Source organism: Anoplopoma fimbria, chromosome 1, assembly GCF_027596085.1.
Source record: "Anoplopoma fimbria isolate UVic2021 breed Golden Eagle Sablefish chromosome 1, Afim_UVic_2022, whole genome shotgun sequence".
NCBI lineage: Eukaryota > Metazoa > Chordata > Actinopteri > Perciformes > Anoplopomatidae > Anoplopoma > Anoplopoma fimbria.
In genome coordinates this window covers 4,357,278-4,429,366 of record NC_072449.1, presented here as the reverse complement: position 1 = coordinate 4,429,366, position 72,089 = coordinate 4,357,278, and the positions used below count along the sequence as shown (strand labels likewise).

Sequence of the window (72,089 nt, the reverse complement as noted above, 5' to 3'; positions counted from 1 at the left end):
GGAAGGAAAAAAAAAAAAAACAGGATTACATTTTGTTCTAAAATGAAAAGAAAATGATATTGTGAAGCTGCCAGTGGTAACAGAAAGTGTCTGACAACTAACCCTCTGAGGAAGATATAATGTTGTTTATGCAGCAGGCATGTTTAACAGCGTAAAAATGCTCTTTTAACAAAACGAAATGTAAAATCACAAAGAAAGCATCGAGGGAAAAAGTGTATCTGTGCTACTAGGGGGCAACTGAATGCAGTGATTTAAAATGAAATGTGAGAGCCGTAAAAATAAATAAATAACCCAAAAAAAAAACACTAGAACAGAAATGTTAAACAAGACAGAAAGCAAAGAACCAGATATGAAAAGCAGCACAGGTCTGTGGCGAGTACTCACGCAGACCAGAGTAACTCGTCACAGGTGCAGCTAGAGACCCCTGGTGGTGAGGGGAGCTACGGTAGTTAAAGCCTAAAACAGACACAGGCTTGTGTGTGGCAAAATGAACGGCATGCAACCATTTCACTTTCCCCATACCAGCATTATCCTGCAACATCTGACAGAGCACGGTCCAACCTCGGGGGAAAAACCCCGACATGAAGCTGTTTTATACTTCCCGAGTTCATATGTTGCACTTTGACTTTTTATGTATGCATTCGACAGCTATAGTTACTAGTTAAGCTACAGATTTTTACAATAAATACAACATATATTCAACACATTGTTAAAGATTAAACCAGTGGTTCCCAGACATTTTGAGTCATGAACTGTTATATAAAAATCAGTGTGTAGTTTTAATTCTGTTGCATGTTTTGGAGGTCTACCCTATAAATTATGTCTACATTTCTCAAAATGTTTCACTTAAATTACTGTTCAAATGATACATTTAAAAAAAATTAGAGAAAAGAGAGTATCCAAACTGGTTTTTTTCTATTAATCATCTCACTGTTTCCTGATGCCTTTGTTGGGAACTACAGCTAACTGTTTAAATTAGTTCCACTTTGCATAATCGGCACATGCATTCTTGAGTTATTGCCAAAACATGTTAAGTGAGGCCACAGTGACCTTTGACCTCCATAACCTAACCAGTTCATCCTGTTGTCCAGGTGGCCGTTTGTCATGAATTTGAAGACGTCCCCTCCATGTGTTCCTGAGATGTGGCGTTTACGACAAACCGAAAACATCATTGCTGCGTCCGCGGCTCTCACTGACTCGGCATAAATATGTAATCAGTACAATAATACAAGTACCACAATATTAAAGTTGTGTTACTTTATTACTTGCCTTTACTTTTGGTTTACCTCGATACACAAAATATGCAAATAAAAGACAAAAGAAAAGAGCTTAAATTTTTGCCATTTCTTTGTATGCAAATCAGAAAAGTGGAACATCATCGCTACACGGAGCAAGTTCTGCCCTCCAGGTGTGAAAATATCGTCATCGTCCAATAGACTCGGATCGTTTGGCACGTCAGTGTTGCCGGATGTTTACTTTGAGCAGAAGCAGTTCTCATGAATCAAATCAAATTCCGGTTCTCATTTCATTTCCTCCGAACCGCTGGGATCCCTTCTGGGCAAATGGAATCATTCTGATGAACTGGAAAGTGTGCGAACCATCCTGCACTGTACTGTGACACTGTTTCCTCTTTTTTGGGGCATTTCACACACAAAATAATGGCGATGTTTCCAGCCAATGAAAGCAGTTTTGACTTGTGTGGTGAACTGTTGTAATGTTTGATCCTGCGAGTCATTTGTCTTTTTACTAAATGTACCGGTAATCTGATTACATCCTATTGTTTGTAACTGTAGCCTTTCTTTTTTTGTATCCTAATTACGTAGCGCAGTGCCATGTAATCCAGATCAAAGTTCAGCAGTAGGTATCACGTCTCAGTGCACAGACGAGAATAATCCTTACACTGTCGCCTCCTCGTCACCTGTCGGCTCAGCTCAGTCCGCTCTGCAGGGAACGTGGAGCGCCACCGGAGAGACACTGACAAAGCTGACCTTGACTTTTGAAAAGTCTGAGACATGGTGGGTTAAAAGTGGCACCACCCGTCAGACTCACCCGTATATATATAAAAATACACAAATAAAAACACACCCATACACGTTGTAGCTGTAGCTGGCTGGCTGACCACATTGTTTGGTGTTCACAGCTGGGTCACAGTGACATGACAGCATGACATGAGAGCATGACATGACAGACCTTTGACATATAAAGTGGAAGAGATTAATGGAACTGTATTTAAATGTGGCCTTTTTCCACAATGAAAGTTTTTTTAATTAAATGTTAAAAATCGCAGGTAGCAGTTTTAGTGTAGTTTTCAGTTTTTCCAGAAAGGTTTAATTTTTTGTATACATTTAGTTTTGCAGTAGTTTTCAACTTGAGTGCTCATTCACGACCACATTCAGAAGAAAACTTGTCACCAGTTCGTTAATATTACGCAAAATAGGTTGGTTAAATGGAATTTGATGTACTACAATATCTAAATCATCTTGTTAATTATTCAAGACAATTAAGACAAAACTGCACGTGAAAAGCAAAGGGGAATTAATTGTGCAGCAATTGTGGCACATCGTCAATTTCTCTGGTTCAATGCCACGAGAGCTGACGGGAATTCATCCTTTTATTAAAGCAGAAAATAAATAAATAATTAAATTAATTTAAGCTGACTGTTGTATTACTTTTATTTGTTTTTTTAACAGGGCAATGTTGTTTCAGTTCAGTATTAGTTCCTCTGAAGGATATAGTTTTTTTGCTGCCCCAATTCTTCCAATGCGTTTTTGTTTCAGTTATAGGTTATAATAACACTTGTTGGCAGTTGATCAAATAAACACAAAGAATCCACGTGAAGTGGGTGGAGTACTTAAATTGTCAAAAGACAAAATCTGTACAAACCAGTTCTACCACGGCTTAGCCAAAGCGGCATCCCTACTGTACGTTACTCAGCATTTCAGACGAGCACGAGGCGATCACGCCGTCACCGTGTGTTTAAACAGACTTCTGTGGAGGTGAAGGTCAACCAGGTTACATCACACACATATATAGTTACCTGCCATTCCTGCCGACACCATGTGTACCTGTGTGGAGTCGGGTTCCAACACACCGTTCAGTTTCTCTTTGGCTGTGGAGTAGGCAGCAAAGTAGATTGCTCTGTTGGAAGCAAAAGGACCAAAAAAAAAAAGGGTGAGTATCTGCTACACAGGCCTTGTTTTGGTGTTAAAGTTTAAAGAAAATGAGTCCCGGGCCAACTATTCACCTCCAGTTGTGATGCAGCTTATTAATTACAACATGTTAAACTGTCAGGTTCAGCTTAATGAGCTTTAAGTGTAAAGCCGAGAGCAAATCAGCTGAGTTAAACAAAGAGGCTAACGAGTCTAAAACAGCCCGTCTTTGTTTATTTTCACTAATTATCTTGTGTTCACTAATTAAAAAAAAGGTCACAATGATCATGTTCATGTCTAAATAAAACTGTTTTTTTTTCTTCCTCTAACAGCACACTGTCTGGTTCATTTGTCAAATGTGCTTAGTCAAGACTCGTTAATGACGCTCAAAGTCACACGAGAAGACGGTGTTTGCGTGTGCGTTCATCTTTAAATCTACGTCACAGCTCGGGAGGCCTCACGTACTAACAAAAACACTCCACATGTGCTTAGCACCGGCACCTGCTTTCTGCAACATTAAGCGCAGCCCGCCTCCATTAGCCCCCCCCCCGCCGCTTTGATTAATGATCACGACTTATACATCATTACCTAACTAGTCTTCAAAATGCCTCGTTTCAGTGCAGAACGCTGCCGAGAAAGCCACGAAGATAAATGGGACCTAAATGATCCTGTTTTCTTTTTGTCCCTTCTTGGTCGCCAAATAACCGCGAAGAGCCCCGTGGCGGTTATATAATGCCACTGCTCCTAACAGCCAAAATAACACTGTATCAAATGTGTCCATAACTCACTTAGAAATAGTCCTGAACCAACAGGACTGAATTAGCCACCATAGAAGAACAGTTGATATCAAGAACAGTTGATATCAAAGCACAGAAGTGATAAGATAAGATGACTCAGGTGCTTGTTTAGTACAACGTCTAAACAGCGTCTGGTGCAGATATAAATCTTTGTTAGGCGTGGGCAGTATTATGGTGTTATGGGTGGTGTTTTGTCCTCAAGATCCAAAGTTCCAGCCATTTGCTTGCCACCCACTCATTAAAGTGAAAGTGATCTTGGAACATATTTATTAAAACATACATTTTAATAAATTAAAGACCACTGACGGTCTGGTAGGTCATGTGGTGCACTGGGCTAGGCATGCACGATGAGGAAAACTTGCAATGTGCCATAACATTGTTCAATACTACCATGAAGATATGACTATCTATGAAATAAACAAATATTTAAATTTGGATGTGAGCTTTTTCTTTAACTTCAGAAACGGGTTACTGCTGTGAAACTGGATGAAAAACTACCTTTAATGCATACCCTACGTCTGCTTTCCCGCTGAATGTTTCATGTCAACGTGCTCATTTTTGATAGTTTGGTAATTAAATTAGAGCCTTCTTTCTTTAAGAGAGAAATAATAGCTTAATAGTCTTCTTAGTCATAATCAAAGGCGGTACACATCGTTCAGAATATGATGATGAGTATTAGAGCCAACAGGAAACAGTTTACCTGGAAGGTGCCACGCCCACCAAGTTTGGCCCCAAGCCCCTGAAGAGAGAACGAGGTCCTTCTTTCTCCAATATCAACCTGAAAACAAACAAAAGCACAGAAAATAAGTACATTATGACTTTACCACTGAGGCAACATGCATGTTTTAGTGTTATTACAAGGTTACAACAAGTTTTATTTGCTATTTTACGACAGGTTTGACCACTATTAACCCTGTAGAGTAATGTGTGGGTCACCATTTTGTTTGCTCTCATGCATGTGTACAAGTAGGGATGGGTATCGTTCGGATTTTGTGAAAAAGAAAAAGACAATTAATCAAGAAAAGGAAAAAGAAAAATGCTTTATTATTCTTGAGCTTTCTTGAGCAGCAACACAAGAAGTTGCAAAATCCTTAAAATACATTTGCAGCTAAATATTTAACTTAATAATCAACTTTCTTTTATCGTCCTATTCTTATTAGCAAACTCTGTACGGCAATCGCTAACGTTACCTGCAGTAGAATAAATAAGGTGAAGGTGAAGAAGACTAAGAAAGTTAACATGGAGGGCTTAACTCATACTATGCATTTTGGTGAGTAACACTGAAAGTATGTTTAAATGTGGCCATGACATCCAAGGAATATATTTATTTAACAGGATAATCCCTGAGATTATTAATAAGCCATGGCCTTTCCTGTCCTTCCACTTTCAGAAGGACCTTTAGCCCACATTCAAAGCCGAACAACCAGTGGGGATCTAAGAATAGAAACGCTTGCCAGTTGTTACCCCTTCCATCACGATTGCATTGTGGTGTGTGTGTTGGGTACTGATGGCTGTAGGGGGACACACGTTTTAGATTTTAACATTAAGACTATGAGAGATAAAAAATATATTTGAAGAGGTTTGTGTGGTGATCAAAAGTACACAACGTGCCCGTGTGGCCGTATCAGCCTCACGACCACATGCTCTATATTAATGTGTGTGTAGGGAGATTTTTTGTCTTGTATATATATATATATATATATATATATATATATATATATATATATATAACAATAATACAACAACAATAGCAGCCAGGTGTGCTAGAGCACTAATGGAAAATGGGCATGTAGCCTAGGCTATTGTGATGATAATGATGATTAGAACATTTATCTTTTTTAATAGCTCCTTCTTGTAAAGTAATTAAAAGGACTGTTCGTCATAACTTTTTTTTTATTTGTGAATAAATATAATTAATGAAAGTCTCCACTCAGTTCAGCAAAGTTTTTTTGAATCTGCTCCTTTGTTTTTTACAGAATATGATTTTACAGGCCGGAAGAATTGTGTGTTCAGACGAAGGCTTTGATATGCGTAAATAATTAAAATCATTATTTAACTAGAGCAAGTTTTTGTCTTTAGGCTTTTTGGGTGTTTTCTATAGTAATAATGATCCAGGATGATGACATTTGATTTCAAACTGGCTGCTACATGTCCTTGTTTAAAGCCCTGCAGGCAAGCTTAGCAACATAACAGAAATAAATCATGAACAAACACATTTCCAAGAAAAAGGGAGGGTTTTAAAGTGTAACCTTTCACAGCCGTAACAGTCGTGCATTTTCTCATGTATTGTTGTGTGAACATCTTAACGTATGAGTCATGTCTTAACACCAGAGAGCCGCGTTAGGCTTCGGTGGCTGCAGAGTTCAGTCTGGCTAAATAAACATTTTGAAATTGTCCCCCAGCCTCGTTGACCCCGCACTATCCGCCAATGCCTGCAACATGTCAACGGTGTAATGTGATTGGTGGTTGCAAGTCCTTAATGTACTCTCACAGAATTATAAAACATCCTACATTTTTGTTTTTAGAAAAGAACAAGAAAAATGTCTGTTGCAAGGTATTTAATCTAGAGAATATGCCACTAAATGAAAAGACCTTACATTGCCGGCGGACCTTCTAGCAATTGGTTGCAGAACTGTATTCAACAGCAGTTGGACAATATGCCAAAATGTTTTTCGTTGGGATGATACTGCCAGTCTTCAGAACAAAGTCTCCACTCAGTTCAGCAAATTTTAAAAGTGGCACGGAGCCATCAAACTAATCTTTTCCAGCCGGGACACGTTCTCTTTCGACGAGGGACGGCCATTCTCTTCCTCCCGGAGCGGATCTAATTTCCTTCAACATCGCAACAGGCATTTTAACCAAATCAAAAAGGTATTTCCCTCAGTGGACGTAAAATAGGAGGCCTGTCGAAAGCACACGCACACAGGTCGTGAGGAATTAAAATGCATGAAAAACTCACAAGATAAATGAATAATAGTTGGACTGTTTGGCTAAAAAGAGACCGATGTGTGCCCTGTGTACTGTTTTCCCAGAGGCTGAGGAGTTGGGTTTCAGGGAGAGGTTGGCCCTGCCAGAGGGACGTCAGCCAGACCAAACAACAACAACAACAACAACAACAACAACAACAACAACAACAACACGACAAACAACATGGTGCCCACTGAAGAGGGAACCACCGCTCTGTGGGCAAACGTCTCCGAGAGAGCAGGGAGGAGGAACCGTTAGCTACATACATGAACAGCTCCAGTTATTCTGGTTAAAAACTATAATAATTACCATGAGCTATCAATGAGTACTGAGGTGTTAGTTTATGTAACATTGTTTATAGTGTATAGAAAATACATACTGGATGTAAGTAGAGATGCCCACAAAAAGAACTGGTTCCAAATTATTTTTTTTAATGGTCAAATAACCAAAATGATAATCACGATTATTTTGATTACTTTTTTTTTACTGATTTTGAGGGTCAAAATCTGTTTATTGCACGTTGACATTTGTATAAACAGATTACTGCTTTCACTTTCACGTTGTGCCACATTCCCGCAAGTGTTTCCAATTTTTGCAACAGAGTAAGACTTAAAATAAGGTTCTTCTTCATTTTTCATTTTGCCTGTCTGCTCTCTGTTGTATAATGCACCAGAGAGCAGACGGGTAAAACGAGTATCATACAGTAGACTTTATTAATCTTCTTCTCTGGACAGCAGCCTTCAACATTCAGGAGAGTTTTATAACGCCAGTGTAAGGTGAGCGTGCAGCGGCATGACAGCCCCCCCAAATGTCCCTGGTGGCTGGCTGTTAGTTTAGGAAGCACTTGACTTTGTTTTTTTTTTAGGAGCATGCATTTTAAGTACAAATACATTCGAATCCTGTTCTGAATTTTATATTTTGTTAATATTTTTTTAGGTAATAAAAGAAAGAACAAATAAGAGCATGGATAGTACCGGACTGTTAAGTATTGGATAAGAGTAGTAGCATTGACGTGACAGTCTGACCGTGATAAATGCTGTTGAATACCCACTTGAGGCAGTGCAGGGGGCCCGGCGGGGACATGCGGGCCACACTGGCCCCGTTGACCGTACTGAGCTGAACCTCAGACACATAGAGGGTGATGGAGGACGACTGCAGACGGGTCTTCACGACTTCCAGCGGACAGGTCAATATGGCTCCTACCGTGCCCCCACATCTGTCAAAAAAAAAAGACAAGGGGTGTAAAAGATGGAGGTGACAGAGCAAACAAGCCTCAGCTGACAGAACAAGACTTAAACGGAGCGTCTTTCTTCGACGTTGTCAACAGTCGCGATGGTCGTAGGTGTGAAAAGTGTTAATAATAAATAAACAATTTAGCGAATGATTTGTTTCGGGGAATTTAAAGGATCCCCGGCATATAGATGAGAAACGGCACAGCGTGGGAACAGAGAGCCAGTCAGGAATGCTTTGTGTTTCTTGGTAGAAATAACAACAAGCTTCTGTTCAGTGCCACACCACGTTCTAAAATCCCATATACATGTATTTTCACTAAGTATGAAGCAAATAGGAATTGCATAACAACTGCAAATACTTTTTTTTTTAGAGTAGGGACTACCATTAGATCCATTAGGGGGTTTTCACATCTAGACATTCACAAAACTATGAGTCAAGATGTGAGGCATAACTTGACGCCCTGTACAAAGAATGCTACAGCCATGGCATCAGTTTATGACCAGGTACGGCATTTCAGGTATTTCTCAGGTGACACATGTAGAGAAAACACTCTACATGCGATTTATGAATAAACCGGAGTCTGACGGGACGGTACTGGGCAGGGCCAGACGAGAGGACATCAAAAGCCAGAGCGACAGCAGTTATCTTTCGTTAGGGTTAATTTTCAATCAGCACCAAAGCAGGAATACAAAGTCCTGTCAACATAGTGTTTTTGGCAGAAGAAGGCTGGTCGTTGTTGGAAAGCACAGAGAAAACAGGGAGTCACATTTAAACTCACTTAGGTGCCAACTTTAAGCTTGTTATGCAAACATGGACTATCCTTAAAAAAGGTGCATGGACACATGTTTTGGTTATAAAATCTAGAAAAATACTTTATTTAGCTTGAATCCTTCAGCCAAATATATTCTAGTTTATGTATCTGTCTCAGTAACCATAAAACACTCTCACTGCTGTTGTTCACCACTTAAAAGTGAAGTACTTAGTCACACCCAAAAGGAATAAATCATGTTCAACTTCATGTCTCGGCTCATTACCTGTGAAGAAAGCAGATTCTACTAAATGATTTATTTTTGCAATGTGGCTGTCAAAACACAGGGTTGTTGTTTTGCAAATATTCTGAGGATGCATGCATAGTATTTATAATATATTAATTGTGCAATCACAACCTCTTTGCAACAGCTTTAGGGTTGTAATTAATCAGATTCAACCGAAATGTCTCCATTACCTGTGATAGTCTGCTGGAGGCAAGAAAGCAGATTCTACTAAATGATTCTTTTTTGCAATGTGGCTGTCAAAACACAGGGATGTTTTTATGCATATATTCTTAAGATGCATGCATAATATACTATAAATATATACATGCATAGTATTCATAATATATTAATTGTGCAATAACAACCTCTTTGTAACAGCTTTAGGGTTGCAATTAAATCAGATTCAACCCTTCAGATTCTACAATGTGGCTGTCAAAACACAGGGATGTTTTTATGCATATATTCTGAAGATGCATGGATAATATATAATAAATATATACATGCATAGTATTCACAATATATTAATTGTGCAATAACAACCTCTTTGCAACAGCTTTAGCTTGTAATTAAATCAGATTCAACCCTGTGATAGTCTAAACACAGGGATGTTTTTATGCATATATTCTGAGGATGCATGTGCACAGATTGTAAAGCCCTCTGAGGCAAATTTGTGATTCTGGGCTATACAAAATAAACTGAATTGAATAATATACTATAAATATATACATGCATAGTATTCATAATATATTAATTGTGCAATAACAACCTCTTAGCAACAGTTTTAGCTTGTAATTAAATCAGATTCAACCCTGTGATAGTCTGCTGGAGGCAAGAATGTAATGTAAAAGAAAGAAGATTCTACAATGTGGCTGTCAAAGCACAGGGATGTTTTTATGCATATATTCTGAGGATGCATGTATAATATATAATACATACATACATGCATAGTATTCATAATATATTAATTGTGCAATAACAACCTGTGATAGTCTGCTGGAGGCAAGAAAGCAGATTCTACAAAATGATCTTTTTTGCAATGTGACTGTCAAAACACAGGGTTGTTGTTTTGCAAATATTCTGAGGATGCATGCATAGTATTTATAATAAATACATACATGCATAGTATTCACAATATATTAATTGTGCAATAACAACCTCTTTGCAACAGCTTTAGCTTGTAATTAAATCAGATTCAACCCTGTGATAGTCTGCTGGAGGCAAGAAAGCAGATTCTACAATGTGGCTGTCAAAACACAGGGATGTTTTTATGCATATATTCTGAAGATGCATGCATAATATACTATAAATATATACATGCATAGTATTCATAATATATTAATTGTGCAATGCAACCTCTTTGCAACAGTTTTAGCTTGTAATTAAATCAGATTCAACCCTGTGATAGTCTGCTGGAGGCAAGAATGTAATGTAATGTAAAAGATTCTACAATGTGGCTGTCAAAACACAGGGATGTTTTTATGCATATATTCTGAGGATGCATGCATAGTATTTATAATATATTAATTGTGCAATACAACCTCTTTGTAACAGCTTTAGGGTTGCAATTAAATCAGATTCAACCCTGTGATAGTCTGCTGGAGGCAAGAAAGCAGATTCTACAATGTGGCTGTCAAAACACAGGGATGTTTTTATGCATATATTCTGAGGATGCATGCATAATATATAATAAATATATACATGCATAGTATTCATAATATATTAATTGTGCAATAACAACCTCTTTGCAACAGCTTTAGGGTTGCAATTAAATCAGAAATGATTCTTTTTTGAATGTGGCTGTCAAAACACAGGGTTGTTGTTTTGCATATATTCTGAAGATGCATGCATAGTATTCACAATACATTAATTGTGCAATAACAACCTCTTTGCAACAGTTTTAGCTTGTAATTAAAATCAGATTCAACCTAAAATGCATCAGTGTATTCAGAATGCCCTTTCAGCGTGATCACGTGACGGCCCCTTCAGGAACGACCCCGAAAGAGAGAGAGAGAGTACCGTTAACTTACAACTAACGCGAAGTTACACATATACACATACATACATGTGTGTGTGACGTCACAGCGTTGACGTGTGACGTGTGACATTGAGCAAGTTAGCTGACATCACACAAACACACGAATATTTACGTCTTTTGTTGTTTTTTTAAACTGTGATGACGTAGTGTTTTAAAAATCCCATGTTACGTGAACGCACCGCGGCCTTTTGCGGGAGATCACGTGACAAAGAGCTCCACACACACACACACACACACTCACCCTCCGGCGAACAGATGAACCAAGGTGTCCCTTTGACTCATTGTGGAGCATATTCGGTTTAAAAAAACACCGTCCACGGGGGCGCGCACACACGTACAGTGCAGACACGGGAGTGCAATGACACCCCAACACCCCCCCCCCCCACACACTACACCCCCACCCCCACCCCGTAGAGTTGTAACGGAAGGTTAAAAAGGCAGCTAGCTCGCGTTAGCAACCGAATGCTAACGTGCTTCCGGGTTTGTTTTTTGGGGGGACGTCTCGGGAGTGATGCTTCTTCTGCTTCTTGTGCTCTAGTCCCAGCCGTGATAACGAACCCCGTGGACGCTAAACACTCCTCCGGTCACGTTGACGTGCCTTTGCCTCCTTCTGGAAGCTCCGCCGCCTCATCAGCGTGGGCCAAAAGTCGCACTTTGTTCGTCGACCAATGGGAAGCCGCAAAACAGAGGCGCTGATTGGCTGAGGCCCCGCCGAGCCTGGACCCGCCCCCCTACGCGTCACTGCTCTTTTATTTTGAAGGGCCGCAGAGTTTGGCTGATGTAACACTGGAGGCTTTACTTTGGTAACATGAAAATCAAAATTGCAAGATTAATAAATAAAAAACATGATGTCACAATGCACACATTAGCAGTTACACTAATACACTGTGCAATACAATAGTTATAATAGTTTCTGTCTGTATATATTACATTACATTACATTACATTAAAAATAGTTGTTGTTTTTTTCTCTGTCTGTAAATATAATATTTCAGTTATTGTTGTTTTTTCCTACTACTGTTTTTTTTATTGCTTATTTATAATACTTGTTTTATTTTATTTTTATTTTTCATTTTTTATTTTTTATCTTGTCTTCTTCTACTATGTCTCTTGTGTGCACTTTACTCTACGCTGTTGTAAGTCTGCAAATTTCCCCGCTGCGGGACTAATAAAGGATTATCTTATCTTATCTTATCTTATCTTATCTTATTACAGTCATTTAGCAGACGCTTTTATCCAAAGCGACTTACAATCAGTAGTATATTACATATCATTACATATCATTACATATCATTACATATCATTCACCCATTCACACACTGATGACATTCCATTCCATTACATTACAGTCATTTAGCAGACGCTTTTATCCAAAGCGACTTACAGGAAGTGTATTCAACATAGGTATTCAAGAGAACTACTAGTCACCAGAAGTCATAAGTGCATCTCCTTTCTTAAACAAGCATCTTAAAGCATAAACCAGAGCAAAAGTATAGTGCAGAGGCAAATTACTATGAAAACAATAATTGCAACAGACTAATACGAATATAATAAGTGCTACAAACTACTACGAATAGGATAAGTGCAGTAAACAAATACAAATTCAATAAGTGCAGCGAACTGATACGAATACAGTAAGTGCAACAACTAATACGAATGCAATAAGGCTACCATGCAAGGTGCCACCATCAGACTCTAACTAACATTCATCATCCAGTCCACACCGATGGCAAGCCTTCAGGAGCAACTTGGGGTTAAGTGTCTTGCCCAAGGACACATCGACTGCCGAAGCCGGGTATCGAACCACCGACCTGATTGGAGAACTACCTTGCTCTCCACTACGCCACAGCCGCCTCCATAATATATAATATTTCAGTTACTGTGGATTCTCTACTGTTCTTTACTGTTTTTATCGCTCATTTGCTTATTTATAATACTTATTTGATCTTGTTTTTTTAATTTACTATGTCTCTTGTTTGCACTATCCTCTCTGCTGCTGTGATCCTGTAAATTAGGACAAAACCAGTTTGTGCATGCCACATGGCCCATTTGCAGTCATATTTCCCAGAGTTTTAATAATCTAGGTGGTACAAATGTCTACGCACTTGCCTCTCCCATGTTATGTAACACTGCTGGAGTTGGAAGGAATCGCAAAGTTTCTAAAAAGAAAGGGACGATTGTTGCGGACGGTAAATAAGCTTATGTTTGACACGCATGATATGATAAATTTGGACACTGGGGGGGAAAAAAATGAAAAAAGATGTTGCTACCCACAGACTGATTCGACCTCAATCCATTCGGTATATTCAGCCAAAATATTTTATACAGAGGTTCTTTGTGCATTTACTATGGGCAATTATGTGTGTGCGTGTTTGTGTATGTAAGAGGAAAAGAAAGAGGGAGGTGACTTTAGACTTGAGACTCAAACGCTCACAGCAAATTAGGTTTTCCAATTGGGGCAGCAGAATAAAATCCACACGCCACTTAATTTCATAATTACAGATGCAGTTTGACCCAGACAGGTCATGCTGCAGTTTCCCATGTAATCACGTTAGCTCCTGTCTGTCTTACTGTATCACAGGCAAATCAGATTCTTTGCTCATATAAATGCTGGACTAGTACTATCACATCATCTTTGTCATAAATCAACATTAATGCGCATGACATGTGCATTCATCTTTTTGAAAAAGTCATAAAAAGCCAAACTGAGGAAGAAGTTAAACCCAGAACATCGACTTTATAGCTACAGCTCCCTGAAACAGACTTCTCTAGAGAAAAAGCAATTTTCCTTTAGTAGAAAATGCATTTTCTTTAACTTAAAATCTAAACCCAATAATACATTTAACCTTAACAGAAAAACTGCATTGCCTATTTTTAAATCCAATATGCAGTGGCCTGAAAATTCTGAAATGGATTTGTGTTTTGCCTATCTTTTCCTGCATTATAAACACATTTATTTGAGATTTGAGGTGTAGCAAAGCTGAGAGTTGACAGCCATGTGAGTGGTTCTGTTTGGCTGTACGTAGGTAGACTGGTGCTTTAAGCTAAATGCTAACATCAAGATGCTAATATGCTCAAAGTGACAATGCTAACATCCACTAGTTAATCAGGTTATACTTACCATTCATTATATTAGCTAATTAAAGGACCAGTGTGTAGCATTTAGTTGGGTGTGTGTTAGAAATGGAATTTAATATTAATAAGTATGTTTTCTTTTCTGTATAATCACCTGAGAACCACATTTGTTGAGTTCTTGTTACCTTAAATTGAGCCGCTTATATCTTTAAATAGATTGGGCGCCATGTTTCTACAGTAGCCCAGAATGGACAAACAAAACGCCGGCTCTAGATAGGGCCATTTGCATTTTTTGGTAGTTCTCCTACATACTTGGCACATTCAAGAAGTTTTAGATGGTTGGAATTTGCAAACTCATCGCTAAATGTCACCAAAGTCTTCACACTAGACCTTTAACACTAAACACAAAGTGCTGCTTTCTATTGATGGAAATGTAATTTGTTTTGCAGGTAGACCTATTTTGTCATAAACCAAAGTACTGGACAAAAATAAATTCTGACCTGATTATAGCGCTACATGAAAAGTCATTAAAGAAAGTAGGACTCATCCTCTGGGCACCATGACCATCTGTACCAAATTATATGGCAATCCATCAAATAGTTGTGGAGAAATTTCACTTACAGCTAAAAACAGGCAATCTATTGGTGGCGCCCAATGAAAAGTTGGGTTCATAAAAGTCAATATGGTTCATTCATTGCTACCCATATAGCTCTTGAAATATTTTTGTCTGGACCAAAACGGTGGGCAGACGGACCAACAAACCAACACACATTCTCATCCCTCATGCAACACTGGAACCTCGTGGTCCTGAGTGATAATCAGCCTCGGCTGGTATTCTTTGGATAGCGTGCAAACTACTGATGAACCGGTCCAACCAATATCCTCTGCATACTTTCTAAACCATCCACTCTACAACCACTGATCTAATGCTCTAATAAGTTAAGCTGTGATTCTCTCTGTGTGGGCGCTTATTACTACCGTTACGTAACAGGGCCTGCTCTCAAAGCCAGGTTCTTTATTGGGAAACATCTGAAAAGGGGTCTTCAGCTCTTGTAAGGGAAAATAAGGTATTGGCTATCTCGAAAGTCTTTATATGATACACACAAAGAATGTTTGGAGTGAAGCATTGGACATTTGATGACAGCAACATTTAACCAAGTCCATTATGCTTTACATAGCAAATGGGATATGTTGTGTCACTTCTACCAAAATATCTTAGGTTAAGTTCCCTAAAACCAATCTTAACACCAGTTTGCATGACTATAGTTTACAAGCCCTTGAAACTGGACCCCTTTGCACAATTTGCAATACTGGTAAAGTTGTTATTTGTGAGAGAAAAAGCAACATGAACTCCAGGAACACATGTGCTGTGGTTGTCTGTTTGCGAAGGGAAATGTATTTTTGGTTTTGCTCGCTTGGTGTTTGTTTTGGCCGTTGAGGAGGCCAATATCTCGGTGTCTTCCATGCAGGTCTGTCTAGAAATAGTCAAACAAAATGTTAGACTGGACTTTGAGAGCAAACATTCCGTCTGGGGCTTTTGGTCGGCCTCTGAGCACAAACAGAACGACACCGAGAATTTTGTTGCATAAGCATGTTATTGGACAATGTGGACATGTTGTACTTATAAGGATCAGGTTGTCTGTTGTTGTTGGTTTTTTTAAATGGGAACGCTTAGCATAATTTATTTGCATTGTGGCTAATGTTAGCACATTTGAACTATTACTGTATAACAGACATTACTTAATCAGTTCAATGGCTGTAGGACACGTCTCTTCTTGTGCTAGTGTTACATTAGGTTTTATATTTTGCATTATTGTCACTTGTAGCCACAGTTGTCACTGTTCCAAAAAAGTTATGCATTCTTGAATTAAAGTTACCAGGAGAAACTTTTAGCTGGTTATAAAACACAGTCTCAATTTAATGCTGATGCCTCTATGTGACACACATAAGTAAAGGAGACCAGCTTGTCGTTGGTGCCACTGGGTCTCATTCAGCTAACCTCCTGGAATAAATAATACAAATTCATTTTATATCATGACATGATGTAAAGTGACCCAGCATTAGCTGTACATGTAAACCTGTAAACACAGCTGACATGGTGTGCGTCCCTTTGAGTCAAACATGGAGGTTCCTGTTCCTTGTGTGTGTCGACCATATTAGGGTGCTCCCTTATAAAGGAAATTGATTTGGGGAATCCCTTCCTGTGAAGTAATCCCTGGCGAGTTCTATGTGTTACAGTCATCATATTAAGATAGTTTTATAGCTTGTATACCTGTTTATCAAACACTGGTTATTGGGGGGGGTTTTGGGTCAATTTGCAGTTATTCTGTCACAAGGATTCAGTGAATGAAAATGGGCAGGCACAAAAGTATTTTCAGTACTAAAAGACACCAAAACATCACATATATGGCACACTGTACAACACTTTCAATAAACAAAATATGTGTTTTTTATTGTTATATTTCTTTCTAAAGACTGACGATGTATGAGGCCTGTATGGTTACAAATGCTGAGCAAAACAAACAAAAACAAACTCTCTGCACTCTTTTAAAATGATTTCGTGGAAAATGTGGTAGGTCAACAAAGCATCTAAGGCCAACCACTTATCGACCGTCTGGGCTACTGAACCTTTTACTTTGTTGATAAAACAATATTTTCCTTCATACTAAATCGTACCATTAATTGTGTTTGACTGCTTATGCAGGTTTATTTCTAAGTATGCATGTAAAAGAGATTATATGTAATTTTGTAGTCATGAACTCACTGAATGTTTTTGTTGTGAGGAGAACCAATCTATTATGTACACAAGTGAAATGTATTTGGAAAAATAGCAGTTAAACTTTAACCAGTTTCAGGGCACAAGGGTTTATTTGTGTGACATGTGAGGGGAGCTGTCAGTGATTACAGAGATAGCCATGCTTTGCTCACGTGTGCCCTGGCATCCTTACTTTACAGCCGGGGTCCAATTTACATTCACTTCGTCCTCTCTTCAGATTAAACTTTCACTGTAACATGCACTCTGTAATTTTTAATTATATGACATCCAGTTTTCACAGCTGCCAAGCAAACCTCTAAATGAATAATTGAGGCACAGTTGAATATCATCAGCGTAGCAGTGTAATTTAAACTCATGACTGCGCATAATCTGGCCAAGAATTATTTTATAATTAGAGAAGAGCAGAGGGCCAAGAAGAGAGCCCTGAGGTACTCCATGTTCACAACAGAACATTTTGATGAAATATTATTATTGGAAGCACACTGTGTTCTATCAGATAAGACTTGAACCATGGGAGAGCCTGGCCAGAGACAAGTTGATTTTCCAGTCAGTCTAGGAGTATACAACAGTGGTATGAAAAGGCACACTGAGATCCATTAATAGAAGCACTGAGGTGGAATGACTCAGTACTCAGTGAGGTTGAAAAATTATTTTAAACATCTACTTGTTTTTTCAAGTAGATGTTTAACCACAGCTGTCTTAAAGCTAGTTAGGACATTATGTCTTCTTTCTCTATGCTAATTATTTAATGAAATAGCCCCAATTCTTTATCTTAAAGCATTAACATTTTACCACTTCTATTTTTGTAGATCGCTACCACCATGTACGATTATCATCGACTGCTTGATTCCTAAAATAATTCCTTGTAATGGAATTAATCCAGGTAAAATGAACAGCCATGCTAGCTAGATGCTGTGCGAGGCTGCAAGTAACACATGCGCTTTGAGCTAAATGCTAACATGCTGATGTTAAGCGGGTATAATGCTTACCGTGATCGCCGTTGTAGTTTAGCGTAGTTAGCATGTTTTTGCTATTCATCTCTAGAAAACAAAGTATAGCTGGGGCTGATTGGAATGTCACTAGTTAGGCAGGTATTTTGGCATAAACTTAAGTTAATAATGCTCTTTTTATTTGTCAGTTTAGTGTTGCCATAATTTTACTTTGTGGAATTAAAACAAATAAACACCCAAGGACATTCTCTGTGGCAGAAAAGGACGGTGAACGATAGTACGATAACACAAAATATTTAGTGAGAAAATCACCCCAATTCCAAAACAGCAATGAAACTCGTGATTCTGTCAAAGAAAACAGAGGCAGCTACCAGGCATGCAGTCTCTGCAGGATGTTAGCGTTGATGCAAATCTCATGATGTTCACACAGACACAAACACGTGGCTGCCAAGCATGATTTGGATTCTCTCAAAATGATATAAACACAGAATTAGCACTGGATTGCACTCACTCCTTTTACTTTACAAAGAGCACACTTTGAGATCTAACATAGACAATATTACAGACGCTTACAAACCTTCCACGTGGCAACAGGAATACATACAAACTCAGACGCACATGCATTCCATTCCCAATAACCTACACCATCCCTGTCATTCCTGTCCCATGACTTCTATTGGTGCAGAGTGGAGTTAAAGGAAAAAAACGTTAAAGCTAAGTGGTTGCACGTTCAGCAGCTCGGCTCATATGACCGCCGTACCTTCGGCTATTACTGCAGCAGAAGAGGGCGGCGGTGATGGACAATGATCCACTGAAGGCCCGAGAGCTTCATGTGGGATGTCTAATTTCTACGAAGACAGAATCAGCCACAAGACTGAAAAGAAGTCCTTACGGGGACATGAGACACCGGGTGACTCTCTGCGGAGAGTTTCAGCTCCTTCACAAGCTCTCCTATATCAATTTTATTGTACATTTTCGTATTTAGATTTATTATTTTTAAATTTAGCTTATTTTTTACTATTGAACTCTGTTTATTGTCACGCACCAATCACCAAGCCAAATTCCTTGTATATGTAACATACTTGGCTAAAAAACCTTTCTGATTCTGATCAAATGAATATTAGTTGAAGTCAAATCAATTTACTTAAAGAGCACATTTAAAAACAAATGTTGTAGGTGACAACGTTTCAGAAATGCAAGCAAAATGGTAAAATTCAAGAAATTCTTTGACATTTTGAATACCTTTATCTACTTTTCTGCAGAGAATTTGATGAGAAGATCCAACTCTCCAATATGATTCAAACAAGCAGACGGTTAGCTTAGCATACTGGAAACTGGGAACAAGCTAGCCCTGGCTCTGTCCAAGGATAACAAGATCGGCCTACCAACATCTCTAAAGCTCACTAATTAAAATGATTTATCTCTTTTTAAAAAAACAAAAATGCCAATTTGTTGGTTTAGCCAGGCAAGCTGTTTCCCCATGTTTTCAGTCTTTATGCTAAGCTAAGCTAACCATTTATATTTAACGACCAGATATGAGAGTGGTATCGATGTTCTTATCCAACTTGGCAAGATTTCCCAAAATGTCAAACTATTCCTTTAAAGCGGCTAAAAAAAACTATTTCTAATAATAATGATGTATGAAATGAAAAAGAGAAATCAATGTGAAAGGGTCCCCCGAAGGGAAGTTGGAGTTGGTAGAGTACAAAAACAGAGCTAAAAGAGGCTGAATATTGGGCATTCATCAGGTAGATAGACTTCCAATAAATGATCCAATTAAAGTTCAAGGTGATGATATTATGTCGATGTTGTGCTCACTGACATGATACATAGTAGAGAGCAGAACCAGACATCTGCTCAGACGACTTTTTCTGCAAGATCCATCAGCCCAAAATTCTTCCTGCTTGTCTGAATCAATAACGTTCAGCCAACAAATTCTAATAAAGAGAAGCTTTTTGTGATCAGGGGCTGATTTTAAGTAAAACAATAGAACTGCATAACCACTATATTAAGTTGCTTATCGAAGTTAACTCTCAAAATTGTTTGAGAAGATGAGAAAATACATGACTCTATTGATGTTTTTATCTAAATGTATGCAACACACACAACCTGCACCTATTTTTGCCAGGATTGTCTTTTTCTACAAACAAAAACTTACCCAATCAGATTAATTTGAAAGATGTAACAATCACATAAAAACGTAACATATTGGAGCTGTAAAGCAACATTCCAACAAGAGTAAATGTTGAGTATCAAACACTCACACCCTGTAAGCTTAAAATGATCATTTTTAATGACCATACAAAGTATCAAAATAATGATTGAAACTCTGTTTGTTTTTTTGCATCTCTTTTTGTTTGTTTTGTCTCTTTTTGTGGTTGTTTTGTTTCTCGTTTTGGTAATTTTGCATTTCTTTTTGTAGTCTTATTTCCAGTAGTTCAGTCAGACTGAATATGTTATCATTTTATATAGATGTTTCCCTCTGAAATGTAGAAGAATAGGTTGAATAACATTTGAATATTTCAGTGAAGTACCCCAGAACTGTAGTACTTGAGTAAATGTTCTAGTTACTTCCCACCACTAATATCACCAGGAAATATTAAATGTATCAAAGTATATTAATAAACCTGTTGAGGATGCTTTTAAAATGTTTTGCAAAAACACAGCAGCAACTAATAAGTGAAATGAAGACTTTCAAATCAATCTCAATTTTTGTTAAAAAGTAAAAGTGACTCAGTTACATTCATGCTGTCTGAAAAGGAAGAAAGAAAGCCTCTGTAGCTCTCAGGGGTGTCCACATTTTTGCACCTGATTTGCAACTGATATTGAAAAAAAGGTAAACTGTAGTTAGGACGAACAAAACCAAAGAGTTTATTCAGTAAAATAAATGTCATGCCTGCAGGATTCTGTACTTCCTCCTAAATACCTTCCTCTTCTTTACTTTGTGCAGGATCAGCAGTTTGTTATTGCTTATATTGAATCCTTCCTCTAAAAAACAAGCTGCTTCCTTTTAAAAACATCATATCAGCTTTGAAAATAATTATTTGTGTTGTTAATTATTACACATCTATGAATTGTGGAGGAAGAGACTTAAAGTAAAGTGTGATTACAATCAGCCAGGGCTAAAGTGTTTGTGTGACTGTCTCTCCCTCCAAACCTCTACAAGATCATGAATGTACATTATATTTCATGCGAAACAACAGACAGGATTCAGGCAAGAGTAGCAATTACTGTGTGGATTGTGTTGCTGTCATATTGCGCCCTCTCTGTTCAGAATGTGGAATAGTATTAATTGTGATGTGTTACAGCTAACACACCAGATGCATGGTTTGCAGCAATATGTAAGCAACGTATATGTATATATATATATATATCATTGTCCTAATATCAGAGAAATAAGCTTCATGGATGGACAACGAGAAAAAAAAAACATGGGCACATTTGGAAAGAAGTGTGTTTTGATTCGATATTTCCTCAATAATTAAATCATTCTGCTTTATAGTTTCTGTTTTTTTCTTCAAATAAATAAAACGTTTATTGCCAAGTAAACATATGCAAAATTTGGCTTGGTGATTGGTGCGTGAGAATAATAATAATAATAATAATAATAATAATAATAATAATATAATTTAAAAACATTATTTAAAATAAAAATGTACAATAAAGTATGATAAACAAACAAAAAAGTAAAATGTATTTTAAGACAAGTATGTTATTGAAGTGAAAAGTGTGCATTACATATATATATATATTTATATATATGATAAATATATATATAATATATAAATATTAATTTTAAGTATATTATTAATATATAATATAGTATATTGTATATTACTTATATATACTATATATATATATATAATTTACAATTGCATATTATGCATATATATATATATATATATATATATATATATATATATATATATATATATATATATATATATTTTTTATATATATATATATATATATATATATATATATATATATATATATATATATATATATATATATATATATAATATAAACATGCATCGCTGTGGCTGGTCCAGCAGATGGAGCAGTGAGGTTGGATTTTCGGATGAGCTGGCAGTTCCAGGAGCCAAAACACTGGTTCTGTCTCAACTGTCAAGTTAGAAAGATAAAGTGGTACCGGAAAACAAGTCATTTTGTTTTCAAAATAAAAGCATATTTAGTCATTTCTAATGCCCCTTTGTTTTCAATACACAACCTTAAACATTATGTTACATTTTCATAAGGTGCATTTCTCATTCCTACATCAGAGAATCCCCTACATAATGGGCTCAGTGTTAAGCCTCAGTAATCAATATGGTTGCCACTGTTTTTTGATTTACTCAGACATGTTTCTAAGGTATAAGTTTTTGTTTTTGAAATGGGGAAAAATATGTGTTGGTTGACACAGCACACCATAACAAAGATCCCAGTCCCATGCAAAGTTTACAAATATGTGAAGTAGACACGAATTTCTATATCTGAGCCTAATGTAACACAGCTGTTAATTTAGATGACCAGTGATGCTGTGGATGGGTTTTGTTGCTATACTGTATTTAAAAAATAATAATTAAAAAATATATATTTTAAAGGCCATCTTTGAAAATATTACTCTGCATCCCATATGATTAATTGTCAATATGCATGCAACACACAGGGATGCACAACCAAAAAATATATACAATGTAACAATGTAAACAACTGTAATGCATTTTTTAAATGGATATATATATATTTAGTATATATATAGTTTTGACCGATTTGTTCCTGCATTTAAAACAATTTTGAAAATTACAGTTTACTTGTAATTCCTTTTAATTGGGAAGATGTTTTTCTGAGTTGCTGGTGATAATTTGGTATTTTGATAATACATAACATTATATATATATTATAAAATTATATATATATATATATATATATATATATATATATATATATACATTAAAATTATATTATTATATTATTATACATATATATATATTAATTATATATATATACATTTAATAATATAATAATATAATTTTGATAATATATATTATATTATATGTATTATCAAAATACGAAATCTTATAACCAGCAATAATTATATATATATTATCAAAATTATATTATATATATAAATATATATATATATATATATATATATATATATATATATATATAAATTGAATAATATAATAATATAATTTTGATAATATATATATATTATGAAAAATATATTATTATATTATATTATCAAAATTATATTATTATGTTATTATATTATTAATTATAAATATATATATAATAATATGATATATTCCCAAATAATTGTTTTGTTGCTGCTGTTTACATTCCTTATGATGCAAATTCAAAAATGCATTACAATAACAGCTTTTCTTTTCTTTTCTTTTATTTGTCATGTGTTTGCTGCTACAACTGGATTCCGTTGTGCAATAAATGACCTTTGGACCCTTGAATGTGACCCGTACGTGGCAGTATTTCCATGCAAACCAACATGAGTTATTTTCCAAAGGTTGTCACAGGAAGTACTGCTGCACAGAACAGCTCCTGACTTGACGCCGCCGGTCTCCGTCTGCAGTCGGTCTCACCGGAGGAACCGAAGCGCTGGATCCCAGTGTTTACAGCCCGGGTTTGTGTGACCCCTCCAGTCCTGCAGGTAGGAAACCACCCATCACCAACGCTACTTTGTGTCTCTTTTCCAGGCGAGCTGCTCCATGCACCTGGCCGCTGACCGCCCGTCGTCTGCAGACAGCAGCTGCTCTTTGAAGTCTCTTTTTCACTTTGCAACAAAAAGAAAGCAACACATCCGCACAGAGAAGCAGACTTCTCTCCAGTAACCCCAGACCCAGTGCTTACTTTGGGATAATTCAGCTTTTTTGCCTTAAGTGGAATGCGTCGAGATCATTTTAAGTGTTTTGTTTGTGTTTAATATCGTTTTAGTTGTATGATTTTATTTTGGTTTTGTTTTATTTGTTTTCTGTCCAGTCAATGGTTTAAATTTGGGAGCAGTTTGTTTGAGTGTATCATGAACCAATCAGTAACTGTTTATGAATTCTTTATGGACTGGAAGAGTCAAAAGCATTTCCATTCAGTGTTGTTTTTCCCATCCATCCATAAAGATGCACTTTATGGTTCCCTCTATAGATAAACGTCTTGTAAACAAGCTTTGTAAAAGTGTTTGATTTCAATTCAAACCAGATTTCTTTTTAGTTTAGGGGGTATGATTTAAATTTGTTTCATATTTATTCTCATTATTATCTACCCCAAGATCTTCCTTGTTGCCAGTGTTTTGGTACTTTTTTGTAAAAACAAACAAAAAAAAACGTTTAATGAAATCTTAAGTAAAGAGGTAAAAAAAATGAAACACCAAAGTGTGGTTTACATTTTGTACTACCTTGTCATTTGCAAGTGCCTTCATCATTTCAAGTGTTGATTGTAGAAAGAAATGTTATGTTAGAATTCGGCATTGATATAATATTGAAACTAGCTTTGTGTTTAATAATAATTTAAAAAAACGTGACAAAATAGTGTTTCTTCACTGGAAATTGCAATGTGGCAGGTGTGTTTTTAAGTTATTTCACTATAAAAAGTGACTTTTTTTTTGGTTATGAGTATGCCGAACCAACAAGTGTCTCCCTTATAGGTAAATGTGATATTTTAGGGGTTTATATTTAACTTGTATTTAACTCAGTGTTAAAATACCAGCTTTTATGGCTGGAGTCTGGTGCGGCAGTGGAGCATCGTTTTGCTGTCCCTTGGTTAGACCTGGGCTTGAACCCTTCAGGCTGGGAGTATTTATAGTCCCTCTAATTGTAGGGTTTATTGTGCAAGGCTACATTTTCTGCAGTTTTTAGTTTTCTTTCCCTCCCCCCATGGTTCTGCATGCTTTCCAACTCTACCCCTGCACAGTTTCAATGGAAATGATTAACTGCTGTTTTTAAATGGTGGAAAATGGTGAAGGTTGTTACAGTGCTGCACGATGGGGGGGAACTATGATTGTTTTCATTCATCATGACTGATCATTTTGGTTTCTTGTATTATAATTTAAAAAAAAATGGATTCACTAAAGGATGTACCTTTTTAATGTTCTTGCAACAAAAGTTAAAGGATCTCAATAAGACCAGAGCACAAAGAAGTAATGAGATGTTGTCTCCTCTTTCACATTTCACACTTATTATGGGATATGATGGAAATTACTAATTGAGCTTACAGTAGCCAAAGACATTGAGTAAGTTTTTGCCACCATTTGCTTAAAAATTGCACTCCCTTAACTCGGGCATTGCACTACTTTTTGTCTCACAACTCTTTTCTCTCAAAAATCAGTCGTAGCACTCCCTTGTCTCTCTTAACTCGGTCATTGCACTCCTTTTTCTCTCTTAACTCAGTTATGGATCACATTCTTCTCTCACAACTCTGTCATTGCACTCCTTTTTCTCTCTTAACTCAGACATTGCACTCCTTTTCTCTCTTAACTCAGACATTGCACTCCTTTTTCTCTCTTAACTCAGACATTGCACTCCTTTTTCTCTCTTAACTCAGACATTGCACTCCTTTTTCTCTCTTAACTCAGACATTGCACTCCTTTTTCTCTCTTAACTCAGACATTGCACTCCTTTTTCTCTCTTAACTCAGACATTGCACTCCTTTTTCTCTCTTAACTCAGACATTGCACTCCTTTTTCTCTCTTAACTCAGACATTGCACTCCTTTTTCTCTTAACTCAGACATTGCACTTAACTCAGACATTGCACTCCTTTTTCTCTCTTAACTCAGCCATTGCACTCCTTTTTCTCTCTTAACTCAGCCATTGCACTCCTTTTTCTCTCTTAACTTAGCCATTGCACTCCTTTTTCTCTAATATTTCAGTCATTGCTCTCCTTTTTCTCTCTTAACTCAGTCATTGCACCCCTTTTGTGGGCAAAACATGTCTTGCCTTTAGACATTGATATCATCACAGTGGCTGAATGGATTGTTTTACTATTCAAACTGCATTTGAAACATCCATCTCCCTTAGTTCTTTTGCAATTAGAACCGCGATGATGGCCCTCGCTAATCTTTTGCAATTCGACCCATAGAACCCTAAGAACATAGGGTTCTCCTCTGCAGTAGCTTACAGTTGTTGTTTACTTTGGACTGCTGTAGCAGGCTCACTCATGTTTTGTTTCCAGACTGCAGGGATGGGCCGTGATCTGGATGGCTGAACGGACGGGGACGAGGACCAACCACATGATAAGATGCTGGCTCGTAACCGCTTCCTCCTCCTGGTGGTGGTGGGCGGAGCCGCGCTGGCCATCATCAGTCTGAGCCTCCAGTTCTGTAAGTGCCCCGTTTGTGCTCGGCTCACACTTCTTTACATATTCAATCTCTTTCCCTGAAAGCCCTGGCCCGGTATTCAGATTTTTACTGTGAAACAAAGTGTTTTGAAAAGTTGCCCAGGTCTTCTGTCTGCATGCTTGTTTGTGTTCATGCATGCATATCCTTTCATTGCTTTCCCATCCAAGAGACCCCATTCATACCAAAACAAAGCACAATCCTCTCCAGGCCTCCTATAAATATAACCAGCACCAGCAGCGGGGCTCTGGATGCTCTGAATCCCTCGGGAAGATCAGATCTGCTCTGGAAAGCCTCGGTATATACATGACTGTGTCCACCCGCCATCAAGCCATTGTTCAGTGTCTCCTGTAGGTATTGTCTAGACAGTTTGATCCCAGCCAGCCGCACTGAATGCAAGGAAACCACCACTCAGTAAGTGGAGTGCGGGCTCTCCTGCAGTGGAAGTGATTTGCAAGCCGCACAGGGCGAGATTAGGAAAAACAGTGGTTGATGAAGCAGGTGGTGCATGAAGCACAAATGGAAATGTGTATATGTAAAATATGTAGGATTAAGCTACTTTGCACAAAAAAAAAAAAAAAAAAAAAAAACCACGGTGTGGTGGAAGTTTTTGTGGTGATTGTGAGCTTGTGCCTGGACAAGCATGTAGGATTAGACTCTCATGAATCATGCTCTCTCTCTCTCTCTCTCTCTCTCTCTCTCTCTCTCTCTCTCTCTCTCTCTCTCTCTCTCTCTCTCTCTCTCTCTCTCTCACACACAGGATTATGGTGGAATGCGACAGAGCCGGTATTTTTTCTGCATCTTTGCCAAAATTTCTCCTCTTCTGTTGCTATAAATGCCACGCAAGATCAGAGTTTTGTAGAAAGGATAGCAAGAGCTTACTCATACTTGTCTAGTGTTTGCACTTTTGCGACCTCAAATACACTCGTGCCTTCAAAGCCTCCCGCCTCCTCCGCTAGCTAAAATAACGTGTGCATGACCGCCTGAGAGGAGGTTGCTGTTTAAGTTATTATTAATGCCTTGCTATCAAACCCACTCATCTCCTCTCCTGAGTGTGCTCCCTTTGTAAAAACTCTCAGAGGAAACTGAGGAAAGAACTAGAAGTGTTTAGGTTTTGCATGCATATCTATCTTCCTGTTATTTTTCTTTTTTAAGTGAGTTTATTTTTTGACCCGTAGTACAGCTGGAGAAAAGCTGCTGTCATCATTTATTCATCGCATACACTGAAGAGAAGGATTTCAGCCATTATCCACGAGAAAGCGAATGGGATTTCTCCTCATGTTTAATAGATGATCAGCTTCTCTTTTTGTTCCGCGTTTCTTGTTTAATTTTTAAAAAAGATCATCGTCTTCCGCCTGAATTTCAGTCCGTAGTTTGTATCTCTGCAACGTCTTCATATATATATATATTATTTTTTTTTTTTTTTGTCGACCATTACCATAAGAGACAGAGTGGCGGATGACGATCGATGGTGGAGTAAATGCTTCTCTCTGGCTCCGGGCTACCTCAAATTAAAACATTAGGACGGCTGCAAACACGGCAGCAAAAAAGTGTGGGGTGCGATCGCTGCTCTGATTGACACACACGGGACTCCCATAGGTGACGACAGAGATCCCTGAGGCACTCCGGAGAGGGAGAAAAAGGGAACTATTTTGAGACGTTAGCAGCAGTGAGGGGAAAAGGTGAAGCAGAGCCTGATGGGAGTTAAGTGCTCCAGGAGTGCTGGTCGGTTCATGGTGAGAGGGGAATGTCATGGGAGGATATAAAAGGAAAGAGAGAAAGGTAGGTCGGCTCTGAGCAACGAGCATGGTTCAGCCACGGGGATGAAGGACAGGTGGGATAGAATCACAGCATGTTTGAGAGAGAGAATAGAGAGAAAAGTTTTCAAATGAAATGCCGTCCAGACAGCACCAACTTTCTGTAGCTTTTCCAAAACAATAATCCCTCAACGAGCATTGTTAAGTGTTAAGCAGGCAGAGCTCCAAAGCACTTTGCAAATTCCTTTCCCCGCATTCCTCCCATTCTTACTCTCTACAGTGTCTGCAGTGTCTGCAGCCTCTGTTTAATCAGACAGATTGGACCAGTGAGACGTGGCTTTCAGAGATAAGAGATGACGGCGCTGAAGGTTTCTGCACAAAAGGCCTATGTTCATTTTGCTCTTAGGTCAGTCTAATGGCAGTTAGACAGTTTTACAATAATAATGACTTATTTTAAGCCGAAGACGTTACCCTCAGGCTAACTCCGAACTATGAGCCGTGTTTCCATGGTAACACTCAGGGACACCTGCTTATCAGTGGCAGTTGTTTCTGTTTAGAAGATATCCGGAGCCCGGCTAACTAGCTAGCGATGTTCAAACTAGACTCAAGGATGAACTGATTAGATTTTGAAGGTCAGAAGTCATTGCGATCCCACAACGGACAGTTTCACACAAATGTCTAATTGGATAAAATGATGGAGTGAAGACATGTATACAGGATGTACAGCGACTTAGTCCCGCGTAAGATAGTTAAGAACTAGACAGTTTTGTGCATCACATGCTGTCACCAAATATGTATTTCCCCCCTATTGGTCCATGTGGACCTGATGACCCATTTTGACAGTCATCAAATTTCCAAATGGATAATTACCCGATTCCTTGTTTCTTTTTGATGAGTCATTATGAACTTACAATGAACCAGCCCAGACTGAAATATCTCATCAGCTAGAAGCCTCTATAAGGTTTTGCTAAGACATTCATGGCACCCTGCAATGGCAACAACGGGTGGCTGCTGCAATCCAATCACTGAGACACTGGTACTTGCTTATCCTGGATCCGCAATGGTGGAATGAGCTCCCCATTGACATCAGGACAGCTGAAATTCAACAAATGTAGATGAAAACTACATCTTGGCCCATGAGCTTATATGGGTCTTCCTCTTTTTGAAAGTGTAGCACTTGAAGCAGATCAGAATATTTGTTGAAGTCAATGTACTTCTTGCAATTTTTGGGTTGTATCCACATCGTTGAATGCCCTTACTTTACATAGGTTTACATATTGGGTTTATATATTGTTTACATATTGCGGTTCGGAGAGAAATATCTATTCAACTATTAGATGAACTGCCATGATATTGACTACAGATATTCAGTGTCCCTAGAGGACTTTGGAGATCTACTGACTTTTCCTTTAGCGCTACCATCGGGTCAGTTTTCACTTATCCTGTGAAACATTTTTTGCATCAATTCCCACAAAATTTGGTCCAGATATTCATGGTGCCCAGAAGATGTACCATGCTTACATTGGTTATTCATTGACTTGTCCTCTAGTGCCACCATGAGGTTGACTTTTTTTTTTAGCTCTTAATTGAAATGAATTGACAACTATTGGATGGATTGCTGTGGAATATTTGCGTCATACATTCATGATCATCTAGCGCCAACATCAGGGTCAACAATTGTATTTGTTTTATACTTTTGTTAATGATGAAATACATGCAAAACTAATAATGTTCCCATGAATGGATGACGTTGCTAACCACTGAGCCACTGAGCCACTTGAAATGAAATGCAGATATATCAGATCACACTCTGTGAGCAGAGGATACTCCGTATGAAAGGATTCGGATCAGCGCGGGGCCAACCAGGGGTCTTATCAGTTCATCCCTAGCTGTCGCTGTATAGCCAAGCATTAGTGCTTAATTAAATGTGCTGAGCTGAACGTTAATCTGTGATCTCAGATACGGTTCGTATCGCTGCGGATTCTTTATCAGGCTGCGTAGCTCTGCCTCCTCCAGTTGTAAATATTTGTTTATTAGTTCCTTGCGAAACAGGATATTAAGTGTGATTTGAAATGGTGATGTAAAAAATCATCATTTGAGAACTAAAAGGTTGATAATGGTGGACAGCTGCAGGTTGCTATGTCCATCCTCTCACACACACAGTACTTAGTCTGTGTCAATATTTGTTCCAGCTGCTCCACCAGGTTTTGGTTGCCACAGTGCTGCAAGCACAGAACAGTCGGGTAAGTGGGGACCCTCTTTAATTTCAGGCCCAACCGCATTCTCCGAGTACCTGCTCACGGTCTGATCACCGGGGTGCTTTAGCTGACACATATTTGTTTTCTGTGCATTCTTTGCAGCTGAGCAGCCTCTTTGCTTATGCCTTCAGGTAGAAGTCAAGCTGTGCAGGTGTTTGTGTGTGTAATAATGGGCTCCAGATCACAGAGGAGGAAGATTTAACAGTGTGCATGTACTATATTTAGCTTTGGATTTGTGAGTAAGGATGCACGCATGTGTTTGGTGTGTGTGTATAAGAGGAATTTTAAACCATCCAAAGTTAAGAGAGATTGAACATTCATAAATGTCAAACTTGAGTTGTCTAAAAGTTGTTTAAAAGGACCTCTCAAGCAGCTTCCTATTGTGTCCGTGAGCTCTAAATATTAGGTGGATGGAAAGTTGGAAGCACATTTCAAGGTGTGTGTGTGTGTGTGTGTGGTGTGTGGTGTGTGTGTGTGTGTGTGTGTGTGTGTGTGTGTGTGTGTGTGTGTGTGTGTGTGTGTGTGTGTGTGTGTGTGTGTGTGTGTGTGTGTGTGTGTGTGTGTGTGTGTGTGTGTGTGTGTGCTACAGTGAGCTCTCTGCACCATTGCCCTGTATGCACTTGGTTGTGTCGGCCAGCAGGTTACAAAAGCCCCATTGTGTAGGTGACTGTGGCTGAGCTGGCCTCCAGAAAGTTTGGCTAGTTCAGGCAGGCGTATGTGTGTGTGTGTGTGTGCATGCATGTGTGTGTGGGTAGATTCATGGGTAGATTCAAGTGGGAGGTGGCAGTGTATGAGGCACAGAGTGTAAGAGGGGGGACAGGTTGTGGTATGAATGAGCTCCAGTGTTGCGTGGCCAGGACCGAGCAGTCGTCAAAATGGTCTCCACTGTCGCCGCACACCTTCTCATCTTCCTCGTCAGCGGTGAGTTCATGAAAGAAAAATCTTTTCACAGAACAATCGACATTTCTTTTAACGGAGACTTTAGATTTGTCAGACTTTCATCCTGTCTCTGCTCTGACTTGATTATGAGGTTTATTCTCCTCAATTGCTTGAATTATTCTTGGATGTTTTATGAAAAGCCGTTGGTGAGATCCCTTTATTCAGTATTAACTACTTCTCTTACAAGATAGTTAGAATAAAAAGCGTGTTTAGTACCTTTGTGTAGCCTCAAAAGCTTGTGTTCAGAAGCAGAGATATGATAATGTCTCGCTGTTGAAGAGAGATGAGTGAGATATGTAAAAGTCTGCATCCTGTAGATCAATGGTGCGTGGCTCAGACAGCTGCTTTACAGTCTACACTGAACATTGTGACTCATATCTATATATTTAGTTATTTTTATGTTTGTTAGTTTGGTACATTTTGCAGAAAATTCATTTTGTTGAGGTTTGGTATAATATTTCCTGGTGCTCCATTTTGGTTGATCAAGTGATGCAATCACAGTTTTGGGGCTGCCACAGAATATTATTTTCAGCATTGAATTATTGGTTAATCGTGTTGTGTATATATAGAAGTTAAGAAATTACTAAAATATAGCCGTCACATTGGCCAAAAAGCACAAGGTGACATATTCAAATTGTTTCAAACCCAAAGATAGAAAATTTGCTAAAATTGAAGAAAGAAAGAAGAGCTGGAACAACCAAAAGTTTAGAATTTTTGCTTGAAAAGGCATTGTTGATTGACTAATTTATTTCTTGTCCTATCATCGTGAAACGTCATCTCTGGATTATTTGCTTCTATTTATTATTTTGTTTATAAAATGTCAGAAAACTCAAAGCTGGTAACATTTTCCCAGAGGCCAAGGTGATGTCTTCAGATTGCTTGTTTTGTCAGACCAAAAGTGGGGATAGCTTTTGAGTCAGCCTCATACCTTCAGGGTTTTTGTCAAACTTTTGTTGGGTACAATCTCCAAAAACGTAACCATGGGAGTTTATTTATAGAGCAAACATGAGTGGATTGATATTTTCATGAAATGTTTTGTCTGCAACTCTCTGAACTTTATCAGCTCAGCTCGAGAGAAGAGGAAATGGAAACTATGACTGTGGGTGAATGCTAGAAAGAGAGAAAAGGTGTGTTACTATTTACCTACACTTGTGTAGATGATTCAAATCTGAGTGTTGTCCTAGCAACGATAAACCATTAGCTCTTTGTGCTTGATGATGGGGCAGGCAAGGGCCTGCCAAAGGGCCGTATGGGTTCAACTTCTTTTCCTTCAGAGTTGGATCTTTGTGAATGGGCCTTCCAGTTCCCACAACATCTATGCTCCTGTTGGACCATTTTTTCCTGGGGGTCACAGGTCATTGGTGTCCAGGCAACCTACTGGAAGCAGTGAGGGGTTTTTAGGGGTACGGAGCTGTTGACATGGAGATGAGCTACAGTTGAACTGGTTTTCCTCATTTTAGGCACTCTGTCACTGCTTTGTCAGTTCGCCTTTCTACTTTTCTTGTTCCTGTTATTGAAATATAACCCGTAAATCTCTTAAATCTGTACATTTAGCAGGTTTTAGATCCATTGCATTTAAAGTTAGCAGCATGGCTCAATGATTGTGATGTTGGTCTGTCAGTCGGTTCAACACCTTGTTCTAAACTGAAATATTTACCATGAAATTTAGATAATTAAATCTCTGACTTTTCCTTTAACGCCATCAATGAGTTGACATTTTTGTCTTTTAGTCAAATAACCGTCATATGGATTGCTATGACATTTGGCATGGTCTCCAGAAGAAGTGTTCACTCATTCAAATATCTCAACATCTATGGAATGGATTGATGGTTTTTTCAGGCATTCATTTCCCCCAGACAATGTACCATCATTACTTTAGTGATCACTTAACTAAGCATCTGGTGTCAACCTGAAGTGAACTGTTGGGTTGGTAGCTATACAATTTGGGACAGGTATTCCTGTTCTGCGGAACCAGAGGCAGAAGAGGAAGTGATTGGGTCGAAGGTACCACAGACCAACAAGCCAATCATCAATATTATATTTTTCTAATTTTGAGAGCACCAAATGCGGAGAATGTTTGATGCGCATGCTAACCTGATGCGCCAGATGGTTTGAGAAACCAGAACCATCTGAGAAGTCGTCATTGGAAACTGTTTGGAAAAAGGGCAGGCACTTTAAAAAAATACTCGGTAGGTTATTGGATCAACCATCTGTCCATCAACCTCTTTCTGAAGCCAGTTGGGAGAAGATTGAAAACATCTGTTCCAAAAGTTCTTTGCTCTTCTGTCAATGAAGAAATACTCTCTATTTCTGATGCAACTGATGCTACTGCAGCATCTACGCCAGCCTCTACAGGAGCCGCCATTGTTGGGTAGAACAAACAGTTGTAGCATTGTGGTTTGGATATCCCCTCTTCACTTACTTTATATTCTCTCACCTAACTTTGATTCTCGTTTTTCAACAGTGAACTTGATCCCCATAACTCCCATACTGGAGGAGCGACCCTTCCAGGTGGCAGATGGAGGTGTCATGGTGGCTCTGGGGAAGAGCAGGAAGCGAGTGTTCCCGGTTCCTCACACCGAGGAGCCAAATCCCATATCCGAGGCCTACAGCTACTGCAACACACCCAACCGCACCGAGCAGGCCTGGGAGGGTGAGACCTGCACACTGACAAATAATATCGTTTTAATCCTCGTAAAGATTGCAAATTTTAGGATGACTGTCATATATGATTTGTGTTTCTGAAAGTCGTAAATTTTATATTATTCTAGGCAACAAACTTACTTTATTCTTTCCAATTTGGTGTCACGGCATCACTGTTTCAGAGACACAAAGTTAGATCAGTTCTCCCTCTGCTAGAATCACCCAATTTGGTGGACAGCATATAAATACTTAATATAGTAATAATGTCAGATTTAATGTGTCAGGACTCGGGGGATGTGTTAATTGTGCGAAAGTAATTTCCACTAGATTGCATCATCCATAATGCTGCAGTGCTCCCTGTCTGCAGCACATCATCCTTGTTTCTTTTTCCCCTCATTGAAAAGTCAGCACAGCCTCGAGGCGATCATACAAATATCCTTCACCGCCTAAGACAAGTTGTACCAGCCAACGATAATTTAATCTTGCTGTCTTCATCTCAGATGGCAGATTTGTCTCCGAAGAAGAAAAAATCCATTATGCCTTTCAGATTTAGATTAGAAGTTATTGGAAATCAATAAGAAACAAGTTTCTTGTTCAGGTGGTGTTATTTTCCCTGAGACATAATCATTATAAATTGTCCTGGTTTGTCTTATCTTCTTAAATTACTGTTAATTCTGCAGTCCATTCTGTTAAACTCACAGACAAATAACTTATTTGTTTCTTGTGCTGCTGCTGTGGATTTGTTTGATTTGTTATATTAACATTTGCTTTTGTAAGACGTGATTTGCTCTAACTCTCCTACCTTTGGTTGAGCTCCTGAGTTGAGCACCTTTACCTAAATTTGAATGATTCGGTTTTATAGTTGCGAGTAGAATATGGCCTTTGTCATATTTCAAAACCCACTTTTGATTTTTATGGCCACTTTGGGGTCGCAGAAACAAGCTTTAGAGTAGTGTTTCTGTTCATCTGCTGAAGTCTAAGTCCAATATTCACTTGACTTTTTAGCTCTGCTTTGGTCTCCACCATCTCCTGAGAAAAAGATTTGGCTCTTAAGCAGCTAAATACTCTGCCATGTTACTGGGTAGTCGCTAACATTTTCTGTCTGTGTTTTGAGGCTAGGAAGGTAAGGTACAGTAGGTTTATGAGAGCTTCACCACTCAAAATATCTGCCTGAATCTTAAAAAAAGAAACTGTAAAGTCACGGGTCATAAAACCAAAAAAAAAGCTGAAGGAAATTCAAAAAGCTCTGTAAAACTGAAAATACGTTCATCACTTTGAGCAGCACCTTTCACGTTACACTCAAGTAATTTCAGCCATTGGTGATATCGCATTATTGATAAAAGCAGCTTTAATTTTTAAACTTTATATGCATGAAACAGTGATTTCTACCTTTCTCTGAAATTAATTTATCAATTACATCTCTTAAGGTTGTACTTGCACCCTTTCTTGTCTTTCTCATACACTCTTACTTTGTATAAATTCATAAGAAAAGTTAAACCGTTTTTAGAAAAACTATTAATATTGTTCTTGACACTACTTATAACTTTGAAAAAATGAAGAAAGCTGATGAGAGTCTCCTCCGACAGGTCACAGTCCTGCCGACTACAAGCTGCTGTCTGTCCAGGTGATGATTCGCCATGGCGACCGCTACCCACTCTACTACATCCCCAAGACCAAACGACCCGCCATCGACTGCACCTTGTCCTCCAACAGGTACACACGCGTTACCTACAGAAATTATAATAGAAGTACAACATGATGCATCCCTACGATATAGTCAAATTCTGGAAATGTTGATGGGAATCTTTTTTGTCAGACTTTTTGGCCATCTCAACCCTGAACTGGGTTGTTTTGAGAGTGTTAGAAATGTTAGTATAAGGACATTATTCTAAAACCAAATAAAAAGAGGAATTTGCAAAAGGGACAAAACAGAAGCAATGAAGCAAACGTCCTCTTCACTCTCCACTAGGTGTTTGGTTACAGATATGTAACCAAACACCCACCTGGCATAGAGAAACATAAAAAACAAGTTCATCAATTCCTATTAAGTATAATGCAACCCAAATTTAATCACCCTGCAAAACAATAGACCATTGTGAAGGTTATAGTTCACATTTTCAGTGTTAAATCAACTCTGGTCCTTTTTTTACCGTATTTTAATTAATTTTTTCAGTTTATTTCACAGGGCCACGTTAGCCCCGAAGCTCGTTTGAATCTGTAGTCCATGAGGTCCGCAGGGTATGAGATGATAAACGACATCCTTGAAAATCGAATAAAAATATGTGCAACAAACAGCAAGTATAAGGCTGAACAAGCAAGACAATCACCAAACTTTGGATATTGTTACATTTAATTGCATTATATATCAAGGTGTTCATGGTGTAAGTAAATGAATAAAAGAAGAAAACACGAAGCTTAATGAGGAGCATTCTTCCACTTTTCATTTGTTTCTGGAGTGTGAAGTTAAAGGCTTTTGTTCCCACGGTTTAAATTAATCCAGGTCAGAGTAAAGGGCACAAAGTACCAAAGGGATTTAAGATGGCCTCCTGAGCCGAGCCCCGGCTACCTCTTTGTGATGCCTAACAAGTGGGAGAGAGTGAGAAACCAATTACTACAACGGCTTCTCATGTCCTCCCACCAAAAACTGCAGGCTTATTAATAAGCAGCTGTCAGAAAGTGAGCTGAATGTGTGAAACAGAAGGTAGTTCTAGATTATTTCTCTGTGGTGTTTTTTTTTTTAAGGTTTACAGGAAATGGTAATCTGTTTTTTAACATTGTAAATATGAGGATCTGTGCAGGCATTCAGCTCAAGAATTTAACAATACAATCTGGTTTCCTGGTGTTATTGCATGTGTCAGCGGTAACGGGCGGGGGTTCGGTTTGCTACATCTGTCCTGCCTCGCTTTTGGTGCAGATGAATACACTCGCATAAATGTAAACACGGTTACACCAGTGTGTGTGTGTGTGTGTGTGTGTGTGTGTGGTGTGTGTGTGTGTGTGTGTGTGTGTGTGTGTGTGTGTGTGTGTGTAAGGTCTGCTGAAGCCGAGCTGTTGTTGACGGCCTTATCTCGCTTGATTGGAGCAACACGCTCGCTGAGCAGCTGAAGGCAGAACCGCCCTCCCTCATTCCGGAAAACGAGAGTGGAAAATACACACAAGCTCGTATTAATATCGCTGTCGTCTATAATTCATCATGCCCCGTTCTCTCAGCTGTATCCTTTTCCTCCCTTTCTCTCCTTTTGCTGTTTGGCAGTCTGGCTCCGCTGCTCTTTCAAGAGAGGGCAAGATGAGCGCTCCAGATAGGAAGTTATTAAAATCCTCTGTTCTCGAGCTTCAAAAGAAGTCTGAAATCAGCACTTTAACAGCCACTTTCTGTGTGAGCTTTTTCATTAACTGAAATGTATGCAAACGCCTCATGTGGATACCCACGTGTTATGATAACAAACCGCTATTTTTGAATCCAGAATATTTTTAGTTTGGTCAGATGGGGGTTTTTTTTTGATGCGTGCACACACATCCTCTTTTTTTTTTGTGCGGCTGTGTACCTGAGTTCAGATTCAGCCAATGACTTCATTTCGCACAAAGCTTTTCACTGCAGCCACATCAGCTTTGCACATCTGGACGGAGCTGTAAGCTTTAGAGCTGGCACGGGGACACTTAGACTGATGCAGTCGGATGCAGATGATCTGCTGTGTGCATCAAATTATTAGATATCGTCAAATACCATTGATCTTTGAACTCGAGCCAAAAGTAGGCCATCCAGCACACAAGCCTCTTATGATGGAGGTTGGTGTCCATACAGAAATGAACAGAAATTGAAATGAACATCATGCTGTATGAAGAAGACTTGAAACTAGAGATTGAGACCATAAACTCATGTTTACAATGTTTACTGAGGGAATAAATCAAGAGAGAAGTAGAGTCATTTTCTCATAGACTTCTATACAACCAGAGGAGTCGTGATGGATTGGCTAGCAGAACACTGACACTAGCTTACTAGCTAGCTAGCACCTATGCTACAGACTTAGCCTAGCCACTTAGCATGCTATGAATCAACGAAACAAGTCAACGAATCAAACTTGCAACCGGCAGACCAGAGCAGACACTGGGCACTCAATGTTATTGATTTATGCGGCATTTAACGTACTATTTGGTTATTGAAGAATCTGATTAACGATTCCATATGGCTCTAATAAAATACACAATATTTTTCACGTCAATATTTAATCTTAATACAACATATTCTGCTCAATTCTGACTTTTTTTTTCTGAGTGTTTTCTTACTTTTACACTAGTTTAAATCTCAGTTTAAACGTCAGGGAAATTAGTCGTTAGGAACTTCCTCCCTGCTCTGTAGCCAACGGTTGTATACTCTGTGTGAAGTAGGGTGGTGCTGCAAAAGGATTTTTTTTTTCTCCCACCCTCAGCAAAGTGCAACATTTTCTGCAATTATTCTGAGGTTTTTGTGGTCAACTTTTGGCTTTTCCATGCAGGTTTTTTTCTTTTTTTTTTTAACGTGCATACTGAGAATGCACATAAAACCTTGTGTGGAAACAAACCGTGAGCAATCATGACCAGATGCTGAGCTTAGCATTTAGCTCGAAGCACCGTTCTGCTCAAATCCAGCCTCACAGAGCCGGTAGCATGGCTGTGGACACGCGTCTTTGAAACCAAGTCAAGTTTCTAAGTAGAATAAACACACATAAAGTCCAGTCTAAGTGTGTGTGTTTGGATCATTTGTGTGAATCTGTTTGTTTTGCAGGGAGACCGAATATTAAAAGCGTATTAAATATTACAGCGTGTTCCCGTAATAATGTAGGTTAGCTCTGTTTTTATTTAGACCAGGCTGTAATTACAGGGATCTGAACTAGCATATATGCCCAGGGCTGGCTCCTTAGAGAGAGCCCCTGTGTGTGTGTGTGTGTGTGTGTGTGTGTGTGTGTGTGTGTGTGTGTGTGTGTGTGTGTGTGTGTGTGTGTGTGTGTGTGTGTGTGTGTCCTGGCACCAGCTTGCCGACCCACTGTCTCCGTCTGCGGTTAACTGAGCTCTCTTTTCAGCATTGAACATCTCTCTCTGTCTCTCTCTCTTTGTCTCTCTCTCTCTCTCTCTCCTCTTCATTTCCCACCAATACAGTCAAGGTTTTTTGTCTTTCTGCATCCCATTTACTTTAATTTCTTCTTTGCTCTCTCTCTCTGAATTTACACCACATCATCTCATTTCCTTGTTTGTTTCTCCCCCCCTCATCTACACTACCTCATTTTTTTTTCTTCCTTCATCTCTTCCTCCCTCTGCAGTAATCTCTCCCCCTGCCTCAGTCGTATCCAGTGATAATAATCCCCGCTTAATATAATTGGGCCCTGTAATCTCGTAATAGACAGGCTGGCTGGCTCTTTGTCCGACACCAGTTGTTCCCATCCGCCGACGTCTAGTCTCCCACTGTAGCCAATTAAATCTGGATTGGCCCAAACTCCCCTGAGCAGACTGATCTGCTGATGACGGAGCAGAACGTGGAGAGCCGTTGGGCACCATGTATATCTTTCTCTCTCGTGTGTGGTGCATATTACTGCGTGAGTGAATATCAAAGTGCAGAGGGAGGCAAGTTGGTGACAGAAACAGAAGCGGAAAATGTAGGCGACTGATTTCAATAGGTGTCTGAAACCAGAGTGGTGCTTTGAAGCTTTTTTAATTTGACACAAAAAAAACAAAACGGGAAATTGTCTTTGTAGCCGTTGGCTGTAGACGCCAGATGATGTTTACTGTGTTCAGCTACTACAATCACAAGCCTGATTTAAGGGTAATGACAGAAGGTCGTTTTCTTTTTTTTTTACGCCTTGTTCCAGTAACCAGTCCATGATCACTATGGAAACTGTGTGTGTGTGTGTGTGTGTGTGTGCGTGTGCGTGCGTCTTTAATCTGAGCGAGCTGTGCTGCAGCTCCCACAGATTTGTTATATTAAACTGTAATCCTCAATCATCTCTAATCTATCAGATCACCAACTGCTCCTCTGGCTGCCCTCACCCAGTGTGTGTCGGCGTGTGTGTATTTATGTGTGTCCCAAGCCAACCAATTCTTTCATCTATTCTTTATTTTTTTTTATTATCTCCATCTAACCATATTCCCTCCCACACATATTGAACTGTGCTGTCGTCTGGCGGTGTTGTGTTAGAGAGACACCTGCTGGTGGAAGTGGGAAGTGGATGAGAAAATGTTTTCTTGATTAATGGAGTAATTGTTACATTTATTTTAAATGTTTTGGTGTGACAAAACAAGCAATTCGGAAAAAGAAATCCAGTTAACATAGATATTAAATTGAGAAAAATAGAACCGGCAGTGCAGATGAAATGGATCAATGAAAAACAGCAAACTTTAATCGTATTTAGTCCCTCTTAACATTGAAAGGGAAGCAAAAACACATTTGTTGCTTCAAAGCGTCTTTAGTTTTTTTCTTTCATTTCTAAATCATGATGGTATTATTTCCTATTTGCGCCTCATTCCATCCTGCATGTTCCTCAAAATATTGTGTTGTCAAGATGCTTTAAATCCACAGAGACGATGAGACAACTGCTCTAACTGTTCGTCAGAAGGCCAAAAGTAAAAGCTGTGGTTTTAACAGGAAGCTGTTTAGTGTCTGTGTGGAACCATGTGAATGTGTTCTCAGTAGTGGAGACACCAAATAGTCGACTTTTCGATCTTAGGAGCCTGATTCTACTGACAACTTCACACTCAAACCATCGCAATGGGGGGAAAAAGCGGTTATGAAACACAGGATCATTCCATCTGGGCTTTATGGGGGTGCTGAATGTCCAATTTTACATAAAATGAATCTGTTTCATACAATAAATCGGGATATATTACCTATTTTATTATAAATATAATATTGATAATACTCTAAATAATAATGTGAAAACTTGTGCTTTTAATAAATGTATGTAAATAAAACAAAGTTGACTAAGTTGCCCTATTCAAAGTAGTGGGACCATCGGAGGCTACTGTTTTCAAAGAACATATTTAGTAATCCGAGTACTTTCATAAGAACATAGCGCTATCTGAGCACTAAATATACTTCGACATCATGAGGGATTTCTAAAAACAGATGTTTGTGGCTTTCCTGTCTCTCTTTCTGTTTCCATTTACAACCAAGAGAAGCAACCAGGCTCTGGTTACTCTAGTTTAGTTTTAATTCTTTTGACAGCGTCATGACCCCACACACACACACACACACACACACACACACACACACACACACACACACACACACACACACACACACACACACTCACGAAAAACAGTGCTTTCCACTATTCCGAAACAACAGCTAAGCAATAGTCTCTCTGTATCTCTGCCTGTAAGTTTTTGTTTTTTTAACTTTCATTATTTCTCTAGAGGAAAATGAAGCTTAAATAGAGGGTGATCAGTGTGGAAAAATACAATTTACAATCAGTCGACAATATAGGAAAGCCTGAATCAATCACATTTATCTGAAAAAGTCACAACACCCCTAATCTTCTGTAAAATATGATGAAAGGTTTTCAATGTAAATGTTTTGCCTGTGCAGGTTGCATTATTTTGCATAACTGTACGGGTTAAAGTGTGTTTTTCTGCTTTTACCACGGCGATAAACAGTATAACTATTATAACTTGTTAAAGTGACGTCATGCTTTTCTGCCTTGTAGTAGATCTTAGTTATATCACACTGCCGTGAATAGCCTTCTAGACATGTGTATAGATACGTTACCTGAAAATGATGCATCAGGATCAGGTCTGTATCTTCACCATTTGTCATCCCCCCCCCTACAGGAAGCCCTCTCACCCGCTGCTGAACTCCTTCATCCGTCACATGGGCCAGGGGGGCCGAGGCCACTGGGAGTCACCCCTGGGCTCCGTCCCCCGTCTGCCCAACCACAGTGCCTGTGAGATGGGAGAGCTCACGCAGACAGGTAAAAAAAAGTTTCTACTTTTATTTTAAACAGGCCCTATTATGCTTTTTTCCGGGTGCATATTTTTATCTCCAGTTACAGTTATAACATGTTTACATGCGTGAATGCTCATAATCCTCCTTGTTTTTCTCATCCTGGCTGTCTTGCAGCACCTCTTCTCACCTTCACCTTCTCACCTTCTTCTCGCTTGCTCCTCCCTCCAGAGAGCAAAGTCTGTTCTGATTGGTCAGCTAGTCCGCTCTGTTGTGATTGGTCAACGTTTCACATTTCAAAAAACTTATCCTCCAGAGCTTCATCTCCGTCTCTCTCTTTTGTTGTTTGAGGGACAAACTAGCCAGAAGGAGTTTTACGTCACTTCCGTAACATTGTGACCTCATAAAGTAACATTGTGACCTCATAAAGTTACAGAAGTGAAGGAGAGAATTCAATGGAGCCGTTTCAGGAGCTCAGGAGCTTCTGAGGGGAGGGTAACTCTTTTTAGGGGCGGACTTCAGGTTTTACACTCTACGGACCTTTTACATGTAAACATGTAAAAATATATATAACACACTAAAGGAGAGAGAAAAAGTGGAAAAGCATAATAGGGCCATTTTAACATCAAACATAGCTGAACATCCTTTTACAACCAGCTTCAAATGTTGCTTTAGATTTTTTGGATATCTTTCCAACAAGTGCACCATTGATGAGTTCGACAAATTAATCTACGAGTAAATGTATTATTTAATGCATTTGAGACTTCAGTCCCTCTTTACACTCTTTGTTAATCAATCATTTCTTTCGTTGCCATTCTTTTCCAGGTGTGGTGCAGCACCTGCGCAACGGCCAGCTCCTCCACCAAGCCTACAAGCGCCACAACTTCCTCCCCTCCGACTGGTCGCCCCGTCAGGTGTGGGTGGAGACCACGGGCAAGAGCCGCACCCTCCAGAGCGGTCTGGCCTTCCTCTACGGCTTCCTCCCGGACTTCGACTGGACCAAGGTGACGGCGCGGCACCAGTGGAGCACGCTGTTCTGCGGCTCCGCCTGCGACTGCCCCGCCAGGAACCGGCACCTGGAGGAGGAGCAGCGGCGCCAGTATCGGCTCAGGGTGAGCGACACAGAGCTGGAGAGGACGTACACCGACATGGCGCGGACTTTGGGTCTGCTCACCCGCCAGCTCCGGGCCGCGAACCCCATAGACTCCCTGCTGTGCCACCTGTGCCACGGCATCTCTTTCCCGTGCGTCCCAACGGGGGACGGCGCCATGGGGTGTCTCACCATGGCACAGTTCGCCGTGATCCGTCGACAGCAGCTGGACGACGAGGTGGATCGGAGAAGAGCGGGGCTGTACCGCAAATACGCCGTCCTCGCCATGTACCCCTACCTCAACCGCACCGCCGCCAAGATGGAGCGCGTCGCCAGGGACAACGAGGCTGGCCGGCAGCCGCGCCGTGCAGGCGGCGAGGAGGTCTTCAGCCTCTCCTCGGCCCACGACGTCACCATGGCCCCGTTGCTAAGCGCCCTTGGACTTGAAGAGGCGCGCTTCCCACGTTTCGCGGCGAGAGTGGTCTTTGAACTGTGGAAGAGTCCCCCGGTAATGCAGGGACAACAGAAGAAGAGGTCTGGCAAAGGCGAGAAGGCGAAGGCGAAGGACGGCGAGCTGTTCATCAGGGTGCTGTACAACGGCGAGGACGTGACGTTTCACACCAGCTTCTGCCGCTCACATGACCGCCACGCCAGCCAGCCCCTCTGCCCTCTGAAGAACTTCCTGTCTTTTGTCAGGAGAGACATGTTCGCCGCTGTCAACGCCACTTCCTACCAGGAGGCCTGCTACCGGCGCCCTGGTTGACAGACGGACTCAGAGTAAGGATGCAGAGCTACCAGATGTTTCTACAGTTGTTTTCCACTTTTGAAGATGGTGCACTTTTAAAGCCGCTCATAGTGTCCACGTCGTTTTTTTTAAATGTAGTTTGTTACATTCCTGAGCACAATGAGTGGCGCACACACACACGCAGTACTGTACATGACGTCTCTGTAAAATCACTTTCTAACATTTCTACAAATGTGTTTTTTTTGTAATACTTTGTGTTTTTTCTGAAGAGTATAACGAAAAGAGACGAGTAATTCAAGGGAAGTCGTACGGCACTTAGCCACTTTATTACATTTTACATTCCATAATACTGTGGAGTTGGAAGATTCCAGTAATTCCTAGAAGGCTTGCAGGAAAAAGGGAATATTGAAGCTGGAAATAGAATGCTGGATTTATCATTCCTGGGAAATATTTTGTGTTTTTATAGATCTTTTCGATGAAAATTACACTTTGGGCTAGTTTTGTCCACATTATTCAAATATGACTCAATTGTCACTTTTTATTTCTTTATGTTTTAATCTTCGTTATAGTAGGCTGACTGTTTAATGACGAGTGTTATTCAAACTTTGACACATCAGTGTGGGACTTTTTTCTTCTTTGCTTTAGTAAAACTGACTTTTAAAGTGACAAACGACAGGAGTTTTCTTTCTTTACGTTAATTTACAGAACATCTGTATTTATAACAGTTGCTGATAGAACTGATCACGTTCCACTTTTTTTATTTTGTTGTAGGAGTTTAATAAAGGTTTATTCTGAGCTGACTTTTTTTTCTATCCGTAGCTGAGAATTGGTTTCCTGGTGGTATAAAGCATGACCTGAAAATCCATATATATGCATATATGTGAATGTATGAATGACTGAACAGTTTTCCTTTAACTTCTCTTATATTAATCCACCACTAGATGGCGTCTCAGCTCCACAAACCTCATTTAAACCCATCTGCTTTCATCAGTTATCCACTTTGTCAACGGTGCTGCAGGGGATCAGCACACAGTCGATAAATTCACATGAATGTATAAACCTTGAGTGCCTGCTCCACCACCACCACCAGACAAACCATGTGTCATCATCATTAGGAACATAATACAACGCTGACAAGATATCAATTGTACAGCTCATTTTCAAAAGTGCCTGCTTTTTTTTTTATTTAAATCCTCCGAATCAGGAGAGTATTGACTGGAAAAATGCAATAACAACAGTGAGTCGGGTAAATTACATTTGCAGTATATGGATGCTATATTTGTCCTGGCAGTAGACAGCTATTTTGTTAGTGAGTAAATGGGTCCACAATTGATGCTTTCATTACAAATTTCATCAGCTGGGGCAAGAGTTTCCATTTTGTTACGCAGGCGAGACAGATGTTTTCAAGGAAGCTGTGAGATTTATTGATTGAAATGTATGGAAATCTACATTATAAACTCCTTAAATTCATACAAAAAGTGTGATTAGATTTCACAGGACACTAAAAATTTCGTCAAAGCATGAAAGCATTTGAACTCAAAAAGACCAACTGCATGACCACTTCTGTTGCTGAGTCACACCCTAAACTTCAGCTCACATCTCAATCCCAAAGTTGAGGCAAAGAGCATAAATCAAATGCAAATTTATTCCCAAACTTTCCCCGGTCACATCCAGACCTTCTCCAGGAGCCTTTTTCCCGCTTAATGCCATGACGTCAGGGCTGTTAATGATGGAAGCTAACCCTTCCGTCTCTTGTCCTTCCTCCCCACTCTCCCACCAAAACGCCTCTCGCCGCAGGCCCCCCCAACACCCCTCTGCCACCCACGCCTCTGATGTCATCCCGCCACACCGAGGTGGAGCAGCAATTTCCTCCCACCGCAACCCGCTCAATCTTTGATGTTGTTACGCCGCCTCCAGCTTCTGGCTCATACATTGCTGTCAGTGTGTGTGTGTGTGTGTGTGTGTGTGTGTGTGTGTGAGTGAGTGTGAGAGAGAAGGGTAAAGACAGATCAAGGTGAATGTGTGTGTGTGTGCTTTCACTGTTTGTCTAACAATGTCCACTTGGACCAGTCTGGGAACAAAATCCTGCGTGTAGATTTCCAAACACACCCAGGTTAAACAGCTTCAATATCAACACTTTGTGTGAGTGTGTGCGTGTGTGTGTGTGTGTGTGAGAGAGAGAGAGATTTGTAGAGATGATGGGAAGAGAGATGATTGACAGCTCAGACAGTAGTGGAGAAGCGTTGTGGTCAAACGCTGAGAAGAAACAAAGATGGACGACAGGGAGAGGTTGCGGTTATGGTTTATGATTTGACATTAACCTCCTGGAATCAGCCCCTGGACTCTCCTCTCTCTCTCTCTTTCTCTGTCTCTCTCTCCAAAACCACAGTTTTCGCCACCAGTCGGAGGAGTTAAAGACAAGAGATTAGATTTCATGTTGTGAAGAGGAAGAACAGCAGCAGCTACCAGACTGTGGCGATAAAGAAGTCAAGCGTTAACCGGAGGGAGCAGCTCGGAGTTCAAGCTAATGCCACCGCTAAAACGAGTCCAGCTTCCCACGGTGGTGTTCTCCGAGCTCCATTCCACTATGATTCATAAGAAATGAGCCGGTTCAAGTATGTGTAAGAGTGACATGTAACTGGCTTCACTCTCACAGATATTATATTCCCATACACAAGACAGACGGTTAGACAACACTTCATCCAGCACTAGCAACATTGGGATCCCTTACATGAATGTCATTGAAGTGAGACTGTTTGGGATCTTGTAATATTATACTTTTCTGTTTCCCACACCACCTGCATGAAGTCTTTCTAAAGAAATACTTCCACACTTTGGGGAAATGCACTTTCTTGCAGAGATTTAGATGAGTAGATTGACACCACTCTCATATATGTACGGTTAAAAAGAAGCTAGAGCCAGGAGCTGCGTAGCTTAGCTTAGCTTAGCTTAGCACAGAGAGTTGAAACAGCTAGTCCAGTGGTAACAAAGACCACTCTCCAGCTCCTCTTTTAACATGCTATAGGTTTTTGCATTAGCCAAGAAATATTCCAGGACACAACAACCTTTAAAACCACAAGTTTGTCACTTTTACGCTTCAGTTTTTGTACAGATTAAACAAACAAGTTATAAATGATGTTGATACATAATTTGGCTGTAGGCTAACTTTAAGGATTAGAGATGCTTGTAGGTGGATTTGTTACTTTTTGACAGAGTCAGGCTAACATTTCCAGTGTTTAAGCTTAAGCTTCATAGTTAGTCAACTTGGATTCACTCCAAACTCCTCAAATACAGACAGTTGGTCATTTCCCCCTTTGGTATCTAACACTGACGCACAGAGGCAACCTTGAGCGTCAGTATGCGACACACCAAGCTTTCAACAAACCCAATCGTGTGATAATTACACAGTCAGAGCAGATGACGTATTATAAAGAGTGAGATATTCCACACAGGGAGAGTTGGCGTGGTGATGGATGGGTCAAACAAATACAGGACGTTAGTCCAGGAGCCCTCTGTTTTGGTTTTCCATGTTAAACTAAAAGTAAACCTTGACATTTTGTGGGTTGCAATTCACTTGTTTGTCAGTTGCTAGTCATGCACGTCACCTGAGCTCTTTACCTTAACCTAACTAAATGGTTTATTTGCCTAAACCTAACTTCCTGCGAAGACAGAAGTTTATTTTGAAATGACACTATGGCTGTAACGAACAGGAACACACAATCATAAATTTAAGCTAAGGCCACTGACCAAGCGTTGGTATTTGAGGAGTTAGGATGGAAAATGTGTTGATTTAGCCATGAGAATGGTCTTGATTTTATCACCTCCTGATAAGAAAATGATCGTATTTCACGATATGTCTAAAAAACTATTAATTTAAAGCTTCATATAAACTACAATAAGAAAAATCTACAGTATTTGACTAAGATTGGAAGCTAGTCAAACACCCAAAACCTGCCAAACCAGAAAAAAAAAGTGATATTCTTAGCCCGTGAGGCATTTTTGGAAGATGAGGTGACAGAGGAGACGTGTGAGAGAGAAAGAGACCAAAAGAGTGTGGGTGTGAAGTTTAAGGTCAGCTAATTGGTGTGTGTGTGTGTGTGTGTGTGTGTGTGTGTGTGTGTGTGTGTGTGTGTGTGTGTGTGTGTGTGTGTGTGTGTGTGTGTGTGTGTGTGTGTGTGTGTGTGTGTGTGTGTGTGTGTGTCCTGTCTTTCAGTGTCTAGACTCCGCCACTCCACCAGAGTTTTTCTCAGACATTAGGCTCTATTAAGACCTTTACTTAAGCAAACAGCCCTGGACACCGTGCATGTGTCTCCCTGTGAGTGTGCGTACAGCCCGGGCCGGTTTGATCCTCCTTGCGGATGCACTTTACCTGTGATTTATTGAGATGGGAGCGAGTTCTCGTTAGCTAAAATAATCAGGATTTATGAGTCTCCCTCTGCTGTAAGTGACGGGCCAGAGGCTTCGCGCCACACAGACGCACACAGCCGGGCTAATTGAGTTTGCTTATTACTGTCTCGTTTCTCTATCAAGGCCTCGTTCAGCCGCTCGTCCATCACGACTCGCACACACACACACACACACACACACACACACACACACACACACACACACACACACACACACACACACACACACACACACACACACACACACATGCACTCAATGAAAAAGCAGTTTGTGCATTAACTTCTTGCTGCACACAGTCTGCACTTTTCCTGTCTGGCTGCCATTTTATCTTTAAGTGTGTGTTGTTTCCATATAGATGCCATAGACTGTGTATAAGAACTGGACGTAATGAACATGACGTCACCTGCTGGTTTGTAGACTGCTTTTTTGAAGCCTCGAGGTCAGCGTTTTTGGACGTCGCCATCTAGGCATTTTTGCAACCAGCGAACAGAAGTTACCATACTTGGATGGTGGAGAACTGACATACACATGGTAGGGTAGCAACCTGTCAATCAGTGTGTGGCCCCGCCCTAAAGCATACCCTGCTTTATGGTCTGTTTGACTCTAAATGGAGCATCATTTACTAAATGAACATCATGCTGTATTGAAGAAGACTTGAAACTAGAGATTGAGACCATAAACTCATGTTTACAATGTTTACTGAGGGAATAAATCAAGAGAGAAGTAGAGTCATTTTCTCATAGACTTCTATACAACCAGAGGAGTCGCCCCCTGATGGACAGGAGAGAGAATGCAGGTTTAAGACACCTGATACATGCAAAAAAACAGATGTCCACCCTGACGTCTCTTGTCTGTCTTCCATGATATTTGTGTATTTATTATCCCCACTCACGTGTCTTCGTCTTTCTATCTTTAGATGTTGCACACACTGAATGTCTGAGTGTCTCCAGCAGGGATTGGGAATGTGTGTACGTGTGTGTGTGTGTGTGTGCGTATATATGTGGCAACAACCCTTGAATGCAAATGGCTAAAGACCACTCCCAATATGATCCTAGAGGGAAAATGAGAGCGACGGACAGACCGAACGCAGTGATAGAGATGCATAAAAATGTACAGAAAGTCGACGACGGGTAGAGAGATGGAGTGAAGGAGGAGGAGGAAGAAGGGGTGGGGGGGAAGCGTTCGGTAAGTGGGTCAGGCCTGTCTGCCATCCCAGGCACAGACACACAGCGCTCATCCCCCAGAGAGAGACCCAGACTGTACAACATGCTGCTGAGAGGAGAGACGAGAGAGGAAAACGTGATGAAGGAGAAGGCTGCAGACGGATCGCAGGAGAGGGGAAGGAAGCAAGGAAGGAAAGAAAGAAAGAAAGAAGGACAGATGTGTTTGGCTCTGATCTGAAAAAGGGCCAGTTCAGTCAAATCACAAAAAAACACATGTTCTCGCTGACATCTAGTGGTGTGTAGTCATGGTGATAGTTTGGGGTTTATCTGTCTAGAACACAGTGTGCCGGTTCTTTGGAGCTGCTGCTTTCTGCTAAGAAAAACCCACAATACATGTGGTGTTTTTAATGTATTCTTTTTGTAATGATTTGACAAATGAGACTCCTCAAGGTTCAGATATGATTCAAGGATTCATTTCAGGGATTCGAGGATCATTTCTTGTCATTATGCAACAGAGGGGTGCACATCGAAATGCACTTGTAGCCCATTTTGAACACAAGAAAATTGTGTAAAAAGATTTGTATCATAAGGAATGTCTTTAAAATGTTAAGATCTAAATCAGGAAACTTTATGATGTATGACGTCTTGTACCACATAGACTTAAGATTAGACTTAAGTCACATACATGACACTTAAGCTTCCGGTTTCCTCACTCTTGACTCCTTAAAGATTTGCCTTTACTTGTAGCTGACCTGATATTTATTAGCTCTATACGTCAGGGCTAGTTTTCAAATAAAACCAAAAGCTTGATACTGCAGCAACTCCTCTGATGTGCTTTTTTGGGGGATTTACTCTGCTTAGATCTACAACACCTGTTGCATCATATTATTCCTGAATATTCCGACATGATCTGACTCTCAAACGTAGATTAACTTGTCTCTATTTTATGCATCACGTTTGGATATGCACATCTGCAGCACGACTACAGGTAGCAGGTACATTATTTTGTCATATTACATCCCATCTCTCCTGGTCTTATTCACGCACTGTATCTTTATTTTTAATTTAATTAGAGTTAACAGCTTTAGCTATACTTTAATATCCCACAATATTGTCATATAGTGTCCCATAGTATGTTGTATATGTTGGTCTGTTGCAGCAGGATTTAATCAGCCAATAGCAGTACTTTAGAAATGTGGCCCTGACTTATGATGACTAAAGAACACATCTTAAATATACTGTATTCATATTTTTGGGCTGACATCATATCGCCATATGGAGCCGTTTAACAATGTTCTGCTCTGTTCTGCTGTTCATAACTTACTTTTCATTTACGCCATTTTATTAGAGAGTTTAACATTTCTGAGTGACAGGTCCGACAGGAGGAAAGGTAGTTTGACCTGCGACGCCGAGACTGCTCCGGACCTTCTGCTGCTGCTGTTACTGTGCCGGTCATTCTTTATGGTACGCCGCCGCCCGATGAAAGGACGCGGGCGGGTTTGTTTCCTGCACTGGAACAACATCAAAGACAAAGAGAGAAGAAAGGAGAACGAGCCGAGCTGTCACCGTAGTGAGAACTGCTCCGTGGCTGCTTAGCTTGAACAGATGAAAGGGTTAATCTCATTTGACAACACACAACAATGAGTAATGACTCCACAGGCCTCTCCCTCTCTCTCTCTCCCTCTCTCTCCCTCTCTCTCCCTCCTTCCTAACTTTGTTTTTTATCCTGAAGTATGGCTTTATTTTCTGTTCAGCCACTGCTACACCTTCACCTTGTTTGCCTCCATTGTGTGCGCAGCAGCATCCTGCGTACCGTCTGCGTGCGCCTAGGTAAACACGAGTTTTGGGAATAGCAGCTAATCCATCACGGGGCGTCACGCTGTTATGTTTCTCTCCCGTCCCCGGGGGCCAAGCGGTGGTGCGGTTATCAGGTGGAAGGGTTCCACTTCCTGTCTTTGTGGGCAGGTTCCTGGCCGAGAGGGACAAAATCTCCCAATTGGCCCCCGGTGGGTTGAGCATACAACCCTTGGGCAACACTACCTGTTTCACCACCAGCCCCGGACGGCGCCACTCTGGGCCCTGTGTGTGTGTGTGTGTGTGTGTGTGTGTGTGTGTGTGTGTGTGTGTGTGTGTGTGTGTGTGTGTGTGTGTGTGTGTGTGTGTGTGTGAAACAAAGGACGCTGGTTTCTGTAGCTGTGAACAAGACTTCAACAGTATTTGCAGTTCTTGCTAGTTTGATTAAATTAACCAAAGATGTTGTGTCAATTTTTTTATTTGAGGAGATTGCAATGCATGACTGTGATCCATGACGAAGGGTGCATGTCAGTATCACACACACACACTCTCTCTCACACACACACACACAGGATGAGTGTTCCTCGGCGAGCTGTACAGATTTTAAATTGAATCTCTCTTGTCCACGCTGTGGGTGACCTTCCCGTTGTCGGAGCTGAGGAGTGCTCCAGAAAGCCAATGCAGCCGCCCGTGATTTCTTCTCTGGCAGAGGTAGACAGTGACAAGCAGGGAGAGAAATCCAAAGAGACAGAAGGAGTGAGGACGCCTTACTCGGATTCCTCGCACATTCCTTGTGATTCTAAAAAGGTGGCACGGATCTGCATCCATATGCATATCCGCATGACATTGAAATGAGATATTTTAAGTTTAATCTTGTAAGAGAATACAATATTGGAATGTCTGAGAAAAGTTAAAGCGTCCAAAAACAAAGTGTTTGTCCGATTGTTGACATTGGGTTTGGCCGATCTGTGTCCAACAACTTTTGTTACTTTCTGAAATTGACAACCTGATCTCTACGCCTACATCATGCAGCGGTCAGCCAGGTCCATGGAGGTTGATAAGTAGCATACATGCCAATCCTCCCAACTTTTGATGGGAGAGGTTCCCTTTTTTTTTTAATTGGCCTCTCCATGTTTCCTCCCAGGGTCACAGTACTCCCAGATTTCTCCCAATTTATGAAATTTCTTTCCCCTTTTCGTAACCTAAACCTGTTTCTGTAACTGTACAGCATGTATAAACACTACTGTTTCCACCAGTACAACAATACAGCTACACCAAATGTTGCTTCCTGGTTGAAAAGAGCTGCTTACGACTATGGATGTATACGTACATGCTCACAGCGAGCAGTACCCAAATTGGGGCCTCGCAAAAAGTCTTAGTGACACAGAATAAGCTGTGGAAATAAATGTGCTTCAGGTACAATGGTGCCGTTGTCGCGTTGTCACTTTGTAGCTTTCATTGGGTGAGAGACGGAGAGGGAAATGGAGAAGAAATAAATACTCAAGCAGGGGCAAAAAATGTATGAATTAAATGATTACTAACATTTTTTTATGCCATAGATCGTTCCTGCCTTATTATAGAACTGAAAGTGAAATAAAAAGTATTTCACATAAAAATGATGATGCCGTGTTCTTTGTAGTTTCTTAATTTCATTCTTTAAAAGTCACCAGAATGCATGAAACAAAGTCTCTTTTAAACTTTGCATTTAAAATACCACGCAGAGAGGCTCTGACACGTGAGGCTCTGTGGTACATTCACACCGACGTGGCCCTGGAAAAACACCTCGGAAAAACTCAACCCTTTGGCGAGAAAAACAGCCTCACCACAGATGGCTTTCTCAACGACAGCCCACTGAGACAAAAAGTTCACGTCTACCACTGTGGGTGGAGTGAGGAGGACGAACACATCATCAGAAGCAACGGCCCAGAGGACAACGATTGCCAAAGCGGTGTTACAGCCCATTAAAGGTCAAAGGGGGTGCCGTAAACGGAGCGCTGTGCTGAAGACACAAACGGTATGTCGACATCACTTTATTTCAGTTTTTTCAAGGAGAAAGAAGAATCATCACATTACACAGTGAAGAAGAAAGCCACACAATGAAAGGGAATTAAATAAGTATAAATCCATTGAAGGTCACATAATAAAGAGAACAAAGTGAGAACTAACAACCTCCCATCAAACCAGCAGGCTAATGGAGCCCCAACTATTCCAGTCTGGACTAAACAAAGAGGAGACGGCACCTTTAATGAGAGCCATTCACCAAGAGACAGCGGCACCTTTTTTCTCTGAAATTATTTGCTAGTTACATGCTTGATAGTTTCAAAGCTGTGTCTCTGATTCACCTTGAACTCGGAGTGGTGTAATCACCGTTGATTATTGTTTCTGCCTCGTGGACAAAATACCTCAATTTATTCCTTGTTTTCTGTTGTTGACTTTTCAGGCTCCTGAAATATTACTTTGCCAATATTCTGTTTCTTTGTTTTTTCCTGTGTGTTTGGTGGAGCATTGGAATAATCAAGGAACTGGTTTAGCTCTATTTAAAGCTCCTTTACTATACAGTCAGCAAAGACACAGTGATATGGTGCAAATAACCAGGCCTAAGCACACCAGAAAGTGCAGGGTACATGTTCTATTCTCAGTATTGTTCATTATGTCAGTCAATAAGAGTTTTTTTTCAAATATCTCTCAACGCTAATGAGCTTGTTCACTGTTTGCAGTAAGTTAGCCTGGTTGCTTACAGACAATAACTTCACATAGTTATTAAAAAATATGTATTTGTACCATCATCTTCTGTCTGCAAACCAGTTTACGGATTGTTAAATACATGTGGATGGTAAGCAACACAAATGAATAAGCTGCCATAGAGTGCTGCAGGAACGAGTCCTAAAACCCAGAAATGAGTCAGCATTTTTGCCCTTTGGTTCCCTCGTCTTGAAGTCAATGGTTTTTGGTTAGATGTCTGAAATAAAATCATTAGTAAACAAAATCTCAATCGATTTTAACTCTATGTTCCAGGATGTAAAACAAGTCAGGAAGTACTCCTCTCGGGAATTTTTGGAGTGTCTTGAAAAAAGTTGTAGCTAAATGAGACTCCTAAACGCCATCATGCCGACTTGTCCTCCTTTATAGCCTTATTAACAATCCCACTGCTATGTTGGACATCCACGCTCTGCGTAGCATTTAAGAGCTTGGATTGGCCAAGTGTCCATGCTAGCCAAGTTAGCAGTTGTTAAGTGTCTATGCCCTGGCCAATTGGCTCTCCTGACCCAAACCACTCAATGTCCTTGCCTAAGTTTAACCAAATGTTTCTGCCTCAACTAGTTCAGGTTTTGCCAAGAAAAGCTGTGGGATTCATTATTACGCACTTTAACAGCTTCTTTGTGTATTTTCCTGCTTAAGTGACCATGGTGCTATTCATTTATAGAGTTAGCTATAGCCTTTCACGTTAGCTTCTGACTTCTGCTGATTGCATTCACGCTTCAAAAATCATAAAAGTGGTGTTCCTTTGTGGAGATAATCTTGTTGAACAAAACGTGTAAGTATCATAAACTTGTGTTTGCCACAGAGCTCCTGCATAACTCTATTGCTTCGTCCAGTGCAGGCTTTCTGTTCCCTCAAAGGTAAACACTGTGAAGCGATTTCAGGGGCGTACATTTACTGTTCAGAGTTCACCAAAAATTGAACTTGACACAAATATTTAATGCATATTTTTTGGCCCACAAACCAATCCACCATTTGCAGCAATTCCATTGAAATTGTTTGACTTTTTTCTCAAAACGTTGCTTGTTTGACTGCGGGTGTTACCAGACCTTTATAACTGTGGAGTCTTCCACTGTATTCCAAGAAGATTCTTATACATTTTGCAGTAATTCAATAATTCTGTTCAACAAAACATCCAATCCAGCGTTAATACGGTTTCTATTTTGGGGTGATTGAAGTGTCACGATAAAATATGGATGCAGAACCAAAAGGCAAAAACAATGAAGGAGGCCAATAAAGAGAAGGTTAAAGGGAGAAACAAAGAGATGGAATAATGACACAGCGCTGCATGGCTTGTTTCACCCCCCCGAAAATAAATTCTGATGCTCTTTTTTTCTATTGTTGATGCCGACGAGAAGCGCCATGGGTATAAGATCAATAAGTCTCAATTCTGCCACTGAGCTTGGCTTTACAGCAGAAATCTATAGCGCTGTTTTGAATTATTATTACAAATCCATCGCTCTCGTTTTTCCCCGTCGCCACTAAAAGGGGTGGGGAGGTTGTCGAAACAATGAGAGTAAATCAATGGCTACGGCAAACAAAGCACGCCCTGCAGAGCCCCCAGCATAGGTCAAGACCAAACAACAAAAAAATAAAAAAGTAGTGTTATGATTAGTATGATTCAATAGTTGCCTTTCACGAGAGGTGGAGCAAACACTGAGTGGAGGGAGAGACAGAGGGATGTTTCTATCCATCTTTCAGGAGGTAATGAAGTCATCATCCCCCGGTAGATGCAGCCTGACCCTGTCGTCTCCAGGATGGTGAGTCATCCGCCTGTCGCTCTGGACCCAAGCCACACACACACACACACACACACACACACACACACACACACACACACACACACACACACACACACACACACACACAAAAAAAAACCCTCTCTCAACACCATCCATGCATCCACGTCCCCTCATCTTCTGCTCCACAGTTTACAGCCCCATCATAACAAATCACCTATATTAGACTTAACACCTTTAATATAGACACACATGCTAATATGACGGGTGAATTAAGAGCATAGGAAAGGTGATGTTGAACATACATGTCCAAACACAGGCAGGAGTTAACACTGCACACATGTAGCCTTGATACATGAGAAGAGTTGGACGTCATGTAAACTTCATTTACTCTCACGTTCAAGTGGACAGAGTGCGTTTGTGGCTGTTTGATATATGCCAGTGTTCACCCTAGATTGAAAATGTACATGCACAATAACTAAGACTGTGAATGTCCAGGAGATATTTTTCTCACTTCTGAAAAGATGGCTGCGTGTAGTACAACTTCTGACATGAACACAACAAGACATTGATTATGAGACTCACGAAATGACTCTATTTTTGTGAACACAGTTGCCGCAGACGTATCGCAGCTAAGTGTCCATCAGGAGCCTGTGGAATGCACTTTTGGAGCGAGACCTTTTTAAGTAATTCTCAATTTTTCGTGGAGCTTTGTGAACCGTTTCCAATGCGTCCTCTTGCCCATCAAACAGCTGGATCTACGACACGCAGGAGAAAACATGTTTTTTATTGAATTGATTTTGTTTTCTGATCCACTCCTACCAGGGCCAGCACACAGAGCCAACATGAACCACAAACACCGGCTCAGATCAAAATCCTGACAAAATAGCTGTTGTAAAGCTCCCTGATTCCAAGTATTTTACTTTCACAGATGTATGTAGTGTTTTATGGGGTGGGTCTTATTTTATTTATTATTGTGTGTCTAGATTGTTATGCTGTGACTGTTTTGCATAAGCACGCAGGCAAATTCCTAACAACTAAGCTGTAAAGCAATAAAGTATTGATTCAATTGTGACTCCAACACTGTGGATGTGCAGAATAATGAATCTAAACGATTCACCCTTCATGTGCACATAAGCACGAGGAGCTCTGTGTTAGTTTTACAACAATCTGATACTGGTTGTACAAAATGCACAAAAGCGTGGCGCCACATCACTCCGGTTAGAGAGAGCAGAAGGAAGAATCACCAGTATGAAGGAAAGTATAGTATAGTATGACAGACAGAGCTTTATTTTGCCTAGCTGGCATTAATGCCATAAGCGCTGGTTGAAAAATGAACTGTTACTTATGACCCTGGTTCAAGGGAAGCAATGTGAAGATGGAAAACCCAAATTCAAGGTTGTATTAAGTAAAAGAAAGAGAACAAAGAGTAAACAAAGCAGTGACGAGAGACTCTGCTTCTGCAGCTGGTTGGGATAAAGGGCTGCTGGGTGGAGGAGGGGCTTATAAACTCAGGTATCAGAACAGGTGTCACACATCAACAATTAGGAATGGTGGTCAAGACTCCGCCCCTGGTTCACCTGCAACCCAACCAAACAGACTGAAACAGAGAAAACAATGTCCCACATGTTCTAAAATGAAGTTATTGCTGCTGTCACAACAATGAACTAAATTACACATATCACCATGCTAGTGTGCAAATTCATGATTTTGTTCTTGCAGCTAAATAGCCGTGTGCCATCTCAGGAATCCATTTAATCTAATAGAAATTGTGGGAAATCATCATAAACCACCAAACTGAATTCAGGGAGTTAGCATACAGACACTTTTTTACTCAAAAAGAGGAACTGTGCTGACTGACAAAATTCTCTAGATGTCCAGTTAACACGCTGAAGGAGAGAGGGGCTCAGGTTTGTGCGTGAGTCTCTCCTCTCACACCTTCTAGTGCAGTGGTTCTCAACCTTATTTCAGTGATGTACCTCCTGTGAAATACTTTTTTAGCCAAGTACCCCTAACCAGCGCAAAGCATTTTTGGTTGAAAAAAAGATGTAATACACAGCGCTCTGCCATCAGTGTCTGATTTATTAAACTGTCAACACTGACGATTGCATTGTTGCATTAAATTCAGTTTATGAACTTACACTTGTATTTTATTGAATATTTATTAAATAACAATTTTTAAAGGATTTTTGAATGGATGCTAATTTTAAATATATTTTTTAAAAATCTCACGTACCCCCTGGGGTACACGTACCCCCATTTGAGAACCACTGTTCTAGTGAACTCAGGGTGATTGAGGGTTAGGGTTCTTACTCAAAACTAAGTTGAAAGCCTAGTATTCATTCCTCAACAGCAGAGGAAACTACCTACGATACTTGTTAGAATACTTTCTCTTACTCAGCTTGCATCCATCGTCTCTCTTCAACTGATATTCCACACATTGCATCCTCTGTAAGACAATTAAGACAGTTTAAAAGTAATATTTAGTGACCAACAGCTAGCTTAGCTGCAATGACTGCACAAAACACTAGAAACGAGCTACCACCAACCCTCTAGCCCCTACGCTTATTTCAGTCGCTCGGACCTACTTTTTGTTGCAACAACATTACCTTAAAAAACAAAAGTGTAGTTGAGGCAACAAAACAGCTTAGTTAGTTTCAGAAAATACATCACGGTATAACTATGTATACAACAAAACCAATGTAAGGTTTGGAAAACAAACCACAAACTTAGGTCTAGGTAAACATTCAGAGATGTTAGGTGTACACAACAAAAACACAACAACACGTTGGGTCATGTGGAGGCTTTTGATTTGTGTGTCCACCATGAAAAAGGATCCTTATTGCCTTTCTATTGGCATTGTTTTCGTCCTGAACATGAAACCAAAAGATTGCATTTTTCAGGTTGAGATTGAAGCTAAAATGTTTTTTAGTGTATGGAACTTTAAGGAAAAACACATGTCACCACAAGATCGGACCAGCCTCTCCACCGAATGCACAGACATGAAAATGATATCAACTCAACCAAACAGCAACAACAAGCCAACCCCCAAAAATATCCCTGTAACGGATCGCTGATACTGGAGTAAGTCAATTTAATTTGATTACTGAATGTCAAATCACAAACAACTGTAATGCGATACTGCGATACTAACACCGAGCAGACCCAGCAGTGTACAAATACACACATTTTTGGTGTGTGTGTGTGTGTGTGTGTGTGTGTGTGTGTGTGTGTGTGTGTGTGTGTGTGTGTGTGTGTGTGTGTGTGTGATTTCTGGGAAAAAAGCTTAAGAGGCAGAAGACAGCTGAAGTCTCTGTTTGACAGACGCTCTGCTCTCAGAGTGAACAGAATTAAATAGCTGACATAGTTTGGATGAAGGACTTTCATGCCCTTCTTTTCTCACTCTCTCTCTGTCACACACACACACACACACACACTCCGTTTCACAGAGCTAGCTGTCGAACAGAACATAAACACGTATTAGCCGTATCATCTCTCATCGACACTTAATGCCTCAGCGCCGGGTGTTAACACGCCACAAGCCGTGCTAATGCACTGTGGCGAGAGCAGTTTTAAGAAGCAACGCTAATGTACATACGGACACGTTCGTAGAGACACACACAAAATGTGTAAAAACCACAGCATATTATCTAATATACAGTATATCAGTGAGGCTAAACTGCTTTCTAATCCTATTAGAACGCAGTTTAGCCTCACTGATATACTGTATATTATATAATATGCTGTAGTTTTGCCGATTGAAAGGAAGAGTTTTACAAGATTTTGTACACAGAGGTTTCACACACACAACTTTAACACCTGATTCATCTATGGCTCAGATGGCAAAGTACCACGGCAACCCCATGACACAGTATCATGGGTTTATGGACGTGTATCTACTCAGCTGGGATCAAAAATGTGTGTGTGTGTGTGTGTGTGTGTGTGTGTGTGTGTGTGTGTGTGTGTGTGTGTGTGTGTGTGTGTGTGTGTGTGTGTGTGTGAGCAGCAGCAGTGATAACTCAGCCTTGTCCTATCATGATGAAATCTATTATTGATACTCTATCGCTTCAATTTTCTTTTGAAATAAAAACCACGACTGACTTTTTTCTGGCCTCTCATACCTGAAAGTGCAGCTCTACGTTATCAGCTGATACGCTGTCTATTTCTTCTTCTCTCACTCTCTTTCTCCGCGGCCTCTCTGTCTCTGCCGACCTTGCTGGATTCCTCCCCCTCTCTGATCCAGTCTCTGCTCTAATCTCGAGGCTTCTCTCTCCATCGATCGTACCCCATCTCTTTCAATTTCTTTCTCTTCCAACTGTCCCACCTCTGCTATAACTGCATTTGCAGACAGTTTTTCATCGCCGCATTTATAGTCAACATTTCTTGTCTTTCTTTTCTTATCTCTGCCTTTCCAACAACCCCTCTCCTTGTCCGTTCCTCCATTCTTCTTCCTGATCACGAGGTTGTTCTGGTGAATCGGATGATTTCATGATGGGATACAGGTGACCGTTGCGCTTTGATCCTAATTTGCTTTTTTGAACTTTGAACGGAGAAATGAATTGCTCATGCTCATGAGCTTTGGCAAGTAACAGAAAGAGCGAGATCACAGAAACAAGCAGGTGAAATGAGTTTCCCTGGAAGGGAGGCAGGGGAGGAATCACACATCTGGAGGGAGATCTTTTGCATCGAAACAGGCCAGCTGACGTGGTTTGGTCATCTGATCAAGATGCCTCTTGGAAGGCTTGTCCAGTACAGTACAGTACGCATTTATCCAAAGCGACTTACAGTCAGTAGTATATTACATATCATTCACCCATTCACACACTGATGACAGGCTACCATGCAAGGTGCCACCATCAGTCTAACTAACATTCATGCAACATCCAGTTGCATGGCAAGCCTTCAGGAGCAACTTGGGGTTAAGTGTCTTCGACATCGACTGCCGAAGCCGGGTATCGAACCACCGACCCTCTGATTGGAGAACTACCTTGCTCTCCACTACGCCACAGCCGCCCCGACTGGTAACCCGACTGGTAACCCAGCTGTCCGACTGGTAACCCAGAAAAAACCTCTGGGTTCCAAGAGATGGAAAATGTTGCTGGGGAGAAGAACATCTGGAATACTTTGCTTAGCCTGCTGCATCCTTGACCCCGTCCCAGATAAGTGGAGGAAAATGGATGGATGGAGGAAGGAAAACACTGATCATTTCCTTCACCTGTAACCATGGATCTAAAAAAATCTTCTCAGTCTCAAAATTAACTTTCCTACTCTGGTCATTGTGTTTGCTTGTGTTGGAGGAGTGCTTCACCATCACCAACAGTCACCGACAGTCTCAGTCCACCACGGACAGACCCAGATCCAGCAGAGACCAGTCTACCGTGGACAGACCCAGATCTAGCAGAGACCCAGTCCACCGTGGACAGACCCAGATCCAGCAGAGACCAGTCCACCGGGACAGACCCAGATCCAGCAGAGACCAGTCCACCGTGGACAGACCCAGATCCAGCAGAGACCAGTCCACCGGGGACAGACCCAGATCCAGCAGAGACCAGTCCACCGGGACAGACCCAGATCCGGCTTCCCTGCAACCTTCGTCCTGCAGTTGAAAGCTTTGGCAGGAGGAAAATTGCTCGGTGCCCTGCAGAAGTGCCTCGCTAGGAGGGCCAACACCGACCCTGAATTCCAACTACCCACACTTGGTGCCAGGTTTTCATTCTTATAAGGAAAACTTGAAAATAAAATGTATTTCCATCTTAGGTTTTATGTCAATTAAAGGCCGACACTGCCTCATATCAGTGTTTGAGTCTGTATTTTGACACATCACTCCCGCTGACTGACTTGTTATCCGTCCACAGTTCACCGCTGACCTCCGGAGAACTGCTCATGGAAAGTTGGAGGTAGTAATTATAAGTTTGCCCTCCTCTCCATACTAGAAAGTTGCAGGTCTAGTTGGTCCAGTCATCTCTGATGGAGAGATAAAAGAAGAGGAGGAGGAGGAGGAGAAAAAGTCTTGATCTCAGCATACAGGAGAAATAGATGACTAACCAAACAGGAGGGCCCAGCCAGCCGTGACCACAATCAATGGGCTTTCTCTAAGTGTCTTCGATTTAGACTCACACTCCTCTCTCCGCCGCAATCTCTCCCTCCCTCCATCTCTCTCTCCCTCTCCATATGTATGTTTATATACCTTCATGACTCTCGCTTTAATCTCTCTCTTTTCCCTCCCTACCTCCCTCCATCCTTTCCTACACTCTGCTGTCTCTATTTCTTTTCCTGCCTTGTCATCCTTCTCTCCTTTACTCTTGTCATTTTCTGCCTCTTCCTCCTAAAACATATATTTTCTTTATGTCCTGTTTTTTCTCCCGCCTTCCTTCTCTCTTTGTTTCATTTCATCATTTTTATTTCTGTCCTCCTCTCCTCTTCATGTCCTGCACTCCTCTTTCCTTCCTTTTCTTTATCTCCCCCTCTGTCATTATCTCCTCTTTTTTCCTCCTTTTCATTCATGCCTCTTCTTCAGCTCTCTTATTTTTTTGTCTTCCTCGTCTCTCTCCATCTCTCTCTCTCTGTATATATGTTCATATACCTTCATGACTCACTTTAATCTCTCTCTCTCTTCTCTTTCCCCTCCCTCCCTCCATCCTTTCCTACACTCTGTTCTCTCTATTTCTTTTCCTGCCTTGTCATCCTTCTCTCCTTTACTCTTGTCATTTTCTGCCTCTTCCTCCTAAAACATATTTTTTCTACCCTTTTTTATCCCGCCTTCCTTCTCTCTTTGTTTCATTTCATAAGTTTTGCCCTCTGCCCTCCTCTCCTCTTCCCTTTCTTTACCTTCCCCTCTCTCTTTGTCATGATCACCCCTTTTTTCCTGCCTTTCATTCATCCCTCTTCTTCCTCTCTTATTTTTCGGTCTTCCTCGTCTCTCTCCATATATATGTTTATATGCCTTCATGGCTCTCCCAATTTTTCTCTCTTATCTTTTATCTCTCCCTCCATCCTTTCCTACACTGTGTTTATCTCCACTCTGTTCTCTCTCTATTTCTTTTCCTGCATCCTTCTCTCCTTTACGCCATTTGTCTTCCTCCTATAACATGTTTTTTATCCCTCCTTCCTTCTCTCTTTGTTTCATTTCATCATTTTTATTTCTGCCCTCCTCTCCTCTTTATTTTCTTTACTATTCTTTCCGTCCCTTTCTTCAACTTCCTCTCACAATGTCATTATCACCCCTTTTTTCCTGCCTTTCATTATCCCTCTTCTCCCTCTCTTATTTTTCTGTCTTCCTCGTCTCTCCATATGTATGTTTATGTTCATTTTTTTCTACTCTTCATTTTCTGTACCCTTCCGTCCTTCCCTTTCTTTACCTTCCCCTCTCTCAATGTCATTATCACCCCTTTTCCCCTCCTTTCATTCATCCCTCTTCTTCTTATTGTGTCTTCCTTGTCTCTCTGCATCCCTCCTTTCTTTTGCCTCCCTCATCTCTCTGCAGCCCCACCCTTCCCCTCTCTCTCCCCCCCACCCTTAGCTGGTATTGATTGAGTGCTCACAGCTTCATTAGGATTCTCCCGCTCACCTTGTTGGATGCGGGGCCCCGGGGCAGCGATCCGGCGGGGCTCTTGAGAGAAGAACGCTCGGGTTTGCACATCAACGCTTCCCATATTTCACTTTTTTTTAGCGGACTTGCTTTTGCTTATCTGCTCATTCCAGGCTGCTGAAAGTGCGCCTCGAGGATGTTCCCGCCTCCCGCCCCGTCCTGGGGTTTACTGTCATGAAGATGTGTCACAGGCAAAACTGGAGGGGAAGACTTCATTTAAGGGTGGAAGTGTGTGTTGGGAGAGTGCTTTGCATTCATTGTGCTTCGACAAAGTTCAAGTTCAGAGTTGTTTCTTATTTATTCCTTTCACTCGTCTGTTCAGCAGTTATTGAACTTTTGACCCAGGTTTTGATCTCACAAATTTGTATTTTGTTCACACAAGGTGATCATTTGAGATGTGAGCATGAACTGTGGGTAAATATGTATAAGTAGGTTAGAGTGGAGTCAATCTGAATCCTGTTTAATGCATCATGCTGGTGTTAGTATTCTTTCTCTGTTAGGGTTTGTTCGGGTCGCTTGCACATAAGATCGGGTCTGGCTTTGCTCTGGTTCCTGTTGGATCGAGTCATCATTTTTGGGAAAATCAACTTTTATTTGTTGGGTTTGGGTTGTTTTTTGATCTGTCTGTTTCGAATTTGGAAGCCATATTTTGTCCACTTGTCGAGGTGTCCTTGAGCAAGGCACACAAACTCAAAGTTGCTCTTGAATTGGGGGGGGGGGGGGGGGGGTATACAATACAACAAACATTGAACTGCACTAGACAACAACATTACTATACAACATAATAACAAAAGCAAATGATCTAAAACATTTTACATTAATAAAAAAAAAAAATTCTGTCATTTCGGTTACATTAGCGTAAAATGCGTATATTATTATTATTACTTTTTAAAAATTCCAATTCATACTTAAAGCTACTACACGGAGCTTTCATTTTCTGTTGATTTTGGCGGACCCTGTGGATGAAAGTGGTAGTGTTTCCATTGACCAGACTCCCTTTAGAAAACCTCTCGTTTTACTGCAGCAGGGTCTGACAGTCTGCTACGCTCAGCCCTGGTTCTGGTTCTCCCGTGCCTCCCTTCCCTCATGCGGGCCCAGCAATACGGCCTGAATCTCTAGCGGCCTGGTGTCGGTGTTGGCTCCCAGCCGGGACCGGAGGAGCAGAGAGGAAAAACTCTGCACCTGGAAGCGGAGAAATTGAGACAGAAAAGTTCCTCACAGTAACTTTAAATGATCTGGAAATACAAATATTAATACCATATTTCATGTAAAAGAGCCCCCATGTGGCAGCGGATTATTAATCTTTATAGTATCTCTTCTTTAGCTCACTCATCATTCTAATGGAAATAGTTTTCATATGACATCTCCATACTTACAGAGTACTTAACAGCAGGGAGGCAAGCAACACTCACGCTGTCTTAACACTAAATCCAAATATAAGCCTCTATTAGCACTGTTTTGGTGAATTCCCTCATTTTCCCCCTCCTTGAGCTTTCACAACCTTTCAGCTGATGTTTCAGCAGACGATTAGTCACCACTTTACCTAAATATGTCAGTTTTTGGCAGAGTGACACAAAGCAGGAGCAGGGGGAGACAGATAAAGTAGAGACCCACGGGACAGGAATACACCCACTGATAACACACCGATAACCCATACATGCAAACAGACACACACCTCCACTGCTATCACATCCATATATGTAAACACAGTTGCATTAGGAACAGTCATACACACACAAAAGTTCCTGTCGAGCCGACGGGTTGACATGTTCCCACATAAAACATATCATGATTCCGGTTTTTTTTTGTTGGTGAAATAACTCAATTTCAGCCACCGACTCAAGACGTTACACAGACCCTGTGTCTGAGATGTGTGTTTGATACGCACAACTGTATGTTTTCAATGGGCAGCTGCCGTCTTCCTCCATGAGCTCTGTAAACCACACGATAATATATTACAGTGCTGATGCACTTGTATGTAAAAATAGTCTTGGGACTCTGGTTTGAGCTCATGAACAATACTCATGTCAACTCTGAAGGTTAATAGAGCAGTCAGCGGCGTTCATTATGCTATTAAAGCTGATTATACTTATATAGATAAGAGTTTTCCTTAACCCTTTATTCATGCAGACTATTTTTATATATTTATTCATTGTTTTTAAAAAGTGTTAGCTGAAATGCTAGTTTTCTTTCATGATCCCTGGACAGATGTTTCATAGTCACATTAAAAAATAAATAAAAACTTAAAGCAGCACTAATCAGGGATATTTGTTGTCATGTGGCAGGGTTGAAACTCTTTTCCGCTTATTGTTTTTTGTGGCTCGCAAACTCGACTCTCATCGACCTCGCTTCCAGCTGCTGCTGTCATCAAAAAATCTGTTGTACACCAACTGTACGCTACCTGTCCAGCAACAAACAGCAGACATGCAAAGTTGGCAAAGCATGAATCCAAATGAATGTTGGATGTTTAAACACTCTGCCAGTTGTTCGAGGTGATTTCAGATTTTTTGCTTGTTCTGCCAATAACAACAACAACAATCCAGAAATGACCTCACGGAAATAGGATATGGGCATATTGAGCAGTAATACAATCCAATGTAACACTGACAGGACAATTTTATGAAGCATTATGAAGTTATTGCGGCAACACAGAAGTAAACATACATATAAACATAAAATAAAAGACAAAAAAATAGCAGATTGAAGGGGCGTTTGAATCGTATAAATGTGTAAGAAGGGGGGCGTTATCAGCTAATTACAAGGATAAGAACTGATACGATTCCAAAAAGACAATCAACATCTAGTGGCCATATTTATTATGACAGTAGCAAAGGAGGAAGTCAGGTGATCTAGCCTTAAGAGTTACAAAGTCCACTAAGAGAGGAGGTTGGAGTGATTTAACGTGTCAACAAACACAGGACTTTCACCCGGGAGACTGCTGTTTATGTCCTGTGTGATCCAATTGTCAATTTTGATCTATTTTACTGTCATTTTGGTTCCTAATATGCGTACTTAACTAATGTCAAGTTATGCAACAAACTTATATATATAGCTTTTCCTAAATCTATAACCCAAGTAGTTTTGTTGCTTTAATATTTGAAGTTGTTTTCTTCTTATCCGCTATGTTAAGTTTCACTTTCACATTGTTGTAGGTGCAGTTTGGCCCGTCTGAAGCATTAGAATAGTAATGATAACCGTTGACGCCCATTCAATCTGATGATAACATTCAAAACGGGTGGTTCATCAGCCTGTGTATCAAAAAAAAATGAAAAGGCGTAGCATCTCGTTTATAGTCTCAAAGATCAGACAAGAATAGTCAAAATGTTAAAGATACCATCATCTCTTCAGTCTAAACACGTCGGTATCAGCCTTCAAATCCCATATCGCTCAAACCCTTGAAAGCCTACATGTTCCCAGACATGTGTATGAGTGCTTATGAAGTGCTGCTCAATGTTAAGTGCCTTCCCCCCTCCTCCACCTCCACCTCCTGTACTCCTCCTCCACCCTCCTCCCTTCCCCCGTGGCTGTAGGGAGTGTAGAGGATCTTGGGAGGGCTGGTTCGGTTCTCCAGCAGACACCCTGTTTATTTAGCCTGACATTCCTCCACAGCTCGCCAGAACCCCGAGCCCTCCGCTACTCTGCCTAGTCTCATCCTGACCCACGTCGGCTCCGTCAGCGCCACTGACACCTGAAATATGCGTGTATGAAGCAGGATATGCTCACGTATAGGAATACTGTCTCCGCGTGTCACTTAATGTCTGGAAAGTCCTCGTTACCACCATCAGATCTTCGTTTGTGTCCATGCACGTCTGCGTTTGATGAGCGCCATTGCACTTGACGACAGGTTTGCATTTTCAAGTCGCCCTCCTCGCAATCAGCTTCTGCACTAAAAAGAAGAACTAAAGCGGCAGTTTGTCCGATCTGTCCTGTCCCGATCTGTCCTGTCTCACCGCGCTCGGGAGTTTATTTACCCTTCACTTCTCGTTAGGGCCGCTGACTTTCGCTGCGCCATTTTGGAGCGTTGAGCAGCAACAGCCGACGACGGGCCTCTATGTAATGAGTCATTCCTGTCGATACCGCTCACGTGTACGGCTTTATTTGCCTCTGTTTAGGATTTTCTCTAATTGATATTGAGTGCTGACTCGCAGTTCGTTTTGCACGTGTTGAGCTGCACGTCACTCAAAATTAGCCGTCTTTATGAGGCGGCCCGAAGCGGCCGGTTTGTGCAACGAAACACGTCCTTGTGGGTGCGGTTAGCGACGCAATTTACGATTGGTTTTCTTTACCTAGACGTTTGGCTGCGGCGGCACATTCTCCTACCCGTTTGGGTCGGCTTTCCATCTCTTTTATCCCTTCTTGGAACGCTCGGTCCCTCGGTGGGTTTCGGAGCCAGAGTATTGGCTTTCTCATTAGAAAAAGGCTCAGACTCTGTTCCCCTTTAAAAATCCCTCTCTCCGTGCTTATTTATTACTGCTGCGCGTGTGAAAAAATGTGTGTGTGTGTGTGTGTGTGTGTGTGTGTGTAGCGAGAGCGGGCATGTGATTCAAATCTGTTATGTGTGTTGGTGCAGCAGTGTGCATGTGTGTTTTTTTTTCTCTCTCCATGACCAGTTGCTTCTGGCCTGTCTCACTCGTTACCCTGTCATAACAAGCACTCCGCCGCTGTATTTCACCTTACATGCCAACACACACACACACACACACACACACACACACACACACACACACACACACACACACACACACACACACACACACACACACACACACACACACACACCACACATTCTGACTTTTCCTCACCTCATAAGTTGCAGAGGAGGAGAAGAGGCAGGAATAAGGAGCAAGAGAGGTCACAGAGACGGAGAAAATGAGACGACCCAAGGCTTTGAAAAGTGTGTTTTATGTTTTACGGCTTTCTAGGTCATGTTGTAGCGACGCAAACCCTGCTAAGTTGTTCTGTGCTTCGAAAAAAAAGCCGGGTCGGATCTGTCAGCCGCCCCGACAGGAGAGTGAGAGAGATGGAGGCGAAAGAGAGAAAGTGGATGTGTATGAGTTCACTATGACTCTGCTTTGCACATGCATGCATGCATGATCAGAATCAGAATCAGAATCAGAATCATCTTTATTGACCATGTATGCGTATGCATACAAGGAACTTGACTCCAGTTTCTTACACTCACTGGTACACAAAACAGACAAATAAACAAAAAACAAGAAGAAAAAATTATAACCATTTAACTATTTTGTACACATGAAATATAAAATGCGATAGTATATATATACATAAACATAAAACACAAAAAACAACAACAATGAAATGTAGATAAAAGTGCAAGGCTGCTTGAATAAATACATTTTGAATTTAAAGTAACCGGGTTATTGCACATGGATTTGTACACACACACACACACACACACACACACACACACACACACACACACACACACACACACACACTGTCTCATGTGATGGAGTATGTACAGTGTGTCTAAAGTCCAAAGGCCCCGCTGTGATTTTACAGGGATTTTTTCTTTTTTTTTTTAAACCTGGTAACTAAACCTGGTCTGCCCACCGACTCTTTACAGCAAAACCGTCAAATTCCGTCACGCGTGGCTCTCCGGGACACACGAGCAGCTGCTGGATGAGAAGGTCTGGCAGCTGTCCCTCTTTAAAGGCCACGGAACGGGGATAGCGACCTCGTCTTCTTACGCTAATGCAGCCTCGAGGCGAACACAGGATGGATGGCCTGTCCGCGGTGGCTGCCGCTCAGAACCGGAGAGAGCGCTGCTAAACGCATATCCTGTAAGAGTTTCTTGGGTTTTTGTTTTACCGCTTTTTGTGGCTCTGGAGTTATAGTGTGGTTACCGAGACATGGAGGCGAATAGATTTCACTGCAACACAGTCCGGCACCAAGGTCGGCCACATGGCTCTTTACCCGTTTGGTATTCTATACTGATTGGAGGAGAGTTAAATACCACCAAACGTTCCCCAGGTAGACGTGTAACATTTTAAAGGTTAAAGTTCCTCTTGAGGTTAGAACTCTATGTAAGTTAACCAGAAGTCTGCTGCTGCAAAAAATATGCTCATGACCATAATCAAAGCTCAGCAAGATACTTACGGGTTATGTGAAAATCAGCTTTATTGGACATGTATGGTTATGCATAGAAGGAAACTGACTCATTTTTTTCCGTCTCTCTAAACATACATACACAGAAAAAGACAAATAAACAAAAAACAAGGACAATAAGGAATAACAAAGGTTAGCATAGACATTTAACTACAATGTACACATAATTATAATTGCAAAAGTATATATATATATATAAACATAAAACACTAATAAAAAAATAATAGTATAATATAGTGATTTTCTTAGACATTCAGGTGTTTTAGAAATAAGACTGAGCTTGTTTCTCACTGTCAAGGATGCTTCCTTGGTAAGACTTGGTGTGTCCTTCCAAGTCGGGTTCTATAGACGCTAAAGGCAAAACTTCAGAGAACACATATTGAACTTTCTAGCGAGTGATATGGACGGGGTATTGATTTATTTATTTTTATATATAAAATTATATATTTTTATATTTACTTTATTGAGAATAAATCAGTTCATTATAATTTCTAGCACAATTGAAATGTTTTGCATTTCACAAAAAAAGATACACAGAGTCAAAACACTATAAAAAAAAACAACAACAGAGATTTGAGCTATTATTATAAGTTATTAACGTAAAAAAAGCAGTTTTACTTTGCCGATTGATAAACACTTCATCCAAACTCAACGGAAACAAACTAAAATTTATCAAAATCCTCTTGATCTTTCAACTGTTGCAACTTTTAACCAACTCTGGTTTGGTCAAAAAGTGTTTTGGTGCGTGGAGGATACACACATGCATTCTTGACAATCCTCTAAACGAAGCACTCATCATCTTTGGTAGGACTCATTATTGAACTTCAGCTGTTGAAGGACGTTTCTTTGACTCTGAGAAACAACCCGAGAGTCTACAGCCGAGTTAACTGCTCTGTGAGGCTGTACTTGAGGCACAGCAGTGTTTTGAGCTAAATTTTAATGACAATGCTAACACGCTAACAAATTCCCTCCACGCTGAGACATGAATACTCTCAGGATCAAAAGTTATCATGCTCAAAAACTCCAAAAATAGAAAACAAATTGGTGTTGAATTCAAACCTGATTAAATCAGAACTCATGCAGTGGCAGCTGTGGCATTTTCTGTTGTGGCGTTCTGGTCCGTCTGACAGGAGCCCGGGTCGCCGCGTGTTGAGGCTGTGGCCCTGGGGCCCAGATGCCAATGCGAATACCTGCTACGCCCCCCACCGACCCCCCCGGGCCGCTCCGTCTTGACAGTTCCCGGTGTGAACAACAACATATTCCTCCCCATCCAGCCCACAGCTAGATAGATCCATCAACCTCAGCCAGAGTTTGGTCTTGGCAGCGGCAGTGACAGACGCTTCATGCTCCATCACTGTCAGTCAGAGCGGCTTTGATGGATGACGAGCTAAATCGCTCTGATTAAATGAACTGTTAAATCATTAGGAGGGAGTGGTATGTGAAATAAGTGGAGAAAAAAAACAAAAACATGAAGCAACTTTAGAAATTTAACTTAAAGTGGCCTTATTATGCCTTTACACTTTTCCACTCTTCTTTAGTGTGTTATATATTTTTGTAGATGTAAAAGGTCCGTAGAGTGTAAAACCTGAAGTCCACGCCTAAAAGGAGTTACCCTCCCCCGCAGAAGCTCCTGAGTTCCTGAAACGGCTCCATTGAATTCTCTCCTTCACTGCCGTAACTTTATGAGGTCACAATGTAACTTTATGAGGTCACAATGTAACTTTATGAAGTCATAATGTTACGGAAGTGACGTAAAACTCCTTCTGGCTAGTTTGGCCCTCAAACAACAAAAGAGAGAGACGGAGCTGAAGCTCCGGAGGAAGAGTTTTTTGAAATGTGAACCGTTGACCAATCACAACAGAGCGGGCTCGCTGACCAATCAGATTCTGGAGGGAGGAGCCAGCGCTACAGAGCGTTTCAGAGAGAGGGTGAGAAGAGGTGCTGCAGGACAGCCAGGATGAGAAAAACAAGGAGGATTATGAGCATTAACGCATGTAAACATGTTGTAACTGTAACTTGAGATAAAAATATGTACCCGGAAAATAGCATAATAGGGCCTGTTTAATAAGAAGGAAGTGTAATCATATAGGAGGAAAGATGAAGAGGAGACGAAAAACGACACACATCCTTTCCTTTTTTCTTCTTTCCATTTCATCCCCACTTTTTTCCCCCCTAGCGAGAGTGAGAAAAAACAGGAAGCAGATCCTCTCAAATTAAACTCCACACTCTTTTTCCTCACCATTTTGCTCCCCTGGAATTCTCCACCTTGCTCCAATCATAACTACACAGAAAGAAAACGAGGTCTCGAGATGTGAGTGTGTGTGTGTGTGTGTGTGAGGCAGGAGGTGATGGATGGCTTTTTTCAGCGCCATGTTTGTACAGTGCATAGCTGGAGCTGCTGATGGGAGAGGAAGCAACGCGCCACCACGGATGAAAACAGATACGGAGGAGCGGTAACAAGAAAGTGAAGATGGAGAGACTGACAGTGAAAAACATCGGTATTGATGCGACCGTAAAGCAGTCGATGGTTTAAGTGACTAAACATGAGACCTGGGTCCCACCAGATCTGCTCGCTCGGCCGGAGGACACGTTGTGGTACTTTGTGTGTGTTCTGGGTTTGACTCGGCTCGGGGTTATCCATCTCCTGGTTTTGGCCGTGTGACGGGTCGGTGGGGGTCTAATGTCTCGGCCAGATGTGTCTGCAGCTCCTCGGGTTCACCTTTATACCTTTACCCTCATTTTTACTTCGTCTCTCTTCTTTGTATATTCAGTTGCATTCAGTGACACTTTATTGGCTCGACTGTGTT

The 72,089-nt window shown here is 40.7% G+C and overlaps 2 protein-coding genes across 3 annotated transcripts in view; one reads left to right on the top strand and one right to left on the bottom strand.

The window, feature by feature from the left end:
• The window catches only part of LOC129089544 (solute carrier family 25 member 36-A), a 16,747-nt gene extending 4,900 nt beyond the window's left edge, over window positions 1–11,847 (bottom strand). The window contains exons 1-4 of the mRNA XM_054596902.1: window positions 11,457–11,847; window positions 7,965–8,129; window positions 4,647–4,724; window positions 3,038–3,138 (exon numbers count right to left, since the gene is read on the bottom strand). Coding sequence (XP_054452877.1) covers window positions 3,038–3,138; window positions 4,647–4,724; window positions 7,965–8,129; window positions 11,457–11,497 — 385 coding nt within the window. The 5' untranslated portion in view covers window positions 11,498–11,847. The remainder of the gene's footprint in view (window positions 1–3,037; window positions 3,139–4,646; window positions 4,725–7,964; window positions 8,130–11,456) is intronic.
• Window positions 11,848–23,556: 11,709 nt separating this feature from the next.
• On the top strand, window positions 23,557–44,492 carry pxylp1 (2-phosphoxylose phosphatase 1). Of its 2 annotated transcripts, XM_054600025.1 has the most exons (6): window positions 23,557–23,687; window positions 26,199–26,346; window positions 33,780–33,968; window positions 35,545–35,671; window positions 41,756–41,895; window positions 42,693–44,492. In XM_054600025.1, the coding sequence occupies exons 2-6, from the start codon at window positions 26,265–26,267 to the stop codon at window positions 43,718–43,720; spliced, it is 1,566 nt and encodes a 521-aa protein (XP_054456000.1). In that variant the 5' UTR covers window positions 23,557–23,687; window positions 26,199–26,264; the 3' UTR covers window positions 43,721–44,492. The 2 variants fall into 2 exon arrangements, with proteins under 2 accessions (XP_054456000.1, XP_054456009.1); XM_054600034.1 differs by lacking the exons at window positions 23,557–23,687; window positions 26,199–26,346 and adding an exon at window positions 31,161–31,297.
• Window positions 44,493–72,089: the final 27,597 nt, after the last annotated feature.

Bases quoted from the DNA above. Each gene is read 5' to 3' on its own strand.
- pxylp1 (XM_054600025.1), top strand. From the start codon at position 26,265: ATGCTGGCTCGTAACCGCTTCCTCCTCCTGGTGGTGGTGGGCGGAGCC. The intron at 33,969-35,544 runs GTGAGACCTGCA...CTCCTCCGACAG, and splicing joins CACCGAGCAGGCCTGGGAGG to GTCACAGTCCTGCCGACTAC. The intron at 35,672-41,755 runs GTACACACGCGT...CCCCCCCTACAG, and splicing joins TGCACCTTGTCCTCCAACAG to GAAGCCCTCTCACCCGCTGC.